The sequence below is a fragment of the Lotus japonicus genome, chromosome 2, assembly GCF_012489685.1.
Source record: "Lotus japonicus ecotype B-129 chromosome 2, LjGifu_v1.2".
NCBI lineage: Eukaryota > Viridiplantae > Streptophyta > Magnoliopsida > Fabales > Fabaceae > Lotus > Lotus japonicus.
In genome coordinates, this window is record NC_080042.1 from 27706579 (window position 1) to 27778667 (window position 72089).

Here is a 72089-nt window from a genome sequence, read left to right on the forward strand (position 1 = left end):
AGGCGGAGAATGTCAATCGTTCTCCAAGAGACCCCACCTCGGATGCCATGAGCTACATCCAGACAGCATAGTTTTCCCTGATGGCATGGGAAACATTGGGCTGAGGCCCATATTCATCAACTTGGTCAGCCAAAATCAGTATGGTGGAGGTGCTCTCGAGGATCCTCATGCACACATGGAGCAGTTTATCCGCAATTGCAACACTTACAGAGTTCAAAATGTCTCAGCGGACACAATCCGCTTGAGTGTGTTTCCACTCTCATTGAGGGACACAACTGAAGAGTGGTTGAATTCACATCCCCAAGGTAGCATTACATCTAGGGAGGGTCTTGTAGAAAAGTTCACCACAAGATTTGTCCCCAAGAGCCCTCTTGAGGAAGCTAAAGAATGATATCATGACATTTGTGAAGGTATGAAAAACACTCGAAAAGGGGGGATTGAATAGGGTTTTGAAGTTAAAATGGTTTCTTTTAAGGTTCACGTAAACTCGCGATTCAAAGGTAGAAGAGTAAAGAGTAAATAGAGAACCACACAAGGATTTTATCCTGGTTCACTTGAACAAATCCTCAAGTTAATTCAGTCCACCCGTTAAGGTGATTTCTTCCTTCGTCGAATGAAGATAATCCACTAATCAAAGGTGGTTACAACTGCACTAGCACACCTTGCTCAGTGAATAACAATCCTAAGAACTAGCAAACACCAAGACACACAAGTCTTAGTCTTCTCAAGGCTACTGACCTAACCGGTCCCTTAAGGAAATACAATCAAGAGTTTGAAGGTTGTGTTTACAAGAGATTTGCTTCTAAAACAAGCAGAGTATAAATAAGTTAAGAACAATGAAGAAAAAGATTGCTAATAGTGAAATTTTGGTTCTCTTACAGGACAAATGTCCTACACGATGCTGGGACAACACAGTCAACAATCGACTAACAGTAACAACAATAAATAAAAACACAAGTAAACAAGACACAAGAATTGGTAACCCAGTTCAGTGAAAAGTTCACCTACGTCTGGAGGGTTTTCACCCAAAGAAAGGAAATCCACTATCTCAAGATTCAGGAATTACAGACACTCATGAACACAACAGTTCATAGTTCACTTCCTAATCTACCCAGTGTGTTTCTGCTTAGAACCTCAACCTAAGTATGAGAGCCCCTCTCACTTTCTCTCAATCACTGCCACAGTGATTGGTAACAAACAATCAACAATCAGAGTTTGCAGATGCAACCAACACAGATCATAACCTTGCTTTATAGAATCAATGAGCAAGGTATGATCACAAGCAACAAAGAACAAAGAACAATAACAATCCTAAAACACTTGATCTCTCTATTAGCATCGGTGGTCTTCAAGCTTTAGGTATTTGTTCTTTTATAGTCTTCAGCAGCGGTGGCTTGGGCAATAGGGTTTGCTTGGCTGAAGTAACAGATTGCAACAACAAATCAAAACTGAATCTCCAAGATATTGTTGCTAAATTCAAACGTGAAGATAGAAACTCAATCTTTTATCAAAGATTGTTTCAACAAATAACAACCCACAAATCAAACCCTTCCGGTACAGCTACTTCTTCCTCAAGTAACTACAAAAATATATCTTCATAAACTCTACAAGGTCCCACGAGTAACATTCCAAATAGAGGACTGATGTCCTAGCATCACAAAGGCAGATGCCACGACAACAGCTTCGACATCCGGTTGTTTTTTACAAAATGCAAGACAACAAAGTAACAACAATCTCCCCCTTTGTCAAATTTTGTCTAAAACAACTTAATGAAAAGAGAGAGTAAACAAAGCGAACCAAAGCTCCCCCTAAGTAGCAGACTCCCCCTCAAATGATGCATCTAACTAACAACCAGCACACTCCATAAAGCATAATTGGAACAAAGAACATGGCAGCAGAAACGTACTAACTATCCAACAAGTGCAAACCAAAAAACCAGAAGCAATTTGAACAAAAGCTAATCACCAAATGCATAAAGAGACAACAATAGCTAAACAACCAGTCGATTACATGCCTCTGTCTTGAACTTGTCTTCAAATTATTACAGATCAAAGCCATCAACACAACAAAACACATAGTTTGCACAGCTACATAGATCTACTCCCCCTTTTTAACAAAAATTTGGCAAAGGGTACACAAACTACAGCCAAAAGAAAAACAAGAACCACAAACTAATCTTCAGAACTGGAGTCGCCTTCAGTGTCTTCTATATTCTCTTCAGATTCTCCCACTTCTTTAGTGCTGGCATCCTGATGAGCAGCAGCACCACCACTTGGCTCACCCTCTTGACCTTCTTCCTCTTGAAGCTTGAGAAGCAAGGCATCAACCTTTAGCTTCCTTGCAGTGCTGATCCTAATAGTCTCCTGTAGAGTCTTAGAAACATCCATTAATTCAGCAATAATAGCCTGAGTATTGGATTCACTCACAGGAGCTGGGCAGAAGTCCTGCTAAATGGCACAGCAATGTCTATGACATGTGGCTCCATAAACAATCGCTGGTCCAGGGTAATAGGAACACCCTTTGGCAACGGAACCTCATTAGCCCTGATGATCTGAGGATGCTGTTGAAGAATAATCTCTGTAAGAAGAGATAGAAATGATATGGGCAACTTCACAGCACAAGTGTCAGCATGCTTCAGAGTCTGTTCAAACACAAAAGACCCAAAATCAAAATTAGTAGAAGTGCCAATTTTGTAGATCAATCTGGCAAGAGCAGTAGAAACTCCAAAAGTATGTTGGGTAGGAACCCAATTCACAGCCCCAATCCTGTTAAGGATGGCATACTTCACACTTAGAGTTCCTGTAGACAGCAACTTCTTGATGGGCCACTTCTTGACTTGGACATCAGTAATCTCCTTGGCAATCACATCCAAGGACAACTCCTCATCAACAAACTCAACAACACTTCTACCAAGTGCTTTTTTGATCACAGCAGGAGAGAATTCAACACATTTGGCCCTGACAAGCACCTTCGTAAACTCAATACTTTCAGGAAGTCCCACTTCCACAGACAGATTCACCAGAAATTCCCTCACCAGTTTTTCATAACACCTTCCCACCTTGAGAATGGTCTTCATCAGTCCAGCCTTTTCAATAAGTGCAACCACTTCCTTGCACTCAAGTACATCAGTGCCAACTTCCCTTTCCTTGGCAACTCTGCGTTGACACACATACTTCCACTTCTGAACATAACCTTCAGCATGCAAGGACACATTGTCAATAGGAACAGCAGGGACATTCTGAGGAATGCGTTTTCCTGCATACTTCTTCTTCTCAGAAGGCAAGATGTCCTCGACATCCCCCTCAACATCTGACCCAGATTTCTCAGCAGCAACTGGAACCTTTTTTTTTCTTGACACTCTTGGATTTTACTTCCTGTTGCTTACCTTTTCCCTTCACATCTTTCTGCTTAGACTTGGAAGTTGTTGGAGTGGACTTGGTCTTCTTCTTTGGAGCAGGAGATTCTTCAACATCATGAACCCTTCTTTTTCTCTTGATCCTAGCAGCAACACTATTAGGCAGAGAAGCAGTTAAAGGAACATCATCTGAGTCATCATCAGAGATGTTCTCAACAGAGGCAAGAGCCTGGCTTGATTCCTTGGACTGAGAATCATCAATGGTCACATGCACTGGTTCATCCTGTTTCAAAGGAGAAGAAGAGCCATCAGAATGAGTGGGTACACTTGAATCTTCACGAGTAGTGGATTCCTTCCCAGAAGTTTCTGGATTAGGAACATCTTCAGGTACAGAAGCCCTAACATCGGGCACAACATCTTGATTGGAATCCATGGGAGAGTTTTTAGCAGAAAGCTCTTCTTCATCTGTGACATCCTCAATAATAGGAGCATTTGAGGGAGCCTTATCACGAGCCTGAGATTGATACACCTTTCTTGACAGAATCTTGGTCGTCTTCTTCACAAACTTCTTCTTGGAATCTGATGAACCACTCTTAAGACCCATGCATTTCACACCAAGTGGAGTTCTTTCAACCTTGGCCTTGACAGAGTCGTGCTTCCTTGATGCTTCAGACATGATGATTGATGTGACACAACACTTTGAACACAGAAAATTGATGAGAAATTGAGAATAAAAGAGGTTAAAACTAAGAAGTACAATCAGTTGAAGAGAGGCAATTTGCTAGTTAACGGAGGTTATATAGCAGTTGAGAAAGAAGCAACCTTCTCTCTTCTGACGTCACAACGACAGTTAATGATGAGAAAAATAAAACTAGCCGTTAACACCTTTAGGAACGTTAATTGCTATGCTCCTTCAAAGAGGCAAATCCCAAGATTTCCTCTTAATTTATCAAAGTGCTTGCATCAAGGGGCTTTGTAAATATGTCAGCCAATTGCTTCTCAGTTGTAACATGCTCCAAAGTGACAATTTTATCCTCCACTAATTCCCTGATAAAATGATGTCCTATGTCAATGTGCTTGGTCCTGCTGTGTTGAATAGGATTTTTGGAAATATTGATTGCACTGAGATTGTCACAATACAATGTCATGACATCCTGTTCAACAACATACTCCTTGAGCATTTGCTTCATCCACATGAGTTGTGTGCAACTACTTCCAGCAGCAATATACTCTGCTTTTGCGGTTGATAAAGAAACACAGTTTTGCTTCTTACTTAACCACGAGATTAGATTATTTCCTAAAAAGAAACAACCTCCTGATGTGCTTTTTCTGTCATCTGCACTACCTGCCCAATCTGCATCACAATATCCAACTAAAGAAAAGTTTTTATCATGAGTATAGAGAATACAATAATCACTTGTAGCATTGATGTACTTTATGATTCTCTTTACTTGCAGTAGATGACTTGCTTTAGGAGCAGCTTGGTATCTAGCACACACACCAACATCAAAAGTGATATCAGGTCTACTAGCAGTAAGATACAACAAGCTTCCTATCATGCTTCTATAGATACTTTGATCAACATCTTGCCCTATTCATCCTTGGTTAATTTAACATGAGTTGCAGCTAGAGTTCTTTTATGACCTGACTTCTCTAAACCAAACTTCTTGACCAAGCCCTTGGCATATTTGCTCTGTGAGATGAACATGGAATCCTCCATTTCCTTCACTTGTAGACCTAGAAAATAACTCAACTCACCAACTAAGCTCATTTCAAACTCAGATTTCATTTGTTGAACGAAATGCTCCACCATCGTGTTTGATATTCCTCCAAAGACTATGTCATCCACATAGATTTGTGCTATCATGAGCTTTCCTTTGTCATTCTTAACAAATAAGGTCTTTGTCAGTAAGTCTCTCATACCAAGCTCTGGGAGCTTGCTTCAATCCATACAGTGCTTTCCTTAATCTGTATACATAGTCTGGATGATGAGGATCTATGAACCCTGTAGGTTGCTCTACATATACTTCTTCATTTAGGTAACCATTCAGAAATGCACTCTTGACATCCATCTGGTAGAGTCTGAACTTTAGAAGACATGCAACTCCCAGCAACAATCTTATAAACTCCAGTCTTGCTACTGGTGCAAAGGTTTCATCAAAGTCAATTCCCTCTATCTGAGTATACCCATGAGCAACCAGTCTTGCTTTGTTTCTGGTGACAATTCCATTTTCATCATACTTGTTTCTGAAAATCCATTTTGTGCCAATGATGTTTACTCCCTCAGGTCTTGGTACCAGATTCCAAACTTCATTCCTTGTGAACTGATCAAGCTCTTCTTGCATAGCATTTATCCAGTATTCATCAGTAAGAGCTTCTTTGACATTGCTAGGTTCTATCTTTGAGATGTAGCATCCATGAGCAATAAGGCTTCTGGATCTGGTTGTTACTCCCTCCTAAAGCTCACCAATAATATTTTCTTGAGGATGGATCTTTTGAATCCTGATGGATGGGGCTTTATTCTGTGTAGACAGCTTGTCTTCATGTTCATCTGTGCTTGTATCAGACTCATTGTCGAGGTTGGTTGTTGGAGCTCTGCTAGAACATCTGCACCATCTTCACCTTCACTGAGATTGGATTCCTTGCTTGCACTAGGCTCATCATCAACACTCACATTTAGTGACTCCATCATGGTTTTTGTGCGAGAATTGAATACTCTATAGGCTTTGCTATTTGTTGAGTATCCCATAAATATCCCTTCATCACTCTTTGGATCTAACTTTCTTCTTGGTTCTCGATCAGCAAGAATATAGCATTTGCTTCCAAATATATGAAAGTGTTTTACTGTAGGTTTCCTACCTTTCCATATTTCATACTGAGTAGAGGAAGTTCCAACTCTAATGGTGACTCTGTTGTGAATGTAGAATGCAGTATTCAAAGCCTCAGCCCAGAACTTAAGAGGAATCTTCTTTGCATGCAACATGACCCTGGCTGACTCCTGAAGAGTTCTATTCTTTCTCTCAACAATTCCATTCTGTTGTGGTGTGATGGGTGCTGAAAACTCATGATTGATTCCTTCTGATTCACAAAACTCAGAGAATTTAGAATTCTCAAACTCCCTTCCATGATCACTTCTGATCCTTACAATCACAGAGCTCTTTTCATTCTGAAGCCTCAGACACAAGTTCATGAAGATATAAAAAGTTTCTGACTTTTCTCTCAAGAATTTTATCCAAGTGTACCTGGAAAAATCATCAACACAAACAAACACATATCTTTTACCTCCCAAGCTTTCAACCTACATTGGTCCCATGAGGTCCATGTGCAGTAGTTCCAGTACCTTTGTTGTGGTCTAATGCTGAAGTTTTGTATGAGATACCTTGGTTTGTTTTCCAATCTTGCAATCTCCACACAGCTTTCCTTCACTTATCCTCAGTCTAGGCAAATCTCTTATGGCTTCTTCAGCAACTATCTTCTGCATACTCTTTAAATTGAGATGACCCAGTTTTTGGTGCCATAAATTTAGCTCATCCTCCTTTGTTAACAAGCATCTAAAGACTTGAGCTATCTCTTGAGGTGTCCACATATAGCAATTATCTTTCGATCTGACTCCTCTCATAAAGACTTTGGCATCTTCTGTAGTTACAATACAACCTGCTCTGTTGAATTTCACTTCAAGCCCTTGATCACAGAGTTGGCTTATGCTAATTAGATTAGCAGTTAGGCCATTAACCAGAAGCACATTATTCAAATATGGGGATCCAACATTAACCAGTTTTCCTACCCCTTTAATTTTTCTTTTAGCTCCATCTCCAAATGTGACATAGTTGCTAGAATGACTTCTGAGATCCTTCAGATATCCTTTATTTCCTGTCATATGCTTTGAGCAAGCATTATCAAAGTAACAGTCTTCAATTGCAGAGGCTCTGAAAGACGTGTAGGCAACCAAACAAGTAATTTCACTCTTGGGCTTCCATTCCTTCTTCATCTGTGTGACCTTTGAGTTATTAGACCTATCATAAGCTTGAGGATAGCCATTTAATTTGAAACAGTAGGGTTTTATATGTCAATTCCTTCCACAGTAATGGTACTTCCAAGGTGCTATTTTGATACTCTTAGCTTGAGAACTCTCATGACGAGGCACATGTCGAGGCATCGGTCTTGACATCTGATAATTAGCAGGTTTCTTGAATTCAGATTGTTCTACTGCAGCAACAAAATTCTTTGACCCCTTCTGATCTTTCTTGTTTGCAATCCCATAGTCAAATCCAATTCCCTTCAAGCTTCTTCCCTGCTTACTTGTTTCTTTCAGAATCTCATCTAACATGTCAGAACCACTATTCAACATTCGGAGTGATTTGCGAGTGGCTTCAAGCTTGCTTTTTAGAATTGCTATTTCCTCTTGTAAATATGTATTGACTAACATCAGTTTTTCCTTTTCCACAGTGTCAACATTTTTAAGTTTGGATTTCCACTTATCACAATCTTCTTTTAGCTTAGCACTGAGTTCTTTCAATCTTTCATTCTGAGTGGAGAGTTGTTCTATCTCACTTTCCTGTTCTCTTACAAGTTTACAGGCTTCCTCCCATTTGATATGCAACAGCTTATAAGTCTCACCAAGTTCCTCATCTGAAATATCTTCATCACTTGTATCTGTATCACAAACTGTTCCAGAGAAGGCATTTACCTTGTTGGCAGAAATCTCCTCCTCATCTTCAGTGTCTTCATCTGACCAAGTGACCATCATCCATTTCTTTTGCTTTTTCAGATAAGTAGCACATTCAGATCTAATATGACCATAACCTTAACACTCATGACACTGCACTCCTTTACTCTGACAAGATCTTTCTTCTTCCTTGGTCCTCCTCTGAGAATTAGAAAACTTGGGTTTGTTGTCGAACTTCATGTCCTGGACATTAGGCCTGGTTCGGTTGTCAAGCTTTCTCAATGCTCTGTTAAATTTTTTTGCTAGCATAGCCAGAGCTTCATAAAGGTTTTCACCCTCACAGCCTTCATCATCACCCTCATCTGTGTTAGATACAAAAGTAATACTCTTATGTTTCTTTTCAGACTTGTCACCAAGTTTCAACTCAAAAGTGTGCTCAATATCTTGATCCTCCTCAATCGCAGTAACTTTCATAGCAAATTTCTTTGGTAGAGACCTCAAGATTTTCCTTACAAGCTTTTCATCTGACATAGGTTCTCCAAGAGCAAAACAAGCATTGGAAAAGTCACGAACACGCATGTGGAATTCAGAGATGGTTTCTTCTTCAGTCATCATCAGATTTTAAAACTGAGTAGTAAGCATATGAAGTCTTGACATTCTCACTCTAGTAGTTCCTTCATGAGCAGTCTTCAGTATCTCCCAGGCATCCTTGGCCACAGTACAAGTGTTAATTAGCCTGAACATATTCTTGTCAACTCCATTGAAAATAGCATTCAGTGCTTTAGAATTCCCCAGAGCAGCTTCATCTTCTTCCTTAGTCCATTCTTCCTCAGGTTTCTCAGCAGCAACAGTTGAAGTTCCTTCAGTTTGTGCCTTGGTGGGGTGCTTCCAACCCTTAACAATAGCTTTCCAAGTCTTGTTGTCAATTAACTTGAGAAAGGCTGTCATGTGAACCTTCCAGTAGTCATAGTTAGTACCATCCAGAATAGGTGGCCTATTGACTGATCTTCCCTCCTTGTTATCCATGAGAATTGAATTAGATTCCCTAGAGCTCACCCAAACAGAACAGGGTTCCTACTCTGATACCAATTGAAATTTTGGTTCTTTCACAGGACAGAGATGTCCTACACGATGCTGGGACAACAGGTTCAATAATTGACTAACAGTAACAGCAATAAATAAAAATACAAGTAAACAAGACACAAGAATTGGTAACCCAGTTCAGTGAAAACTTCACCTACGTCTGGAGGGTTTTCACCTAAAGAAAGGAAATCCACTATCTCAAGATTCAGGAATTACAGACACTCATGAACAAAACAGTTCATAGTTAACTTCCTAATCTACCCAGTGTATTTCTACTTAGAACCTCAACCTAAGTATGAGAGCCCCTCTCACTTTCTCTCAATCACTGCCACAATGATTGGTAACAAACAATCAACAATCAGAGTTTGCAGATGCAACCAACACAGATCATAACCTTGCTTTATAGAATCAGTGAGCAAGGTATGATCACAAGCAACAAAGAACAAAGAACAATAACAATCCTAAAACACTTGATCTCTCTATTAGCATCGGTGGTCTTCAAGCTTTAGACTTTGTTCTTTTATATTCTTCAGCAGCGGTGGCTTGGGCAATAGGGTTTGCTTGGCTGAAGTAACAGATTGCAGCAACAAATCAAAACTGAATCTCCAAGATATTGTTGCAAAATTCAAACGTGAAGATAGAAACTCAATCTTGTATCAAAGATTGTTTCAACAAATAACAACCCACAAATCAAACCCTTCCGGTACAGCTACTTGTTCCTCAAGTAACTACAAAAATATATCTTCATAAACTCTACAAGGGCCCACAAGTAACATTCCAAACAGAGGACTGATGTCCTAGCATCACAAAGGCAGATGCCACGGCATCAGCTTCGACATCCGGTTGTTTTTGACAAAATGCAAGACAACAAAGTAACAACAAATAGTTTATCTCTTGAATAAAGGTTGTATTGCAATGCAATGTCTTAGTTTTTTTCTTCCTTTCTTCAGCCTTTAAATACTTCAAGAACAAAGTGATTTTTCCGTTGAGAGAATCTATCCGTTGGAGGTACTTCTGAAAATTTCAGAACATACGAGGTTGATCCTCGTAGGTAGACTGGTCAAAATAGTACAATGCAATTGTACTATTTGATACTGATCTTTTGTCATGTACAGTTGACTTCTGATCTACTGAGGCGCACTTCAATTGTGAACTTGTGTAGTTTCTAGTCATAGTCACGAGGATGCTTGGATCCAAGAACATCAAGTCTTCAACTTCTAGACTGTTCCCTTCAGAACATCTGGTCTTCAGAATAGAAGCACTTGGTCTTCAGAACCAGCTTTCGTGGGTTTTCAGAATCTTCAAGTCTTCAGAGTCTTTGACTGTTCACTTTAGAACTTCTAGTCTTCAAAGTCTTTAGCACTTGATTCTTCAAAGCCCACATCAGAGCTTTAATCTTCATAACATATTTAGCAGTAAACTACCGTTCATTTGAACGTAGTGAGTGCAGAAGCGGTTTGGTGGTCAACACTTTGGCCTTTGACTTCTGATGAAAAACCCCTTTCAATCGGAATCAGAACCTGTTTGTCAAATACACAAAAGACAAACGTTAGAGTACAAAAGTCATTCATACTCAAAATATATGCATGTTATTATCAAAACCTAGAGGTGTACACAAAACCAAATCTTGGTCTTACAATCTCCCCCTTTTTGATAATGACAAAACTATATATTTTGATGAATAAAAACTAACACAGATCAGAGTTTAAGGATTAGAAAGATCTTATCCTGATGTGTATAGTTTATTCAGCTCCTTCTGAATCCAAGACTTGAGCTTGATTCTGAGCTAATCTCCCCCTGAATCTAAGACTTAATAAAACATTAGAAGCGTCTAGATTCTGAGCTTTATAAAATAATGGCTTAAATACTCTGGAGGTCCCTAGAATTGTACACCGTACGAAAATAAGTCCCTGAAAAAAAATATTCTGATTCCGGATCCCTGGAATTTGGTTCCTACTCATGTTACCAGCCTATGTAGCTCTGGTTTTGCACAGTCATCATGTCCACGTGGATTTTTATATATCCTAGTCTTTTTCTTAATTCCACAACTTATTAAATACTCAAAAATTAAAATTCGAAAAGAAAAAAATTAATAAAAAATAAAAAACCAGAACATTCTTCATCTTCTTCTAACATCTTCATCATCTTCATCATCATCTTCAACTTAAAATCCAGAAAAATCCAAAAAATTAAAAACCAATCCCTAAGTTCAAAGCCACAAAACACAACCCACCTTCACCTTCACCCTCTCCATCTTCTTCATCTCTAATTATTTTCTGGGACAAAAACCTGACAAACACTCCATCATTTTAAAATTTTAACTCCACTAAACCATTTTCCCCTCATGACCAACCTTCACTCTCTCTCACTAATACAAACTTTTGCAGGGAATCCAAGAAAACGTGTTTTTGACTAATTATTACTTTACTAAATAATTTTCCACCAAATTATTCCCACTTTCCTCTTTTCTTACGCAAACCCACACCACTAAACCAACCAACTTCATAACCCAATATTCATCATCCCTAATTCACGCAACGAGGGAATGCTGATGATCTAAGTAGATCATCATCTCCATCCTCTCACAATCTCACCCAACCACCACTGCCGCCATCCCACCGCTCAAGCCACAACCCAAAACTGGTGGATTACTAAGCTCAATGGGTATTCTAGGGAAATTACATCACAAGAACATGTTTCAACCCAAAACGCAACCAGAAACTTTGTTCCCGGGAAGAAGGTGAGAAGGAAATTGAGAGAAAAAATGGAAGATCTGAGAAGAAACCTGTTCCACCTTCAAATCCTCTTTTCTTTCCTATCCTACACATACATAAACCACCACCACCTTCTCCTAAAGTTCAATATTAACCACCACCATCACCACAACCCATCAAATCATAGAGTGTAGGACGGGATCTACTCACCCAGAAACCTAAATGTTCGCAAATTTCTAGGATGCGGTGCTCGCGGGGACGGAGTTTCTGTACTTCACCAATACATGCACCATACCAGATCTGGCAACCACCACAGCCCCAAAACTCCAAGAACAATTGAACAACCTTCATATCAGAACGAGAACGTGAGAGAGATGAGAGAACGCATCTTAGATTCATGTTCGTTTCTCCCACAATCAGATCTGAAACCAGATTTCAAGCTTCAAGCTTCACTGGTTATTGCGGCAAGTGAAGAAGCTGGTCAGATCCTTTTGGGTTCTCAGCAAAAGGAGACACCTCTTTGGATTTTCATGGACGAAAGATCTTGGACTCTTGTGATTAAGGATTAGGGGTAATTAGAATTAGGAAATGTTTAATTTTCGTTAATTAATCCATGTGTAATGATAAAAAATAATAAAAGCCACGTGGAAACAATGACTATGCAAAAATAGAGCCACCTAAGCTGTTAACTGTTGGTGAATCTGCAAGTGTACAGATATCTTCGGGTTTTAAATATTGAATCCACAGGGACCGTGAGTGAGAATTATGGTTTAAGCTTGAAACTAGTGAGTTTTGAAAGCAAGTAAAATTCAGATTTTGGATTTGTTTGTTTGTAACAAGTGTTTGCAAAATTAGCAATGGTAAAGAGATGAAAATATCAATTGATAAAGATGCTCTGGGTTAATGTTCATCCAATCCTCCCTAGTCAACCTACCCTATGGAATTGAAACCTTGAATCAACCCCTTGTTGTTATAGCCTCTCACTCATTGATTCCTCAAATGAGCAATTCTCCCATACTAAAAGCTAAGCCCAATTCCTTGTGTACCTAGTCATTTATATGAGGATTAAAAGCATGCAATTTTCAGGCCAACAAAACCAATCCCCCACTCTATTCCTAGAAGCAAGCATAGAGAGATCAATTTCAACCCAAGTCCCTAAACCACAACAATCTTCCGATATGATTGTAATTTAGCCTATAGCAAAGGTGCACCCAAGCTAATCATGCATTATAGAATTGAAATACAAAGTAGATTCAAGAACAAGAGCATAGGGATAGGATTTAAGACTAGAAATTCATGAAATCACATTGAACCCAAAGCAAAAGAGAGTACTAGCCACTCATGCCTAGTGAATCCATACACAAAATGTAAAGAAAACCTGGAAAATACAAGGTGGAAGCATCTCAAAAGCCCCAAAAGCACTTCCTAAGCTTCAATACTTGGTAAAAATCTAAGTAAAAATCAGAAGTTCTGAACAAAATGGCCAGGGCGCTCAAGCATTTATCTGGGGCGCTTGAGCGCCCATGAAGCAGAAACAAAACATTCCCTTCTGGCCAGCTGGCGCTCAGGCGCCAGGCAAGGGCGCTTGAGCGCCAGACACACGCTTCTGGTGACTTTTCAGCTTTTTGTAACCCCCCTTTGAATGTTCTCATCAATTCTTCACCCTTTTGGCCTTCTTTCTTCAAGAGTAACCTGCTGCAGCACTAAAGAACCAAGACAAGTAGTAAAATCAAGAAATTCAAAGGCTTTTTAATCACCTTAGTCCTCACAAAACCATGACAAAACACATGCAAGTCCTAAACTCTATAAAAATGCAAAAAGAACCCTCATACAACCATAAAATTACTAAAACTAAACTCAAACTCAAATAAATATCAAAATGCATGAGAATGCATCAAACACCACATGAGACAAAGAAAAAGACTCAAAACACTCAAAGAAATGACCCTAAATACACTACGAAAATAGGGTCATCACACCACTATACTCAACGACAGCTCGCCCTCGAGCGTAGAAAACACTCGCTTGCCCACAAGCGCAAGAAATGCTCCCTAAACAAGTGCCTAACTAAGGATACCCAACACAAAACTGGGGGACAAAGTAATTATAGCTGGTTCCAAGAGGAAAGATCCAACAACCTACTTCATGCAACTTTTCGAAAAGAGAAGAATATTGAGCCCATTCATGGAAAGCATATAGAACTAAAAATCCTAGGATGAGATATAAATCTAGTGCACAGAGCATACAAGCGAGTTCATAGGTTCAGGGTGTCATTCACAAAATAGCAACAAAGATCAAACATGCAAAATTCAAAGAGACTTTCAAAAGGTTGAAACGTTGGCTTGGTTAACCTTGATGGTGGGTGGTTCCTAAGGAAATCTAGGCTTCAAAGCACAATGAGTGTGGTCCCGACTTAGTACCCCCGGAGCTTTCAACAATTAAACTTTTCTGCACAAGTCTCTTGACCCTCTTTTTTCAACTTTTTTCTTTTCTTTTCCAACTCCTACATTTGTTTAGGAGTTCTTTCTTTTTCTTTTTTTCAACAATTTTTTTACTTGGGGCAAGAGACTAATTTTTTGCAACTTATTCAGCTCCATAACAACAAATCAAGGACCAACACTCCCCAATAATCCAACCAAATATCCACCCCAATCATTTGGCTACAACAAATTCTCCAATAAAGCTCAAATGGGGCAACTAAGGATAATGTTCAACCAACAAATTCAGAATCTCAAGAAATCCTATAAGTCTCAAGAATGAAGCAAGAATCACTAAGCATGCTATGAGTGAAATCAACACAGAACCAAGAATCGCAAATGAGTCAGGATCCTCCAGGGAAATTTTATGGTGAAGGGTCAAAGATAGACCCTTAATGGACTCATACCAACTCCTTTCTAAAGAAACACTCGGAAGACCGAAGTCTCCTCCTCTCTTCCCCAAACATACAATCACTCATCCCCAAAACAACTTGAGTATCCAAAAAGAAACAATTTTTCAAAACCGACAAAAGTAAGAGAACAACTTGCGGGCACAAAAGACATGTGAGTATAGGGAAGTACAAGACCCAAGAACAAAAATTAAAAGCTAACTAAACAATGCATGATAAAATGAAAACAAAATCTATAAATGGAAGATATGCTCAAGATGCATGACCTAAACTAAGCATAGAGGTACCTCATCACAATCACTCCATGGGGTAATGGTCACCCCTTCCATCACCATAATCCGGATGAACACCGGCGTCATGCATTATGCTCAAGTCAATCATTCCTTGCTCCAATGTGTTGAAGTCCATTGGGCCATGGTACCTAGGATCTGAGGTGCTTCCTCCCCTCCAATGGAGATCAAGATCCCTGTGAAGGCGATCTTGTCTCATGAACATCCGCCCGAAAGCGGTCTCCATCCAAGCCGGTGAAGGGTCAGCATGAGGTGGAGTAACAACCTCATTCACAACTTCATTTACCTCCTCTTCTTCTTCCTCTTCTTCCGCTGGCTCCACAGGATCCTCTTCTTCCTCATCCTCTTGAGGCATCCTAGACATCCACTCTTGAAAGAGTTGGTTCACCCGATCCTTGCTCAGAATGGGGGAAACCAACAACCTCTGCTGCACAGCAAAAGTGGGTCTCCTAGCCTTCTCCTTGATATCATGGATCAAAGCACTAATCAAGTGAGGAAAGATGGGATGCGGCTTCTCCTTACTCACATTGTAGTGTGAGTAAATCTTCTCAAGAATAATTTTTGCCACGTCCATTGGGTGGCCCCTAATGATGCAATAGATTGCAATTAGGACCACCGCTCTCACTTCCGATTTGTGGGAGCTAGGAAACAATGAGTCCTGCAGAAATTCAGCCCACACACGAGCCAGCGGTGTCATGTTTTGCCTTAGTAAGTAGGTGATGTGCCCCCTGTCATGCTTCTCCCAATGTTTCCCGGGCCTAACCACCACCACTTCCAGATCCCTCAAGAACTCAGAAGAGCGATCTGAAAGCAAGTCATAGGACCTGGAATTCCTCCATGGGAAAATGGCTTCCTCTCCGCTCCATAGTCAATGACATCACCTCTAAACCAGGACATCACGCCCCGATTACTTGAGTGTCACACAGTAACCAAATAACGTAGTTTTCGTAAAGAATTTTCGTCGATTCAATTATTAATCTTGAATTAAATGACAAAGGTTCATTTTACGAAAACTCTATAAACTTAACCATTTCAAACTTGCGGAAATAATCATCAACGTACACCTCAAACTTTATTAATCATTGACAAGAGTATGAAATAAATATCCGAAAGAAAACTTCAAAGTAAATTACATCAAGTTAAACTATCCCAACTAAAATAAAGTAATGGTTCAATACTTCCAAAATTCGGTACTCTCAACCCAAAAGGAAAAATGGATGTCTCTCAACCCAACCATATCCTTGGCCCCTTCCTCTTTATCTTCTTCCTCTTCATCAGAAGTGTAGTCATCATCTGGTAGTGGCTCGTCACGTAGTATCAGCTCCCAAGAATGAGTCGTCGCCGTTATCTTCACGACCATCTACCCCTCCCCCCCAAATAAACACATAAACAAGTAGTGCAAGGGTCAGGTTCCACGACAAATCATGCATAAACATAATCACATCTCATATAAACTTTCATCATATGAACATAACCACATGTCATAACTTCTCTTGTATTAATAGCACTAATTGAGTTAGTAACCTACTCGCAGTTAGACTAAAGTTTCCTCACATCACACAACCCACCCAAACTCCTTGGCCAATCACATACATCCGTAGATGTACAATCACATGGATACGCAATGATCCACAAATCACAATTCTTACAGTGACCGCAGTCACCCAATTCATGAGGATCCACTGATCCACAAATCTCCCTCGCGTGCAAGCTACCGTTTTTCTCTAACGGCACCATCGTTCTCATGGACCATAGTCTACACTAGACCTATGACCGATTATTCACATTTACTTGCAAGCGAGTTAAGTCTCATTCTCTTTGTATTTAAGGCTCTAAAGTCAGTCCTAGAGTCTTATGTCAACGGCGAATTAGAAATAAACGACAACATACAAGACACAATAGAAGGGATTACAACTGGATGAGCGACCTTCCAAAAACTTCACAAGTAAGATCATGCTTAACATATAGACAATCATGAACATATTCACAAGCTTATTCACATACAATTCATAGCATCTCCTAATCACATGTTCCTAAACAAAAACTTCAAACATTTTCGCAACTTAGCTTTTGACAGCAGTAACAATATTCATTGAAACTGGTCTACAGAATGCATCTTTTAACCAAAATTCACGTATGATACCTTTTTGGAAAGCTATTTTAAAGATATACAACTCTCTAGTTAAACACTGTTTCATTCGAGATCCAGAAACGAGTGATAATAGGCCCTGAAGTCCGCAGTCCAGTACAAAAAACTGGCAGAGAACTTCCGCCTCTAAATTAATTTATAAACCAATTAAGCACAAGGTTTTAAACTATGTTCCAACAACAAAATCCAGATAACATGTGTCTCATAACATGCTTTAATTTCCAGAACCAACAACACTCAACAAGATTTCATAAAAGCATGCCAAGAATCACAACATCACAAAACAATCATGGTAAAGCCCTAACTCTACCCTTTTCCTAAGAACCAACCCTTACCTTGAATCCTTGTTCTGAAAAGGGAAAAGAATGCAGGTTCAGAACTACTTCAGTCCCTTGCTGTCCAAGTCCCTTTCTTTCTTCTTCCTCCCTCGCGGTCTCACTCTCTCTCGCGAACTCTCCCTCCTACGCGCGGCACTCGACGGCGGTGATGGGGCTAGGGGCGGCGACTCCTCCTTCTCTCACTCGTCTTCTCTCTCTTTTTCCCTCAGTGTATTACGTGAATATGGTGTGGGTGCAATTGTGTTTCTGAGTGTGAAGGAAAAATAAGGGTTTTCCCCCTTAATACCCCATGCAACCCGCGGACCACAACCCATGGGTTAGGGTTGTTTTCTTTCTTTTCACTTAAGCCCAAACCCATATCTACCTTGACCCACTAATCACACACTTAATCAGGTCTGAACCTACTTAAAACCTAAACCCTTTTTAGTAAATTTACAAGCAAACTCGGAATTAAAAGAAAAACAATTCGATTAATTCGCTGACACTGTACAGCCAGAACCACGGTCACTAAAACGCGAATATCTCGAGCTACAGAGGTCGGCATCACCTATTTCCACTTCAAGAATTTTCTTAACTTAAAGGGTTACAACTCTCATGAAGGACATGTTCCCAAATGAGGTCGTTAAGACCCTTTACAAATTCACACAAGGTGACAGCCAGAATCTGTCAAAACTCAAACCTTGTTAAAACTTTCATTTTTATTCAATTTTTCACTTGAATAATACAAAATGAGTTTAGGGCCTTACATCGAGGGGGTCTCTCCTTCCATTCCTAAGAATACTCCTCGCTCCTTCACACACCCCTTGTGTGCTAGGACGGATTGATAGAATTCCTCCTTCTTTGCCGATAAGAAGCGGGAGCGGTCAAAGTTATGGGAAGTGGAGGAGGACCCTGCGGCCCTTGTGGGATATCTTGCTCTCTTAGCAGGCATCTGCACAAAAGTTAGCACAACCACAAGCCGCACAAAACCATTAGTCATGTTAGTCAAAAATAAAAATCAACGATAAAAAGAAATATGTACAAAAATTAAAACTTGAACCCCCTAAGAGCACCCAATCAAGTTTTCTAGTGAAAATGGCAAGGAAAAGAGAACAACCACAAAGCACTTGCCCAGAATCAAGTAGAAAACAAAGCTAAACAACACTACTACCACCTAACTACCCAATTCTCACAAAACCTCATACCCATTACTAAATTTGGCATAAAACACCCATGAAAAGCAGAAACAATCCCATCCCAACCTGCACAGGCTTAGAATCACTCACCCATAACCCCCAAGAGTCATACAATTGCAAACCCATGAAAATAGATGGAAGAAAGTGAAAAAATGGAACTTACCTTGAACTTGGAGTGAGTGGGTGCAAGTGAAATGCTCTTGAGGGAATGCAAACTTAAGAAGAGGGGAGTGAGCAAAAGTGTGTGTAAGTGAGATGGGAGGAGTAGGAAATGGGTATAAGTAGAGAGGGAGGCAGTTTTAGAGAGAAAGGGAAGTTAGAAAGTGGGAAAATGAAGAGTTAGATGAGTTTAAAACTAAAAAAATATGTGTGTGTGTGCGTGTTTGGGCGCTCAAGCGCTAGATAGGGGCGCTCCTGCTTGAGCGCCCTGGGTGACCAGCAAAACAAATGCTACAGGCAGGCTGGCGCTTGAGCGCCAGCCCAGAGCGCCCTGCCCAATGCAAAATTGCTTTTTTTTTTTCTTTTTCCCTTTGTAAAATGAAAAAAACTATCCTAAAGCATTTTTAACAAAAATAAAACAATGGGTTGTCTCCCATTCAGCCCTATGTTATAGTCCAAGGTAGACTCTCATTCCTTTGATGTTAGGAAGGAAATTCCTTACTTCCAAATGACTTACCACAAAAGTGTAACGCCCCGATTTCTCGAGTGTCACACAATAACCAAATATTCTAATTTTAGTAAAGAATGTTCGTCGATTCAATTATTAACCTTCAATTAGTGACAAAGGTTCATTTATTGCGAAACTCTTGAAACTTAACCTTTTTAAAACGCGGAAAATAGTCGACATCGCAAAACTTTCCAAATGACCATCTGAAATAGTATGAAATATATGTTTGGAATCAAAGTAAATTACATCAAAGTAAAATATCCAAACGAAATAAAGTAGTGGTTCAATGGTTCCCAAACTCGGTACTCTCAACCCAAAAAGAAAATAACTGACTCTCAACCCAACCCTATTCCTTGGCCTCTTCCTCTTTCTCTTCTTCCTCTTCATCAGAAGTGTAGTCGTCATCCGGTAGTGGCTCATCACGGAGTATCAGCTCCCAAGAATGCACCACACTCTTTGTCAAGGTCATCTGCCTCCCCCCCCAGAACAAAACAAATAACAGATAATAGAGGGTCGGTTCCCATGCATAAATCACAGATAAAACAAATACACAATAATCATAAGATCAATATCGGTCTCAAGTACTCATCTCTAGAGTTAGCAACTTCAGAGTCAGTTAGACTAACATCCTCACCATTAACACAACCACCTCAACACCTTGGATCCAATCTCGATCATCCGCAGATGAACAACACAAGGGGACCACACAGTCAACCCAAGTCACGTGGAGACCACACAGTCAATCCACAAGTTCTCAAGGAGACCACACAGTCAATCCTTATCCTATGACTAAATCATGGTTATCACGTGGAGACCACACAGTCAATCCACAAAATCTCCCTCGTATGCAAGTATACCGTTTGTCTCTAACAGCACCATCGTTCTCATGGTCCACAGCCTATACCCTAGCACTATAGCCATACACATTCACTATTTGCAAGTGAAGTTCACATTTCTAGGTTTAGTTACTAATATCATTATATAGAGGTAACTTAATTAGTTATCATGCACACCATGGTCATCAAGAGGTTTAGGGTTTTGTCCCATTTCTCACAGAATTAGAAAAATGATCAATAAGCTCTCATCAATAAACATAGTCAACACCTAACCCCAAAGATCCAATAGGGTTCGGCCCAAGCATCATCAACTCAATCAAGTAATCATGGCAACAAGCGTCTTCACATATCAAGTACAAAGTCCAGCAACTAACATCAATACATGCATCCATAGACAAAATATACATGCGCCTAACCCTAACAAACTAGGGTTTCGGCCACCCAATCTAGAGCATCATCAAATCTTGCTATCATGCTTAATCGTACAATACATGAAAAATCCAGCAAGCTTTTCAACATATTTATCATCAAATAACTCCTTCTAAAACACATGTTATAGACTATCACATAGATCCAAACATATTCTTCAAGTATAGCATGATTTCATCTAAGAATTTAAAGATCATGGCATCACCCTAAAGAGAAGGTAAAAATAGAACCTTGGATCTAAAACATGTTCAAAAGGACTCTACTTGATCAATACAATGTTTCACATATTAGAGAGATGACAAAAGATCATCACAAGAAAGCTTTTCATGCATTCAAACCAAAACATGCATCACATAACCTAGACTCTACCCAAGACCGGAAAAGCCCTCACCTTTGCCTTAAATATAAGACCTGGATTTGCAGAACAAGTTAATTTTCGACTCACGCGTAAAATCAGTGTAAGCGTGACAAGAGTTTGCTGTTTGAGAAAGATTAATGAAGAAGAAAGTTCAGGAATTGCTTGAGGAAAGTTGCGTAGTCGCTGTAGGAATTAGTGCGAGTTGTCTGCACACCTGCCTTGTGGCGAGCGTGTCCAGAATAGGCTAATTTCGCCTTTAGAGCAACGTATTAAGTGAGATTTCGAATCCTTGGAAAATTTAAAGATTCTCTTTATTTTTCCTTCGACCAGCGTTTCATTTCGGAACCCTGGACTATACGCACGATAGTATTCACTTTTCGGAAGTCCGACGACGCTAATTTCTTTGCTTCGAAACCCTAAATTCACTCACTGAATGAAGACTTTTTCTATTCGGGACTTTTAACGAAGTTTCCGTCCGCGTTGCCAGATTTTTTTCGACGTTTCCAATCTTTCTTCAGAAGGAAGTTTTGTCGTCTGACAATCACAGCAAAAAGTAGTTTTTCGGGACATATTAACTTACACCGCTTTTGGGATTTTAGATATCGTTTTTCCCAAATGTCAGAGATTTGTTTTGAGTTCTGGAAATCTGTCGCCAGAATCTCTCTTAGAATTCATTGGTGAACGTGCTGCAAAAATCGAAATCGCGAAATTTTCATTTTCCCGGTATTTCACCTGCCTATAAATAGTCGAAAAAGCAAAATATCTTCATTTCTTCCATCTTGGGATCGTGAGTTGTGGAGAGGAGAGGGAGAAGAGATTTTCGCCGAAACTCGATCGATCTTCGCGCAGTTCGTTCCTACTTCAAGGTACCGAGGTAACTAACTTGATTCTTACCTCTGATTACTGTTTCTACTGCGTTTCTGTAGTCGTTTCTGTGCTCAAAGTTTTGAGCTTTTTGTAAAACTGTCCGTTTTTCTAGATTTCTCGCTTGGGGTTTGTTCTCCACGTGCCCAAGAGTCTAAAACCTCCGTCAGTATTCGCCGATTGTGATCGAGTTGTCCAGGATCTGAAAAACTGATTCAAAACCCTTTTTGTCGCACATTTCGAAACTTTATTGTCGAAAAGTCGTAATCTGACTTTGTGTGTAAGACCCAAGATTTTAAGCTTAGGATCAGTGGAAGAGATTTCCATTTACGATTAGGGTTGATGTTTGTGAAGGGAAACCTGAACTAGAGTTTACCAAATGAAATAAATTTATGAAGGAGAAAGTTCAGGAAAAGTCAAAGGATTACATCATGATCGATAAAAGTTATAGTACGATCGTTATACGCTTAACCTAGGTCAGAAACCCTAGTATATAGCTAATTTTCACTTTTAGGCACGATGGAAGTTAATTCCAAAAATCTTCAGAGAAATGTTAGAACTTCTCTTTTTCCATATATCAAAATCGTTTCGAGGCGAAACTCTAGGATCTACGAACGTCCGATTTCAATCATCGGAAGTTTGCCGAAACCGAATCCCTGGTATTTCAAAACCCTAGAATCACCCGACTATGGGGACTTTTTCTATTCAGAGCTTTAAATGAAGATTCTACACGCGTACACCCATTTCTCTTGATGATTTCAATCTTTCTTCAGAAGGAAGTTTTCCGTTCCGACATTCGATGCAAAAAGCAACTTATCGGGTAAAATAGTTTTACACCGACTATGCTTTAGTTGCCAAAAATATAAGGAGACCTCATTTTAGTTTTGGAATTCTTTCGCCAAAACCTATCTTAGAATTCACGGAGAATGACGCCGGAAAAATCAGATTCGCGAAACTTTCATTTTCCCGCGAATTTCCATCTTCTATATATAGCAAACAAGTGAGAAAAAAACACAAAACTCCTCCATTTTCTCTCCTCAAGGCCGCGAGTTCATCCAAGGAAGAAGGAAGAAGAATTTTCTTCATTACTTGCTTGATCGTTGATCCGTTAGTTGCTGCTTCAAGGTTTCGAGGTATAGTCGCTAATCCTTACCTCTGATCGCTTTTTCCATAGCTTTTCTGTAGACTTTTCTGAGCGGATAGTTTATGGGTTTTTGCAAAACTATCCTGAATCTTTCATTTCTGATTCTAAACCTCTTCCTTATGTGCCCAAGATCACTTCTGCCGGGTTAGATTTTCCGTTATGTCGCCGGAATTCCGCCGGAATCAATTTTAGCCTAAAATACCCATTTTTGGAGTTTTTGGAGTAAAGCTTCAACCTTTAGGCTGAAAACTATCGCCTTAGCTTAGTTCTAGTAGGATTAGTTGTCATAAACGTCGTTGGTGACGTCCCTGCAAAATTTTATTTTTGGGATTTCAGTTTTGAAAAATCCTAAGTTAAAAATCATGACCAAAATACCCCTGCGACAGTTTTTGATCCGATAATTTTTCCGAGTTCAGAATACCCTTAGTTACGGCTTATGAAAGCATAGGAACCAAGTTTGATCGAAGAAAAATCGAGCCCCATAATTGCACAAAGTGGCCGAACCTATTAAAGGGGGAGGAGGAAATTTCCTTTTCCGAAAACTTGTCTTTTCGCGCTAGATTATCGTACCTTAGAGTATAGATTACTTCGAGTAACCTTAGTAAGTATCGATAGCTTAGTTTTCGATAGATTCTGATAGTATTTATGTGGTTTTGCTCTAAAGGTGATTTTGAGGAATTCCCAGAGGAGCAAGCCTTTGATTGTGAACAAGTGTTAGGAGATCGTCCTGGAGAATCTGCAGGTGAGGGCTTCTCACTGAATCTCTAGTTAATGCTTAGGGTCGATGTTTTCGACATTGTTTATTGTTTATGCACTGGATTGTGTATGATTGGAAAATGTTTTCTGAGGCTTCGGCTGACAATGTAGATGATTCATCTACTGAATGTTTTTGAGATTGACTTACATGCTATGTGCTATGTGGGTAATCTAGGATGTGTGGTGCATGCTTTATACGCTAAGTGTTAAGTGTTTATGATGAGATTTATGGATATATGACATGTTGTTGATTGTGATGATTTAAATATGCTTTGCACTAGAAACTGAGATTCTGAATGGTGAGGATAGCGGGCAGGTCATGCCGATTTTATTTTGAGAGTTTTGGGGGAAGCTTGATAGGACGAATGAGATTCGGGCCTTGTTATGATGTTTATGGATCGAGACATTCTCTGGAGTCATTTGGGGATTTGGAGATCCCGAGAACTTATAGGATTTGCGATAAGACTAAAAGGATATTATTTTGAAAAGAAAACTCATAAGACATTAAACAACCTCTAAATCTTTAAGTAATGGCGTTAACCTCGAAAGGAAGCTTTGGATGCAAATCTTAGTTGTGGAAAGCGAGAAGTGTCGTCGGATCCCAAGTAATGAGAATGTTAAGAAGTTGTGAGTATGTTGATACTCCTGTGCTCTGGGAGCAGTTGGTTTAGCCATCCAAGGGATGAGCCGAGAAGCTTCACTGAGGCGTGAGACCTTGTGAATGCGGGAACTGGAGCGTATCGCGGTTGCGAGAGGAGGACGGATGGTGTATGTAGACTAGGTCGTTCTGGATTTCGAATTCGGACGACGATCATGCTAGCATGTAGTATTGAGTGTTAGTGTGAGCTCCTCGAGATGGGATTAGTGTAGGAGTAGAGTCCTAGCTCTGAACATCATTTGTTCCTTTGGGAACAGGGTAGTTTCCCACCTATAGCTTTTTGTGTGGTTTCTTTACGGGAATCACAGGGAGTTGGTTGGACTTAGGAGGTCTTGTTTTAGGCCATCTGGGCTGACTTATTCTCAGTTTTGAGGGATGGTGTTGCGGACACTTCACCTTTTTATTTGGTTTGTCCATATTGCCTACGGGCGTTACAGTTTTCTTTCCGTCACTGGAGGTTACTCGTGACGAGGTTGTTACTTACAGCGGGGGCTGTTTATATATTGTATATTAGTTCTATTGCTTTTCGCTTTTGGGTTTTATTTAATTCAGTCTTGTCTTAGTTATTATCGAAAAAAAAAAATATTCACGTTTTTCCGCATAAAGTTTACTTTTGGTTACTAAAGTGACGCCACCGAAATCGGGGTGTTACATTGTGCCTTTAGGATTTGTTGTCATGAATGTCGTTAGGATCATTGCTGTCAAATTTGTTTTCCGAACTGATAACTTTGAGGTTTTGAGCTTTTATTTTGGACCAAAACGCCCCTGAACGGCCGTATTTTGATCCGATTGTCCGAAAATTGTTCCGACAGTTTCTTTGCCTTAGTTTTACCCTAAAAATACCTTGTAAACAGATTTGATCGAAGAAAAAGAGCCGGAGCCCTTTTTCTCTTAGGGCCGTGAGCTATGTAGTGAGGAGGGGGGGAGTTTTCGTTTTTGAAAACTTGTCTTTTCGTATCCGATTGTCGTATTCCGAAGCTTTAATGCTTGGTCTATCGTTTATGTATTGTATTGCGATCGAACTAATCGATTTTGTTTGGATTCTGCTTTGTTTTTCTCCGAGGTTCAGTTGAAGGAACTTTGGGAGTTTCAAAGCATTCCTGTGAAGGAGACTTTGATTGCGAGGCTGGATCAGCTCGAGGTTAGGGCAACTTACTATTAGCTATGACTGCATGATAGGCGTCGATGAATTCGACTTATGCTTTATCTGATGTTGATTATGATGATGAGTTGATGTTATGATGTTTTTCCATAACTTGTGATATTGTAATATTGTTGGATTGTGCTTTTTGACGCGACTTCGGAGTGGAGATTCATTGATCTGGTGATCTTTGATATTTCGGGTTGGATGAACAACCCTAGGCAAGTTCAAATAAGGGTTTTGAGACTTAGCCATTCGTTGGGATTCGTTTGAATACTTAGACTTTCCCTGGGAAACTTCTTTTGGAGGGTTTTTGGAAAACTTAGATTGATTAGAATTTCGAAAACTAGAGACTTTGGGAGACTTAGACTTTGAGAAATAAACTCATAACCTGACTAATCCAATTCGAACCGTTTTTACTAAACGAATAATTATAGGGAACCTAAAGGAGAAAATGATTGCGAAAGACGGGGAAAAGTCGACTTTTGTTGTGAGCTTGGAGAGTTATTGGAATTGGGGAAAGCCACTGAGGTGAGCTACGGTGATGATTGAAAGTCACCGAGTACTCTAGTACTCTTGGGGGTGTTGTTGGAGTTGTGTTGTATTGACCGACACTAACTCCGAGTCGTGTTGTATTGACCGACACTGACTCTGGCTTTGATTTTGGGTTTTGTTATTGGAGTTGTGTTGTATTGGCCGACACTAACTCCGAGTTGTGTTGTATTGACCGACACTAACTCTTGGGTTTGTTTTGAGTTTGGGTTTGAGCTAAACACTTATGTGTTGAGGACGATTCGATGTTTAGCTAAACATATTGCATCAATCGGGTGAATAACGAGAATGGTTCACCTGTGCATCTCATGGTGAATAATGGGAATGGTTCACCAATGCATTAATGATGAATAACGGGAATGGTTCATCATACGATGAATAACGGGAATGGTTCACCAAGGATGAATAACGGGAATGGTTCATCCATAGTGAAGAACGGGAATGCTTCACTTGTGGCGAACGGGAACGCGTCACATATATCCGGATCATATTGATTGCATTTCACGCATACATTCATTCTGACAGGAATTGTGTGCTGGTTGATTTATTGAAGCATTGTTAGAGCCAATAACATGCTAGGATTATTTATATTTGGCTTAATTGCAACTTTGGTCCCTGACATTTACAAAAGCCACGATTTTGGTCCCTCACCTAATTTAATTACAAAAATCGTCCCTCACCTAACACTTCGTGAACAACGTTGGTCCAACCGTCAATTTTTTAACGGAAGAAGCTTACGTGGCGTCTGAAAGCTTATGTAGAAGTGCCACTGGCGTCAGAATCGATTTTTCCTCTCCTCTCGGCTGTTTTTTTTATCTCATAGTGAAGCTTTGCTGTTGGGAGGCCTAGTTGTTGGAACGCTGGGATTGAGGTTGTGTCCTATTCCTCTGAGTTTTTTTGTTGTTTTTTCCTCTGAGATGTAGAGGCATGTGCCTCCCTCTCTCCAGTGGCACTTCCACCTAAGTTTTCAAACACCACATAAGCTTCTTCCGTTAAAAAATTGACGGTGGGACCAACTTTGTTCACAGAGTGTTAGGTGAGGGATGATTTTTGTAATTAAATTAGATGAGGGACCAAAATCGTGGCTTTTATAAATGTCAGGGACCAAAGATGCAATTAAGCCTTTATATTTATATTTCAACATATATATATCTATACCCCATATCACATGTTGAGTGCATATCTACTTATTTCCGTGAGTTGACCCTAGCGCCTTGGCTTTGGTTTCATGTTTGTGTTTGGGCGGTCGGCCTGCTGCCAGACGTCGACGGTGGATTGGGTTTCGATGGTCTCTCCCTCGGGGGTGATCAGGTTTGAGCTGGTTGACTGACATGCCCCACCGCTTGGGTGATCTATCTTGTGGGTCATCGGGCGACGTACCGGGGAAGGGTCATGGAGGACCGAACTGACGAGCGTGGACGTCTATCGAAGGGAGCTTTACGACGCATGGAGCTGAGCTTCAACTTGCTAACTTCATTTCACTGTGGACCAGGCTCTGGTCGAGGACCACTTGCACCACCGCCGACTTCACCTTCTGATGATGAGGACCCAACGGAGATTGAGCCTGTTGTTGCTGCACCTGTTGCGCCACCTCCTGCTACTGCCATTGATCCTACCGACGTGGCGTCGTCCTCTAGGCTTGTGCGGCCAAAGAGGGAGTCTGTCGTCCCATCTGCCTCACGTCTCTTTTCTTTCTCTTCACCGCACGGCTACCGTGTGGACCCCTTGCTTAGGGTGGTGGAGGAGGATGTTCTTACAGGAGAGGTGGATGTGGAGACCGGCTCGACTAGGACGGTGCGCAGGACAGTTAGGAGGGAGGTCGTGGACTTGGACACCGAGATGAATACGGTGGATTCCGACTCTGACTCCGAGAGCAGTGGGGAGAGCTACTCGCCGAGCAGCGATGAGGAGGAGGAGGAGCTATGAGCTGAGCTGGGAGGGTAGGTTAGGCTAGCGTCATGTTTTGTGTAGAGCTCTGATTCGTTTTGCTTTTGGGACAGGGTAGGTTCCCGACGCATGACTTTTTGTGTGGTTCTCTTACTGAGGGATCACAGTGAGTCAGTCGGACCATAGGGGTCTTTGCTTAGGCCATTTTGAGGCCGACTTTCTCCTAGTGGGTTGTAATTATAAACTTTCTTACTCACACTTCTGTATCTGTAAATATTTGCCTACGGGCACACTACTTTGGAGTCACTGCGAGTGCGCGTGACGTGGAAGTGCAACTGAGGTTGTACATGTTTATATTTGATGTATATTGGTTAGTTTAGTGGTTGGGCTATGTCTTTATTTTCTATTGCTTGATTTAAAAGGAGTCAAACGAAAAAAAATTACCTGTTTTCCGCGTAGAGTTATTTTTGGTTACTAAACTGGCACCCGGAAATCAAGGTGTTACATTAAACTTGAGAAAGAAAAGATGAAGAATGAAGAGATGATCCTTGCTCTCCTCCTCTGCTCGAAGTTCCTCTCTCCTCCCTTGATCTCTCTCTCTCTCTCTCGGCTCCTCTATTCTCCTCCTAGGGTGGCGGCTCCTTCTTTTCCTCTCTCAAAACCCTAGTTTTTTCTCTAAAGTTTTCTTTTCTCTCTTCTGGAAAACATACGTGAAAGTTGTATGCTAGCCTTTCTATTTTTCCCTCCTCCTTGGCTTGAGAAAAGAAAAAAAAAACCCTCCCTTTCCCTTGTAAAACCGGCGGCTACACACAATGGGCAAGTGTTTTTCACAAATTTTTCCCAAGCCCAACTTAAAGCATTTAATTCCTCTTAATTAATAATTAAAAATAAATAAATAAACCCCCCCCCTTAATCCTAATGTGGTCGGCGACCATCATCACCCTTTCTAGTGTTTTCAAAAATAACTCCTATCTCCTAATATTTGAATAAAAATAGTGATCACTTTTATAAATAAATCTGAATATAATTTGAATAATAAAATAATCCCTTCCTTTTATAAAAAAAACTCAATCCTCTCATTCATTGAAAGTTAAAAGAAATCAATCTCTTAAATCACTCCTTTCATAAAAACCTAGTTAAATAAGGAAATAATTGGAAAAAAAAGTCTCCTTACTTCTCCTCCAAGGCTCTTGGCCGTCCAACCTCACCATCTTCATCATATTTTCACCCAAAAATATTTAAAATAATAATTTAAATAAAACCCTAAAATAATTAATGTATTAATTGCACAATTTCCACCCTTAATACATTAAAACTCAATTTTGAATTCAATACCTTATCAATAATTTTGGCTCCAAATTTCGTGCACCACTCTCATAATAACTCAAAAATACTTTTCAGAATTAATTATCTAATAAACCATAGGTTTAAAAATAATTAAATACATTTTATTTAAATAAAAACCCATTTTATTAAATAAAACCTTCAGAAATAAAACAAAGGAATATCCCCTCATAGAATATTCTTAAAATCATGCCCAGCACCTCCCCATGAGGTGTGGCCCACATGATCGTCCTCTTCGACTCGATTCACCAGCTCATCCCCGCTATCGGGCCGATTTTGACCTAAAAGTCGTCGGAAAATAACCCTAGCAATATTACAGCCAAAATGACCGTAATGACGAGTACATCGTCATCTAGATATTATTAAGGTCTAATGATGTTCTTAATAAAATAATTTCCCTTTCTAAAGGCATAGTATCACATATAGCACAAATAATTCACAGAATATTATTCAATATTATTATTAAAATAATATGCCCTAAAACCGGGTCTTACAAAAAGTCACCATGAGCCATAATAGTTAGAGTTGACTAAGAAGAAGTTCTTTTCATTTAGATCAGAAATCGTTTTCTCATTTTTAGCAGTGACTTCAGAAGCAGCAATAAATTCCTTTTTCAAACATCTATGCTTAGTCAGAAGCGAATCATATTTACCCATAATCTCAGATAAAACAGTTTTAGTTCAGAATGTGAAAAGGATGTGAATACCTCATTTTCATCTTCAGAGTCTGACTCAGCTTCTGATGCTGACTCATCTTTTGACTATATTTCCTTGTCCTTTGTTACTGCCATGAGTGCTTCGACAACTTCATCATCAGAATCTTCTTCTTCTGATCTTGAGGCATCAAAACTCACCATGAGCCCTTTCTTAGCCTTGAAATTCTTTTTAGGCTTATTTTCTCTTTTCAGCTTAGGACACTCATTCTTGTAATGCCCCGACTCCTTGCACTCAAAACAAGTTATTTCTTTGCCAGAAGATTTCCGTTGACCAGTTGAAGACTCTTGTCTTCCTTTAGCTTTTGTTGATCCTTTGTACTTGTTTTGCCTATGCTTCCATATACGGTAGAGCCTTCTGGATACCAATGAGAGCTCATCTTCATCAGAATATTCAGTGGATTCTTCTGATTCTTCTTCAGCTTGAAGAGCTTTGGCCTTCTCAGGTCTTGACTTTAGAGCTATGGACTTTTGCTTCATTTGAGGTAAATGCTCAGCACGATCTATCTCATGGCTTCTCAAGATACTTACCAGGTCCTCCAGACTTATCTTGTTCAAATTCTTGGACAACTTCAAAGCATTCACCAAAGGCATCCATTTCTCAAGAAGACTTCTGATGATCTTCTTTGCATGATCAGCAGTAGTGTAGCTTTTGTCAAGTACTCTAATCCCAACAATGAGCATCTGGAATCTAGAGAACATGGCAGCCACAGATTCACCTGGTTCCATCTTGAAGGCTTCATACTTCTTGACAAAAGCTAGAGCCTTTGTCTCCTTTACTTCCTCGTTACCTTCATGAGTCATCCTCAGAGAATCAAAGATGGACTTTGCAGATTCTCGATCATTAATCTTCTTATATTCCTCATATGAGATGGCATTGAGTAGAATTGTTCTTGCTCTGTGGTGATCCTTGTATTTCTTCTTCTGATCTCCATTCATCTTTTCTCTTGGAATCTTCACACCATCTTCATCAACTGGACGTGTGTAGCCATCAACAACTAAGACCCAAAAATCAGCATCAAATCCAAGAAAGAAGCTTTCAATTCTATCTTTCCAGTAGTCAAACTTCTTACCATCAAAGACAGGGGGTTTTGCGCTGTAGTGGTCTTTCTGGTCTCCATTTTTGGTGGTCACCATAAAGTTTTTCACACCGGCCCGGATCTACTGAACACTGTTAAGTGTGGTAATCAAAACTTTAGCTCGTATACCAATTGAAGGTATGAAAAACACTAGAAATGAGGGTTTGAATAGGGTTTTGAAGTAAAAATAGTTTCTTTTAAGGTTCACTTAATCTCGGATTCAAAGGTAGGAGAGTAAAGAGTAAAAAGCGAAACACACAAGGATTTTATCCTAGTTCACATGAACAAATCCTCAAGCTAATCCAGTCCACCCATTTAGGTGATATCTTCCTTCATCAAATGAAGGTAATCCACTAATCAAAGGTTGTTACAACAGCACTAGCACACCTTGCTCAGTGACTAACAATCCTAAGAACTAGTAAACACCAAGACACACAAGTCTTAGTCTTCTCAAGGCTACTGGCCTAACCGGTCCCTTAAGGAAAAATACAATCAAGATTTTTGAGGTTGTGTTTACAAGAGATTTGCTTCTAAAACAAGCAGAGTGTAAACAAGTTAAGAACAGTGAAGAAAAGATTGCTAAGAGTTTATCGCTTGAATGAAGGTTGTATTGCAATGCAGTGTCTTAGTAATTTTCTTCCTTTCTTCAGCCTTTAAATACTCCAACCACAAAGTGATTTTTCCGTTGAGAGAATTTATCCGTTGGAGGGTACTTCTGGAAATTCCAGAACGTACGAGGTTGATCCTCGTAGGTAGACTGGTTAGAATAGTACACTTCTATTGTACTATTTGATAGTGACATTTTGTCCTGTACAGTTGACTTCTGATCTTCAGAGGCGCGCTTCAGTTGTGAACTTGTGAAGCTTCTAGTCAGAGTCACGAGGATGCTTGGATCTTCAGAACTTCAAGTCTTCAACTTCTGGAGCGTTCCCTTCAGAACATCCTGTCTTCAGAATAGAAACACTTGGTCTTCAGAGCCAGCTTTCGTGGGTCTTCAAAATCTTTAAGTCTTTAGAGTCTTTGACCGTTCACTTTAGAACTTCTAGCCTTCAGAGTCTTTAGCTCTTGATTCTCCAGATCCCACATCAGAGCTTTAATCTTCAGAACATCTGAAGCAGTAAACTACCGTTCATTTGAACGTAGTAAGTGACAGAACTGGTTTAGTGGTCAACACTTTGGCCTTTGACTTTTGATGAATACAAAAGACAAACGTTTGAGTACCAAAGTCATTCATACTCACAATATATGCATGTTATTATCAAAACCTAGAGATGTACACAGAACCAAATCTTGGTCTTACAATTTGCTCAATCTGCTGACGAGAACCTTTATGAAGCTTGGGAGCATTTCAAGAAGCTCTTGAGGAATCCTCAACACAACCTCACCCAAGCTGAGCAAGTGACAAAGTTTTATTATGATCTCCAATACTCTTCGAGGTTTGGTTTGGATGCGGCTTCAAATGGAGAGTTCGATGCCCTTCTTCCATAAGTTGGGTATGAATTGATTGAAAAGATGGCTGTGAGAGCCATGAACTCTAACAATGAACGCCAAGCCTGAAGAGGAGGGTTAGAAATTGAAGCCTATGATAAACTCATTGCCTCCAACAAGTAACTCTCCAAGCAAATGGCTGAAATTCAGAACCAAATGAAGGCGACCAAGGTGGTCGGTGCGAGAGTAGCTAAGGTGGAGTGTGTGACTTGTGGAGGGCCTCGTGGTAGTGAAAGTTGTACCGAGACTAGATTAGAAGAAGTCAAGATCATGGGTCAAGTTCGAAATGACCCGTTTTCTAATACTTATAACCCTATATGGAGAAACCACCCCAACTTCTCTTGGAGGCAAGGCAACAATGGACAAGGAGGTAACTTTCGAAGACAATTTCCTAATCGAGGTGTCCAAGGCTAAACCTCAAGACAACAGCAAAAGCGAGTTGAAGTTGATGGTGGTGGTAGTAAGAAGAGCTTGGAGGAGCTAGTTGAGAGCTTCATCAACCGGACTTAAAATAATTACAAGAACCAAGAGGCGGCTATAAAAAATTTGGATAACCGATTTGGCCAGCTGGCCCAGCAAATAGCTGAGAAGCCTCAAGTTAAATTCCCTTCCGATACAATCCCTAATCCTAAGCAAGAAAATGCCTCTGTTATAACCACTAGAAGTGGGAGAGTGTTGAAATAATTAGATAAAAAAAATAGAGGGAGAAAAAGTGAGAAGATAGTTGAGGGGGAAGTTGTTTTTCCTATCAAAGCGAGAGTGATGGATGATCCTGTTCCTAAACTTAGCACGGTTCAGTTCCCTAAAGCATTGGCCCAGAAGAACATGCACAAGAAGTTTTCCACGTTTTTTGATGTTTTTAAGAAACTCCATATCAATATTCCTTTTTCTGATGCTTTGGAACAAATGCCTATTTATGCTAAGTTTATGAATGACATCTTAAGCAAGAGAAGAAGTTTGAAGGAGGTTGATGAAACAGTGATGTTGACCGAAGAATGTAGTGCTATTTTGCAAGGAAAAATGCCAAGACAGAGGAGAAACCCCCGAAGTTTCACTATTCCGGTGGAGATTTAAGGATCGTCGGAAGTGGAAGCACTATATGACTTAGGAGCGAGCATCAACATGATGTCGCTTTCCATGTTTGAAAGGCTGAATTTAGGAGAAGTCACCCCGACTATGGTCTCCTTAAAAATGGCGGACCAATCCCTAAAAACACCATATGGGATTGTGGAAGATGTGATGGTAAAGGTGGACAAGTACATGTTCCCCGTGGACTTTGTGGTGCTTGATATGGAAGAGGATGAGAAGATTCCTCTCATTCTTGGCCGACCCTTCTTAGCTACTGGTAGAGCTAAGATTGATGTTGATAAGGGTCAGCTCATTCTCCGTGTTGGAAAGGACAAGGTAAGGTTTTCTGTTTTCAACCCCATGTTAGAAACTAACCTTGTTAATGACTTTGTTTGTGATGTGATCAAGAGCTTGCCCAATATTCCGGAAGCGACCCCAAGGTTAAAGAAAAAGATGTTGAGTTCCATCCGGCTCTCATCAACCTTGTTAGTGGAAACAAGTATGGGGGGTCGAAGTACGAGAATCTCCATGCCCACATGGTCAAGTTTACCCAAGCTAGATCTCTTGTCCAGAAGGAAGGAGTGACAGATGATGAGTTAAAGATTAAGCTTTTCCCTTATTCCTTGACAAGGGGAGCTGGAGCTTGGTTTGATGAACAAAAAGATATCGCCTCTTGGGAGGATTTGCTCCAGAGGTTTTGTGCGAGGTTCCTTCCTTGCACTTGTGGAAAGGTGATTGATGGTAAGGAATTTCCTTCCTAACACTAAAGGAATGATGAGAGTCCACCTAGGACTATAACTTAGCGCTAAATGTAAGACTCTAAACTTATTATTGTATCACTTAGGTGAAGTATTGAATGAAAGTGAAGTTTTAGTGATGTTTGAGTTATTTGTAAATTTTTCCGTGACTTTGTGTGAATTTTTGAGAGGTCTTAACGACCTAATCTTGAGAGGCTTTGTTAATGAGAGTTGTAGCGCTCTGTGTTAGCTAAATTCTGTCGTCGGTTTCATGTCATTCCGACCTTTGTAGCCCGAGATATTCACCTTTTAGTGACTGTAGGTCATGCTGTACAGTTCTTACGAAATTTGCTAAAAGTAAGAAATTGTATTTTGTATTAATCCTTTTAACTAGTGATTAATTGTCAAATTAATTATCTAATCAGAGGTTGTGGGCTGAGGTAGAGTATGAGAAAAACCTAAGTGGGCTTGTTTGGCATGGGCTTGGGAGAAGAAGGAGATTAGGGTTTTGGAACCCTAAAGCTCCTTGTAGCCGCCGGCTACATGTGTGATGGGGGAGGGTTTTGTTTGGCTTTTATTCTGAATGATTAGTGAATAATGGGGAGTTAATTACTGATTAATGAGTGATTAATTAGTGGACCATTTGATTTTGGGCTTGGGCCAACTAGTGAAGAATTAGGGGAAAGAAAAGCAAAAAAAAAAAACCCTAGCCCATGAGTGTTGGCCGCCGGTTTTGCAAAAAAAAGGGGAGGGGGGGGGAACCTTATTTTCTTTTGCAATCAGAAATAGAAGTGCCTCCCATACTATTTTCACGTGAAACACAACAAGAAAAGAGAAGAGAAAAGAGAGAAAGAAAGAGAGAACGAGAGAGAAGGAGAGGACGTGAGCGAGAGAGAGGGAAGCTGATTGGGGGAGCAAGGAGACGATCTTGGACAGCAGCTCTTGGCTCTATTTTTTTTCATCACCAAACCCTTGTTTTTCCATCACTTTTCATTCAAGGTAAGGGCTGGTTTAGGAAGGGTAGAATGCCTAGGGTTGTTTGCCATGAATTGCCATGAGAAAAGCCATGATCTTGATTGTTTTTGCATGAGTTTTGTGATCATGATAGTTGCTGGACCTTTTTGCTATTAATACCATGTTTACTAATCTCTAATTGTTGTACTTGCCATGGATCTATGATTTTATGTGAAGTTCCTATGACAACTTGCTAAGTTTGGCTTGTTTTCACTTGTTACAACATGATTCATGATCATTGTTCAAATCTGGAAAATTTGGGTGATTAGATTGATGTTCGGGGGCTGGACTAACGCTTGTGAGGTTGAAAAGAAAGGAATTTTTTTTTGTAAAACCCTAGAGCCATATACATGGTTCAGCCGAACCTAGTTTTAAGGGTTTGGGCCATCCTTTCGTTTTCATGCACAGGTCGTTAGACATCTCGTTTGATTAATTTGCCATGATTGTGTGTTTGAAAGGCTTGAAAATTATGATTATGTTCATGCATATACGATGTTTTATGCTTCTTCGAGTAATCGTGAAAAGGGTCGCTCATCCAGCTGTAATTCCCACTGTGGTTGTGATTGTTTTGTTGTTATTTTATTCGACGTATGTTGTAAGACACTACGTTGAATTTAGAGCCTTAAACAAAGAGAAACGAGATTTAATCGCTTGCAAGTAAATGTGAATTAATGGAACATAGGTCTAGTTAAGACTAATGACCATGAGAACGATGGTGTCGTTAGAGACAAACGGTTACTTGCACTCGAGGGAGATTTTTGTGGATCATTGCAGCTCCATGTGATAAGGTTGACTGCAGTCTCCTTGAGATTAAGGGTGTACTGTAGGTCCCCTTGGGATGACTGTGTGTCTGCCCGTGAATTGAGGGTTGTACAGTGTGTCCCCTCAGAGAACTGTGCATATACGGATGTTTGAGATTGGCCAAGGTGTTTTGGTGGGTTGTGTGATGTGAGAATTCGTTAGCTTAACTGACTAACTACTACTGTAAGACCCAAGTTTTTAAGCTTATGCTAAGTGAAAAGAATCCTATTCACGATTAGGGTTGATGTATCGTGAAGGGAAACCTGAACAAGAGTTTACCAAATGAAATAAATTTATGAAGGAGAAAGTTCAGGAAAAGTCAAAGGATTGTATCGAAATCGATAAAAGTTATAGCACGATCGTTTTACGCTTAAACCTAGGTCAGAAACCCTAGTATATAGCTAGTTTTCACTTTTAGGCACGACGGAAGTTAATTCCAAAAATCTTCAGAGAAATGTTAGAACTTCTCTTTTTCCATATATCACAATCGTTTCGAGGGGAAACTCTAGGATCTACGAACGTCCGAGTCCAATCATCGGAAGTTTGCCGAAACAGAAACCCTGGTATTTCAAAACCCTAGAATTACTCGACAATGAAGACTTTTTCTATTCAGAGCTTCAAATGAATATTCTACACGCGTACACCCATTTCTCTTGATGATTTCAATCTTTCTTCAGAAGGAAGTTTTCTATTCCGACATTCGATGCAAAAAGCAACTTATCGGGTAAAATAGTTTTACACCGACTATGCATTAGTTGCCAAAAATACAAGGAGACCTCTTTATAGATTTGGAATTCTTTTGCCAAAACATATCTATTAATTCACGGAGAATGACGCCGGAAAAATCAGATTCGCGAAACTTTCATTTCCCCGCGAATTTCCATCTTCTATATATAGCCAAGAAAGGAAGAAAAACACAAATTTTCCTCCATTTTCTCTCCTCAAACCCGCGGCCAAGAACAAGGAAGAAGGAAGAAGAATTTTGTTCATCTCTTGCTTGATCTTTGATCCGTTAGTTGCTACTTCAAGGTTTCGAGGTATAGTCGCTAATCCTTACCTCTGATCGCTTTTTCCATAGCTTTTCTGTAGGCTTTTCTGAGCTGATAGTTTATGGGTTTTTGCAAAACTATCCTGAATCTTTCATTTTTGATTCTAAACCTCTTCCTTATATGCCCAAGATCACTTCTGCCGGATTAGATTTTCCGTTATGTCGCCGGAATTCCGCCGGAATCAATTTGAGCCTAAAATACCCATTTTTGGAGTTTTTGGTGTAAAGCTTCAACCTTTAGGCTGAAAACTATCGCCTTAGCTTAGTGCTAGTAGGATTAGTTGTCATAAACGTCGTTGGTGACGTCCCTGCAAAATTTTATTTTTGGGATTTCAGTTTTGAAAAATCCTAAGTTAAAAATCATGACCAAAATACCCCTGCGACAGTTTTTGATCCGATAATTTTTCCGAGTTCAGAATACCCTTAGTTACGGCTTATGAAAGCATAGGAACCAAGTTTGATCGAAGAAAAATCGAGCCCCATAATTGCACAAAGTGGCCGAGCCCTATTAGGGGGGGAGGAGGAAAATTTCCTTTTCCGAAAACTTGTCTTTCGCGCTAGTTTATCGTACCTTAGGGTATAGATTACTTCGAGTAACCTTAGTAAGTATCGATAGCTTAGTTTCCGATAGATTCTGATAGTATTCTGTGATTTTATTGTAAAGGTGCTTTTGAGGATTTCCCCGAGGACCAACACTTTGAGAGCGAGGAAGCACTAGTTGATCATTCTGGAGAACTTTCAGGTGAGGGCTTCTCACTGAATCTCTAGTTAATGCTTAGGGTCGATGTTTCGACATTGTTTACTGTTTATGCACTGGAATTGTGTGTGATTGGAAAATGTTTTCTGAGGCTTCGGCTGACAATGTAGATGATTCATCTACTGAATGTTTTTGAGATTGTCTTACATGCTATGTGCTATGTGGGTAATCTAGGATATGTGGTGCATGCTTTATATGCTAAGTGCTAAGTGTTTATGATGCGATTTATTGATATATGACATGTTGTTGATTGTGATGATTTAAATATGCTCTGTACTAGAATCTGAGATTCTGAATGGTGAGAATAGCGGGCAGGTCATGCCGATTTTATTTTGAGAGTTTTGAGAAAGTTTGATAGGACGAACGAGGTTCGGGCCTTAATTTTGTTTAGTGGATCGAGACATCCTCTGGAAGCGACTTGGGATTGGGAGATCCTGAAAATGTATAAGACTTGCGATAATACAAAATGGAATCTATTTTATAAAGAAAATTCATAAGACCTTAAATAACCTCAAAATCTTTAAGTAATGATAACAACCTCGAAGGAAGGCATTGGAAGTCAAATCATAGTTTTGGAAAAACGAGGAGTGTCGTCGGATCCAAGTGTTGAGTTTGTTGTTGTGCTGTTGGAGCAGCGTTTGTTGTTGTGTTGTTGGAGCAGCGTTTATTGTTGTGCTGTTGGAGCAGCGTTTATTGTCGTGCTGTTGGAGCAGCGTTTGTTATTGTGCTGTTGGAGCAGCGTTTATTGTTGTGCTGTTGGAGCAGCGTTTGTTATTGTGCTGTTGGAGCAGCGTTTGTTGTGGTGCTGTTGGAGCAGCTATGTGTCGTTATGAAGTGTGTCTTTTGGTCGCAGAATCGACTTTACCTTAGGGTAAGCTTTTAGAGACTTTAACTTCCCTAGAACACGTGGCGACGTGTCGAGTGAGGACGGAGACGTTGTTTGACTAATCATTTTGCATACATGCAACATTAATGAGGTATTAACACAGGACGTACTCTGGACCTCGTCGGTTTCCAAAATGGTCATAAGACCCGGAATGCCGTGAAAGAGCGTTTGTAGACGTCTCTTGTAGCAGACCGAAATGGCAGACCTACGGGTTTACTGCTGATCTGGCTACCTTTGTGTGGTGTAAGAGGCACGCGGGCCGAAATGGTTCCACCGTGGCTGGTGTTAGGGCTGATCCGTTTGATGTCCATCCCTTTCCGGAATGCATGTGGTTAACTGGGTTAACCTGCATATCATTTCATGCAACATGCATACTGACTTAGTGATGAGTGTGTTTGATACTTGTTAATTCTATTTTAGGCATGTTAACTGTGATTTATCGTCGTTTATATTCATCATGAGATATGAAACCCTAGGATGTTATCCCTAGCTAAAAGCCTAAGTGGCTATCCTATTATCTGTATCTATCCTTGCTATTATTTACATAATTCTTTGGAGTTGACCCTCGCGTCTTCTGTGTGTGCTTTGGCGAACAAACGCCCTTTGTCAGATGTCTTTGGCGGACTAGTTCACGACGGTTCACCCTTCGGGGGAAACTAGAGTTGGGATGCTGGAACAGGAGCGCATCGCGATAGCTAGCGGAGGACGGAGGATGTACCTAGACTTAGTCGTTCTGGATTCAGATTCGGACGACGATCACGCTAGCATGTAGGATTGAGTGTTAGTGTGAGCTCCTCGAGATGGGATTAGTGTAGGAGTAGAGTCTTAGCTCTGAACATCATTTGTTTCATTCGGGACAGGGTAGTTTCCCACCTATAGCTTTTTGTGTGGTTTCGTTACGGGAATCACAGAGAGTTGGTTGGACTTAGGAAGTCTTGTTTCAGGCCGATGGGCCAGCTTATTCTCATTTTGAGGGATAGTGTTGCGGACACTTAACCTTTTCTTTTGGTTTGTACTTTTGCCTACGGGCGCTACTCTTCTATTACCCGTCACTGGAGGTTCACTCGTGACGAGGTTGCTACTTACAGCGGGGGCTGTTTATATATTGTATATTAGTTTTATTACTTTTCGCACTTGGGTTTTATTTATTTCAGTCTTGTCTTAGTTATTATCGAAAAAAAAATATATTCACGTTTTTCCGCATTAAGTTTACTTTTGGTTACTAAAGTGACGCCACCGAAATCGGGGTGTTACATTGTGGTATCAGAGCTTGTCGAGTCTTTCGGGAGTTGTTGGGGAATAGGTCTTCTGTGCTAGGTTGTGTGACTCTGCAAAGAGTGAAAATTGATTGTCTGCAAGCGATTTTTCGCTTAAAAATTGATTGAAGTTATTGATTATATTGTATAGTTATGGAAATGCTATCTTATGATGAGTACTAACTGTTTGTCTAACTTAACAGAACATGGTGAACACTAACCAGTTAGCTGAGATGATGGCCACAATGGCCCAAGCTGTGACAGCGCAAGCAAAAGATAATGCCATGAGGCGTGCTGCTGAAGAAGCACGTGAACAACATCAGCGCCAGAGGGAAGTAACTCTGGACCAGAATAAAGGCCTCAATGATTTCAGGAGGCAAAACCCACCCAAGTTCTCTGGTGGTACTGACCCAGACAAAGCGGATCTCTGGATCCAGGAGGTTGAAAAGATATTCGGCGTACTACAGACTGTTGAGGGTGCCAAGGTGGGCATGGCGACTTATCTGTTGCTCGGCGATGCTGAGTACTGGTGGAAAGGCAACAAGGGAATCATGGAAGCCAACCATGAAGAGATTAACTGGAACTCTTTCCGGGACGCATTCTTGGAGAAATACTTTCCAACAAGTGCTCGGGATGAGCGGGAGTCACAGTTTCTGATACTCCGTCAGGGAGGTATGTCTGTACCGGAATTTGCTTCGAAGCTGGAATCTTTGGCGAAGCATTTCCAATTCTTCCATGACCATGTGAACGAGCGCTACATGTGCAAGCGTTTCGTTAATGGACTGAGGCCGGATATTGAGGACTCAGTGAGGCCACTGGGAATCATGCGATTCCAGTCGTTGGTGGAGAAGGCCACGGAAGTGGAACTGATGAAGGACCGGAGGCTTAACCGGGCTGGAACTGGAGGGCCGATGAGGTCGGGCTCTCAAAATTTTCAGAGCAGAGAGAAATTTCAGAGCAGGGGGCCATATCAGCGTCCTGCTGGAAGAGGATTTACTTCCGGATCTTACAGACCCATGACGGGTGCTGCTGGAGGTTCCGGAGATCAGACTTTGAAGAAGGAGACGACCTGTTTCAGATGTGGGGAGCCGGGGCACTATGCCAATGCTTGTCCCGACACGAGGCCCAAATGTTACAATTGTAACAAAATGGGGCACACTGCCGATCAGTGCAGAGCACCCAAGACGGAGCCAACCGTGAACACTGCTCGTGGAAAGCGTCCTGCGACTAAAGCAAGAGTTTACACCATGGACGGTGAGAGAGCTGAGGGGTTTGTCAGAGGAGAGCGCAAGAACGATGGTAACTTTCTAACCATTCTTTCTCATTCTAGTATAATATGTTCCATTTTTCTTGTAGAGTGTGCAAACACACCTATCTTACGTATATGGTTTACGCTTTGACCTTATAGTTACTACGCCTATTATGACTTTACTTTACTGTTACTCGTATTTTAGCTATAGAAGTTATACGAGGTTTAGAATGACACGCTAAGCCTAGAAAGTAGTCTTCTACCGATGCGTTTAAAAGGAAGCTAGAAGCTGAAGAATGAATTTCATAGAGATTCATTATGGATAGTATACGTATGATGTCGAGGGTGTGTAGTTCCGTAGCGACATCATTGAAGATTTAACGTCAGGGTATTTGCGACCACTGGATGATAGGAACTCATTGACTGTTCCAGTGGGCTTTTTCTAGATTTTCACCTTCGATGTATTAGGCCTGATCAACTTAATATTGAGGGGGTGATTTTCGGAATCACAGCTGGATATGGACTTTGATAGAAGGATGTGTAAGATGAATTCGAATTGATCGAGGATTAGTCGGATTTGGGAGGAAAGTTCGTGTTAAGTAATTGATTTTCTTTGGGAAGGAGTTGTCGTTGTAAGAGATGAATATTCTTTTAGGAAATGTTGGAGAGCTACAGAGCATCAGAGATCCAAACTTGGAAAAGGTTTAGGTTTTAAGTCTATTAATTCTTGTCATAAGTGTATAGGACTTGAAGTTTGTCATAATTTGATTGGGAGATTAAGAAATTTATCGACAAGCTGGTAATCAAGTTACAAGAAGGAAAGTGTTAGTATTAAGATGAATACTTGAAGTTATCATAGTTGGACAAGCTACTCAGAGTGTAAGAGTGAATGGAACTTTGTTATGGATTTCGGTGATGCTTGATAGAGTTAGCAAGTGAATTTTGCTCAGTTGAATAAGAATCCTATGATTAAGATTGACTTGGGGAGTTGGAAATCATGTGTGAGTAAGGGATGTAGTGGTGATAGCAGTTACGATAGTAGTTAAACCTCAGAAGGTTGGAGGATCGGATGACGAAATGACTAGTTAAGTCCCTTGAGGTATAGTTATGATTTGATCTTCTAGAGGATAAATCTCGATTGATGCGAAGCGTTAGGGATTTCAGTAAGTGTAAACTGGTTTGAGTGAGGAAGGTTTTGAGGACGAAGACGATAATAGTGAATTGTTAGATATTAAGATGAAGGTTAGCTTATAAGTTGTTGATAAGTTAATGTTAAAGGGAATGAGTCTTGTGATGCACAAGGTATTAAGACTCAAGTTGAGCATTCACTCCGGAGCATAGAGATGTACCGAGTTACTAATCAGTATTTTGGACGAACAAAAGCAAAGGAGCAAGTGGTTAAGGTTGTGCGATTGCACGAATGCCAACAAATACTATTTCCAACGGAGACCCGACGCAAGTGGTCAAACCGGATAACAGAGAGTTAGAAGACGATATGTCTTTTGAGACGCCGTCGGTCAGCACTGGGACTAGAAGAGTGAAACAATCGAAGGGAAAGCAGAGTGCTTTAGTGCAAGTTGTTGGAACAAAGACACGGACGGTGCTATATGGGAGTTAGAGGAAAAGATTATGGAACAATATCTAGGACTTTTACTAACCCTAAGTTTCGAGGACGAAACTTTCTTTTTGGAGGGTAGTAATGTAAGACCCAAGTTTTTAAGCTTATGCTAAGTGAAAAGAATCCTATTCACGATTAGGGTTGATGTATCGTGAAGGGAAACCTGAACAAGAGTTTACCAAATGAAATAAATTTATGAAGGAGAAAGTTCAGGAAAAGTCAAAGGATTGTATCGAAGTCGATAAAAGTTATAGCACGATCGTTTTACGCTTAAACCTAGGTCAGAAACCCTAGTTTATAGCTAGTTTTCACTTTTAGGCACGACGGAAGTTAATTCCAAAAATCTTCAGAGAAATGTTAGAACTTCTCTTTTTCCATATATCACAATCGTTTCGAGGGGAAACTCTAGGATCTACGAACGTCCGAGTCCAATCATCGGAAGTTTGCCGAAACAGAAACCCTGGTATTTCAAAACCCTAGAATTACTCGACAATGAAGACTTTTTATATTCAGAGCTTCAAATGAATATTCTACACGCGTACACCCATTTCTCTTGATGATTTCAATCTTTCTTCAGAAGGAAGTTTTCTATTCCGACATTCGATGCAAAAAGCAACTTATCGGGTAAAATAGTTTTACACCGACTATGCATTAGTTGCCAAAAATACAAGGAGACCTCTTTATAGCTTTGGAATTCTTTTGCCAAAACATATCTATTAATTCACGGAGAATGACGCCGGAAAAATCAGATTCGCGAAACTTTCATTTCCCCGCGAATTTCCATCTTCTATATATAGCCAAGAAAGGAAGAAAAACACAAATTTTCCTCCATTTTCTCTCCTCAAACCCGCGGCCAAGAACAAGGAAGAAGGAAGAAGAATTTTGTTCATCTCTTGCTTGATCGTTGATCCGTTAGTTGCTACTTCAAGGTTTCGAGGTATAGTCGCTAATCCTTACCTCTGATCGCTTTTTCCATAGCTTTTCTGTAGGCTTTTCTGAGCTGATAGTTTATGGGTTTTTGCAAAACTATCCTGAATCTTTCATTTTTGATTCTAAACCTCTTCCTTATATGCCCAAGATCACTTCTGCCGGATTAGATTTTCCGTTATGTCGCCGGAATTCCGCCGGAATCAATTTGAGCCTAAAATACCCATTTTTGGAGTTTTTGGTGTAAAGCTTCAACCTTTAGGCTAAAAACTATCGCCTTAGCTTAGTGCTAGTAGGATTAGTTGTCATAAACGTCGTTGGTGACGTCCCTGCAAAATTTTATTTTTGGGATTTCAGTTTTGAAAAATCCTAAGTTAAAAATCATGACCAAAATACCCCTGCGACAGTTTTTGATCCGATAATTTTTCCGAGTTCAGAATACCCTTAGTTACGGCTTATGAAAGCATAGGAACCAAGTTTGATCGAAGAAAAATCGAGCCCCATAATTGCACAAAGTGGCCGAGCCCTATTAGGGGGGGAGGAGGAAAATTTCCTTTTCCGAAAACTTGTCTTTCGCGCTAGTTTATCGTACCTTAGGGTATAGATTACTTCGAGTAACCTTAGTAAGTATCGATAGCTTAGTTTCCGATAGATTCTGATAGTATTCTGTGATTTTATTGTAAAGGTGCTTTTGAGGATTTCCCCGAGGACCAACACTTTGAGAGCGAGGAAGCACTAGTTGATCATTCTGGAGAACTTTCAGGTGAGGGCTTCTCACTGAATCTCTAGTTAATGCTTAGGGTCGATGTTTCGACATTGTTTACTGTTTATGCACTGGAATTGTGTGTGATTGGAAAATGTTTTCTGAGGCTTCGGCTGAATGTTTTTGAGATTGTCTTACATGCTATGTGCTATATGGGTAATCTAGGATGTGTGGTGCATGCTTTATATGCTAAGTGCTAAGTGTTTATGATGCGATTTATTGATATATGACATGTTGTTGATTGTGATGATTTAAATATGCTCTGTACTAGAATCTGAGATTCTGAATGGTGAGAATAGCGGGCAGGTCATGCCGATTTTATTTTGAGAGTTTTGAGAAAGTTTGATAGGACGAACGAGGTTCGGGCCTTAATTTTGTTTAGTGGATCGAGACATCCTCTGGAAGCGACTTGGGATTGGGAGATCCTGAAAATGTATAAGACTTGCGATAAGACAAAATGGAATCTATTTTATAAAGAAAATTCATAAGACCTTAAATAACCTCAAAATCTTTAAGTAATGATAACAACCTCGAAGGAAGGCATTGGAAGTCAAATCATAGTTTTGGAAAAACGAGGAGTGTCGTCGGATCCAAGTGTTGAGTTTGTTGTTGTGCTGTTGGAGCAGCGTTTGTTGTTGTGCTGTTGGAGCAGGGTTTATCGTTGTGCTGTTGGAGCAGCGTTTATTGTCGTGCTGTTGGAGCAGCGTTTGTTATTGTGCTGTGGGAGCAGCGTTTATTGTTGTGCTGTTGGAGCAGCGTTTGTTATTGTGCTGTTGGAGCAGCGTTTGTTGTGGTGCTGTTGGAGCAGCTATGTGTCGTTATGAAGTGTGTCTTTTGGTCGCAGAATCGACTTTACCTTAGGGTAAGCTTTTAGAGACTTTAACTTCCCTAGAACACGTGGCGACGTGTCGAGTGAGGACGGAGACGTTGTTTGACTAATCATTTTGCATACATGCAACATTAATGAGGTATTAACACAGGACGTACTCTGGACCTCGTCGGTTTCCAAAATGGTCATAAGACCCGGAATGCCGTGAAAGAGCGTTTGTAGACGTCTCTTGTAGCAGACCGAAATGGCAGACCTACGGGTTTACTGCTGATCTGGCTACCTTTGTGTGGTGTAAGAGGCACGCGGGCCGAAATGGTTCCACCGTGGCTGGTGTTAGGGCTGATCCGTTTGATGTCCATCCCTTTCCGGAATGCATGTGGTTAACTGGGTTAACCTGCATATCATTTCATGCAACATGCATACTGACTTAGTGATGAGTGTGTTTGATACTTGTTAATTCTATTTTAGGCATGTTAACTGTGATTTATCGTCGTTTATATTCATCATGAGATATGCAACCCTAGGATGTTATCCCTAGCTAAAAGCCTAAGTGGCTATCCTATTATCTGTATCTATCCTTGCTATTATTTACATAATTCTTTGGAGTTGACCCTCGCGTCTTCTGTGTGTGCTTTGGCGAACAAACGCCCTTTGTCAGATGTCTTTGGCGGACTAGTTCACGACGGTTCACCCTTCGGGGGAAACTAGAGTTGGGATGCTGGAACAGGAGCGCATCGCGATAGCTAGCGGAGGACGGAGGATGTACCTAGACTTAGTCGTTCTGGATTCAGATTCGGACGACGATCACGCTAGCATGTAGGATTGAGTGTTAGTGTGAGCTCCTCGAGATGGGATTAGTGTAGGAGTAGAGTCTTAGCTCTGAACATCATTTGTTTCATTCGGGACAGGGTAGTTTCCCACCTATAGCTTTTTGTGTGGTTTCGTTACGGGAATCACAGAGAGTTGGTTGGACTTAGGAAGTCTTGTTTCAGGCCGATGGGCCAGCTTATTCTCATTTTGAGGGATAGTGTTGCGGACACTTAACCTTTTCTTTTGGTTTGTACTTTTGCCTACGGGCGCTACTCTTCTATTACCCGTCACTGAGGTTCACTCGTGACGAGGTTGCTACTTACAGCGGGGGCTGTTTATATATTGTATATTAGTTTTATTACTTTTCGCACTTGGGTTTTATTTATTTCAGTCTTGTCTTAGTTATTATCGAAAAAAAAATATATTCACGTTTTTCCGCATTAAGTTTACTTTTGGTTACTAAAGTGACGCCACCGAAATCGGGGTGTTACATTGTGGTATCAGAGCTTGTCGAGTCTTTCGGGAGTTGTTGGGGAATAGGTCTTCTGTGCTAGGTTGTGTGACTCTGCAAAGAGTGAAAATTGATTGTCTGCAAGCGATTTTTCGCTTAAAAATTGATTGAAGTTATTGCTTAATCATATTGTATAGTTATGGAAATGCTATCTTATGATGAGTACTAACTGTTTGTCTAACTTAACAGAACATGGTGAACACTAACCAGTTAGCTGAGATGATGGCCACAATGGCCCAAGCTGTGACAGCGCAAGCAAACGATAATGCCATGAGGCGTGCTGCTGAAGAAGCACGTGAACAACATCAGCGCCAGAGGGAAGTAACTCTGGACCAGAATAAAGGCCTCAATGATTTCAGGAGGCAAAACCCACCCAAGTTCTCTGGTGGTACTGACCCAGACAAAGCGGATCTCTGGGAACATTGTGAGGACAAGCATGGGAACATTGTGGAGATTCAGCGGATGACAGGTGAAGTCACCATGCCTTATCCACCACCAAGGTTCTACTACCTAGAAGATGTAGATTCACAAGTCGCTTCAGTGGAGATAGACCCTTCTGAAGAGGTAGCTGTCGAAGTCCAAGTACCAGCGGAGCAGAATGTGGTTCCAGTTCAAGCACCAGTTGAGGAGCCAAGGCTTGACGACAACGTGGTGTTGGATAGTCGAGTACCGGAAGTTCCAGATTGGTGGGGCGATAGGAATGCTTGTTGTGTGTTTGGTTCTTTTGATATGCCACTAGAGTCTCTGCCAGTAGCGGAGCCGCCTTTGAAGAAGCGCCACCGGGACCAGGATGTATTTGGGGTTGAGCTTGTTGAGATCTCCAGTGACGACAAAGACTGAATTGGAGGGTAGTTTATTTTGGGAACCCGAGAGCGAATGCATTGAGTTTTGATTACTTTTTTTTTTGTTGAACTTCTGTGATGGTTTAATTATTCTTTTCAGTTGTAACACAGTTGACAATTTCCAAACGTGGTTTTACACACATGGGTGTGGCCACAATACTTTTATTTTTAATTACAAGTATCATTTCAGTTAAATCGTTTATTCGCTTTTTTCCGCACGATTCGATCTTAAGTGATTTACGATCTAAGTTAAGGGTTTTTTGGTAAAATGAATCTTTGTCACTAATTAATGATTAATAACTCAATCGACGAAAATTCTTTACGAAAACCCATGATGTTTAGTTACTGTGTGATCTTCATACACTTATCTTTGTTAGCTTAAAAATTTACCAATTCAACAACCAACCTTAAAGCTGAATTTTACTCGCTTTCCATCCGTGAACTTGAAGCTTAAACCGAGTTTCGCATTCCAATTCCCTAGGTTCGATAGTTAAAACCGAGTAGATTCTGTGCACTTCCAGATTGACCAACAATAGTCTGTGTGCCTCGCAAAAACACATGGTCTACCACTTCGAACTCCAAGTTCTTCCGTCTGACATTGGCATAGCTCTTTTGTCTACTCTGAGACGCTCTCATCTTTTCTCTAATTTGTTTCACCTTTTCCGTCGTTTGTTGAACTAACTCTGTTCCAACGATCAGGTTCTCGCCATCTTGATACCAGCATATAGGAGTACAACATCTATGACCGTACAATGCTTCGTAAGGTGTTATCCCTATGCTCGCATGGAAACTATTGTTGTAGGTGAACTCTACTAAAGATAGTATCTCTTCCCAACTTCCTTGGTTATCTAGCACACATGTCTTACCAAATCCTCCAATGATTGAATAGTCCTTTTGGTTTGTCCATCCGTCTGAGGATGATAAACAGAACTTAGTCTCTTCTTCGTTCCCAAAGCTTCCTGCAAAGCTCCCCAGAAACGCGAAGAAAACCTCGGGTCTCTATCGGAAACAATGCTTGATGGTACACCGTGCAAGCGTACAATCTCCACGACATAAATCTCAGCTAACTGTTCCACCTTGTAGCTAATCTTGATAGGTAAGAAATGAACATACTTCGTCAATCAATCCACTATGACACATATAGAGTCATGTTTCTTCCTTGTAGCAGGTAAAGCCGTCACAAAGTCCATTGAAATGCTATCCCATTTCCATTTTGGCACATCCAACAATTGTAGCATTTGAGCAGGTTTCTGATTTTCAATCTTCGCCTTCTGACAAGTTAGACAGGCAGCAACATACTTCGCTACCTGCTTCTTCATTCTGGGCCACCAGAAATGAATCTTCAAGTCTTGATACATCTTATTCATTCCAGGATGAATGTTGAGCTTTCCTTTGTGACCTTCTTCCAGGATTAACTTTCTCATCTCCACATCATTAGGTATGCAAACTCGTCCTTGGCATCATAGGATACCATTACTTCCAATCTCAAAGTCTGTTGCCTTCCCTTGCGTTACTAAGTTGCGTGTCTCTACCAACTCCTTTTCTAGCATTTGCTTAATTTTCACTTCTCCCAAGAGGTCATTAAATAGGGTCTACATACCAAAGTATAATCCTTCAACGGTCTCATTACTTCCCAAGCTAAGGTTCTGGAATGACTCCCCCAAAGCTCCATCGCTTTAATCATTAGTGCAGTCGTGTATATTGTCTTGCGACTCAATGCATCAGCTACAACGTTTGCTTTTCTCGGATGATATTGCAGTGTAAAATCGTAAACCTTGAGAAATTCCATCCATCTTCTCTGCCTCATCTTCAATTCCTTTTGGTCGAACAAATACTTTAGGCTCTTATGATCACTAAAGATCGTGAAGGTGCTTCCATAAACGTGACGCCTCCAAATCTTGAGAGCATAGACTATAGCTGCTAACTCCAAATCATGATTCAGATAATTCCTCTCCTGGATTTTCAGTTGTCTTGATGCATAAGCCACTGCCCTCTTCTCTTGCATCATCACACAATCAAGCCCTTGGTGAGAAGCATCATAGTAAATTTCATAAGGTTCATATGCCCTTGTGTAACACCCCGATTTCGGTGGCGTCACTTTAGTAACTCAAAATAAAATAAAGCCGAAAAGCAGGTATTTTTTTTCGTTTTGTTTAAATAAAAAGACTTGTCGAAATAAAGACTCATCCCAATCGCGATTAACAGCGATTAATATACAATACAAGAACAGCCCTCGCTGCAACTAAAAACATCGTCACGAGTGACCTCCAGTGACGGAAAGGTAGTGCCCGTGGGCAATTATGTACAAACTAAAACAAAAGGTCAAGTATTCTGAATACAGTCCTCCAACGAAAGTAAGTCGGCCCAAAACGGCCTCAAAAGACTTCCTACGTCCGACAAACTCCCTGTGATCCTCATGGAAGGGAATCACACGAAAAGCTAATAGTCGGGGACCTGCCCTGCCCCAAAATAAGGAATGACAATCAGAGCTATGACTCTAACAACCAACTCAAAGACTCTAACCACCCATATCCCACACTACTTTCATCGACCCTTCCTCGATCAGGCCTGAAGTCCGGGTCCTCGTCGAAAGCTTCAGTAATAGTCATTACGCTCCTGGTCCTCCTCGAGTGACGAGTCCTCACGAATCGGCTGACGGACGCCTGGCAGCAGGCCGACCGCCCAAACACAAACATACAAACAAAGCCAAGGCGCTAGGGTCAACTTACAGAATAAAATAGATAATACAAGCAACATGTGATAAAGGGGGTATATATATATGTTGTATATATACATATAAGTCATGTATTGCCTACCCTAAGGTTGATACATAGCATGTTTATCAACATAAAGTCATCAAGATATATATAACGATGTTTATCAACAACAAATGACAATAACATCAACAAGTATAGTTAGGTGCATGGTATGTCATACAACGGTAATCATAATAAGATGCATGGTGTGCCAATGCAGAAAATGCTGACACAAACCCGAATAACGTCACTCTGCTTGGCGACGGGACAAACCAATGGTATTGCCACTTAAAGGCTGGGCACCTCGAGACGGTCGTAACACTGGCCTCGTGTTTAACCATTTCTGCTCGGGCGTCACTTATCACCTTTGGCTATAGTCAAGACGGTACAAACTCTACATGGTTCGACCATTTCTGCTTGCTATGCCGGACATCAACAGGCACGATACAACTCTACATGGATGATCGTTACCTCCTGTTGTGCCAGGTATAATCAGGACCGATTCAACTCTACACGGTTGATCGTTGCTTCCTGCTATACCGAAGTACTCCACTTGGCACTTCATCGCGTGTATGCATGGGTGCAATATGGTTAGCTAAACAACGATTCGTCCTCACAGGTAAAATTGGTTCATTGACCAAAGGCATCTACAATGAGAAACCTAGGCTATAGTCAAGTCGGTTGTGACCCCACGGGTTTAACCATTCTGCTTGCTACGCCAGACATCAACAGGCACGATACAACTCTACACGGCTGACCGTCACTACCTGTTGTGCCAAGTGTACTCTACTAGGTACCTTACTAACGCCCAGACCCTTGGCTAAAGCCCGTCTTCAAATTCTTTCCCATAAAATGAGTTCCCTTAAAACAATAGTTCTCTTATTAGGCAAAATGTTCCATCGTGAATTAGTCCATTATGTCGTTAATTCCAAAGTTCAGTTTTTCATTTCCAACACCTTTCGAAATAAAGTTCCCAAAGCTAGGATCACCGACCCATTCCCGTTTTCCAACTCACTTTCATTCCTAAGTCTTTTCCGTTGAATCATCGTCATTAATTAAAAACATTATATTCTTAATAAATATATTATGGATTTATTTACATAAAACAGATTATGATTATTTTCAGTCCAAAACTCTATAAGTTCAAAGTTTCCATCAAACCCAAACAACTCCCCGAGAAAACACTAGATCCCCTAGAACAATGAAGGTTCGAACCTTGGTCCGACCTAACAAACGTTCCCAAAACAAACCCGTCCTTGTCATGACGAAGGTAAGTGTATTCTACACTCCAAAAGTGGCATCAAAATGCACGAATATAGTCAGCACAATTTAATCATAAACGCAAATACATCAAGCTCTATCGAGCGATGAATCAATATGGCAGTGCTGTAAACATAACCTTGTCATATCCACTAGAAAGCGATAAGACAGAAACCAGTAAACGGCCGAAGCCTCTCAGAAAACGGAGACACACGTCTCATATAAGTTCACCCGGCCGAAGCCTCCAGAAAACATTTTCCAATTCAAAGCGATAAACAATATCCAAGCAATATTCAATATCAAGCAATACTCAAGTCGAAGTTATCGACGCCTACAATACAAATAGCTAGTAAGTAAGTTGCCCTAACCTCGAGTTGTTCTAGTCTCGCGGTGCAGGTCTCGCTCACAAGCTTGCTCAGTCAATCCCAAGGTTTCCACAATTGAACCTTTGAGCAAACAAAGCAATAATGAATCAACACAAGTCGATACAGTCGAAACAATCCTAACTAATGGTCGACAAAGCTCGAGAAGCTTCAGAGTACAACATTTAGGCACGAATGGAAGGCCTTCCCCCGAATGGATGAGTTTTTACTCGATTCAAGTTTTGTACAAAAACACTTTATTCGCTAAAACGTGCATAACTCGAGCTACAGAACTCGGAATGACACAAAACCAGCGCCAAAATTTCGACAATTGAAAGAGCTACGCAATGGCTCAGGTCATAGAGACTCAAAAATTATTTTTGGACACGGTACCCAAGCAAATAGGTTTCGGCCACTATGGAAAATAGGGTTTTCGAACTTTTTCTTCGATCTAAATCAATTCCTAGGTATTCTTAGGCGATATCTAGGCCAGGGAAACTCTCAGAAAAATTATCGGGTCGAAAACTGTTGCAGGGGTATTTTGGTCAATATTTTTAGCTCGGAAACTCAAAATCAGAATTTCGAAAAACAAATTAGATGGGGTCGATCCTAACGACATTTATAACAACTAATCCTACTAAAGCTAAGCTCAGTCGAGAGTTTTTGATCCAAAAAGCGGAACCTCAGCATAAAAATGGGTTTTTGAGCAGAATTGAAACTCGGCGGCAATTCGGCGAGATTCAACAGAAAACAACCGGATATTCATGCTCTAGAGCACGTAGGCAATAAGTTTAGACACTGAAATCAAGTTATTTGGACAGTTTTACAAAAAGCTCCAAACTTTGAGCTCAGAAAAACATAGAAAAAGTCGACAGATCTGACGATCAGAAGTGAGGGATAGTAACTATACCTCGATGTCTTCGATTAGCAACGAACGGAACGACGATCGGTCAAGAATTGGAAAAAAAAACACTTTTCCTCCTTTCCTCCAAGAGCTCTCGGCCGTGTGTGTGTGTTTTGGGATTTTTTTTGTTTTTTTTTCATTTTTCATACTATATATAGGAAATGGAAAATGCGGAAAAATGAAAATTTCGCAATTCCGATTTTTCCTACTGATTCCAACGTATTTTAGACACGATATTCTTCCCGCTGAATCTTCTAATTTTTCAAAGAAATATCAGTATGATTTTTGGTTTTCGAGGCTTGTTTTTAATGCTTACCGGCATTAAAAATGCACTTTATGCACTTTATGATATTGACCTCGGATGCAGAAACTTCCTTCTGAAGAAAGATTTGGAACGTCGATTAGAGTGGGCATTCGAGGATGAAATCTTTATTTGAAGCTTCGAATAGAAAAAGTCTTCATCGTCCGTCGATTTTAGGGTTTTTGAACTATCAGGGATTCCGTTTCGGCAAACTTCCGAGAATTGGAATTTGACGTTCGTACATTCCAGGGATTCGCATCGAAATACTTGTTTATAGACGAATAAGAGAAATTCTAACATTTCTCTGAAGATTTTTGGAATTAGTTTCCATCGCGTCCTAAAGTGTAAATTAGGTATTTACTAGTGTCTTTGACCTAGGCTTAGGCGAATATTAATCGTGCTATAACTCTTATCGGTTTTGATACAATCCTTGAACTTTTCCTGAACCTTCTCCTTCATAAATTTATTTCATCCAATAAACTCTTGTTCAGGTTTCCCTTCACGATACATCGAACTTATTCGTTAATAAGGAATTCACTAATTTATTTTAAGCTTAAAATCTTGGGTCTCACACCTTGGCAACGCCAACACTGGTGCAGTCGTCATGCGCTTCTTCAACTCTTGGATACTAGCTTCGCACTTCTCTGTCCAAGCAAACATTTGGTTCTTTCGAGTAAGTTGTGTCAATGGTCCTGTCAACTTTGAGAAACCTTCTAAGAAACGACGATAGTAGCCACCTAATCTCACAAAGCTCCTAATGTCTGTAGCGGTCTTTGGTTGTTCCCACGCCATAATGGCTTCAATCTTACTCGGATCCTCAAATACTCCTTCTTTAGAGATGACATATCCTAGGAATATTACTTCCTCAAGCCAAAACACACACTTGGATGCATTTGCATACAACTTCTTCTCCCACAACGCTTGCAATACTTAACATAAATGCTCCGCATGCTCTACGTGAGTCTTCGAGTAGATTAGAATATCATCGATGAAGACAACGACAAACTGATCAATGAATGGTTTGAAAAATCAGTTCATATAGTCCATGAATACTACAGGGGCATTGGTGACTCCGAAAGGCATTACCACATATTCAAAGTGACTGCAACGAGTTCGAAACGTCGTCTTTTGAATATCTTCCTCTTTAACCCTTATCTGATGATAACCAGGTTTCAAATTGAAGGTGTGAAAAACGACTAGAAGGGGGGGTTGAATAGCGTTTTCAATATAAAAACTTTCCCCTTTAGATTTAAAGTAAATCAATTCGATTTCTCTAAGATAGATGGTGCAGCGGATAAAGATAGAGAGAAGAGAGAAGCACACAAGTATTTTATCCTGGTTCACTTGATAAATCCCTCAAGCTAATCCAGTCCACCCGTTAAGGTGATTTCTTCCTTCTTAGAATGAAGGCAATCCACTAATCAGATAATTGTTACAACTGCACTTGAAACCTACAAGTGACTAACAATACACTGACTTAGCTATCACTAAGATTCACTCTCTTAGTCTTCTCTAGGATCCGATCAACCTTGATCTCCTAAAGGAATCACCACTAAGATTCACTCTCTTAGTCTTCTTAAGGATACTGACCTACCCGGTCCCTTAAGGAAAATCAAACAACTGTTTGAGGTTGGTGTTTACAAAGGTTTGCTTCTAAATAAGCTGAGTGTAAACTAAATATGAACCGATGAAGAAAGTAGAGGCTTGAATCTTTTCTTGTATTGCAGCTCTTGGTTTCTCTCTTCTAGCTTTCTTCTTTTCTTCAGCCTTTTATAGTCCAAGGTGCAAAGGATATTTCTGTTGAGAGAACATGACCGTTGGAGGGCATTTCTGGAACTTCCAGAACCTGCTGTGGCTGAACCTTGGTAGGTAGGCTTTTCAGAATAGTACACTGCTCTTGTACTTCTTGATAGAGACATTTGCCTTTAACCATTGACTTCTGATCAGAGTTATGCTTCGTGTTGGAACTTGTGAAGCTTGGTGATCAGAGTCAGAGGGATGCTTGGATCCTCTGACTTTCGTAACTTCTGCTTCTGGACCTTCAGAGCTTCTGGACCTTCAGAGCCTCTGGTCCCTCAGAGCTTCTGGTCTTCAGATCTTCTGATCCTCAGATCTTCTGATCCTCTGATCCTCAGATCCTCTGATCTTCAGATCTTCTGATCTTCAGATCCTCTGATCCTCAGATCTTCTGATCCTCTGATCCTCAGATCCTCTGATCTTCAGATCTTCTGATCTTCAGATCCTCTGATCCTCAGATCTTCTGATCCTCTGATCCTCAGATCCTCTGATCTTCAGATCTTCTGATCTTCAGATCCTCTGATGAATATATCTTCTGGTGTCAGAATCAGAACCTGTTTGTCAAAACACTCAAGACAAACATTAGAGTATCATAGTTGTTCATCCACAAATAAATACTTGTTATCATCAAAACATAGAGTTGTACCACATGACCAAATCTTGATCTTACAATCTCCCCCTTTTTGATGATGACAAAACCATGTATTTTGATGAACAACTCTAAACAAATAAACTGAATACACTCAGAGTATAAGGTATCAGAGTTAAAACTTATCCTGATGTGTATAGTTTTTCTTGCTCCTTCTGAATCCAAGACTCGTGCTTGATTCTGAGCTAAGCTCCCCCTGAATCTAATACTTAATATCAACGTTAGTAATATCTAGATTCTGAGCTAAATAATATAGGAGTTGTCAAGATACTATAAGTTCTCCCCCTTTTTGTCATAAGCAAAAAGAATGAAGGTGGGAAAAAATAGTAAGAGCATAAGACGAAATACTCCCCCTCAGAAGGAATACCAAGGGATACTTGGCTTCTGATTAGCATATCTTCTGATGAGAGCAGAAGTGTGGTTCTGGTGACATCTCCGTTCTGGACAAAATTTCATCTTCAGATACTTCAGAATGAGAAGCTAGGAACCTACTCTTCTTCTGATGACGCAAGTCAGAAGTTGTAGTAGCATCTTCTGATGTTATTGCTTCTGGTTCGTCAAGTTCTGAGTCTTTGTTTCTTTCTGAAACGGTCATGCTCATCTCTGCAAGCTTTTTCAGCTAGCTTTGACTTGACCAAATCTTACTCTACTGATGCCTCCAAGATCAACTTCACCTTCAGGTTCAAGTTTTGGATCTTGGGACATATGCCTTTCTCCCGTCATGTGTTGCCTGCATCCACTGTCCAGGTTCCATGGTTGGAGTTTCGATGGACCTATTGAAGATATCTGCAACATATATAATCTTATCCCTAGGTACCCACTTTCTGGGTCCTTTCTTGTTAGTTAGCCCAGAAGTTCTGACAACTTTGGGTCTTTCAACAGGATAATATAAAGGAATTTGAGCATGATATATTGACATTGAGAAAGTTCCTTTCTTAAGAGATGATGGAGCAACTGCAGAAGGTTTAGAATGACCAATGCCATATATTCCATTTCTGCTTACGCCATAGATCATTGAAACCATTAAGCTTCTGTCTACGCTTTTAGCCAGGAATCTTTGAAAAGACTTTTCATACATAGATTCATTTCTATAATCAGAGGCATCACAAGCAACAATTTCTTCTAACTTAGCAATCTGGTTCTTAAGCACAGAGTTAGAATTTACCAAAGCATGGTTATCATTTTTCAAATCAGAAATAATTTTCTCATGTTCAGAAGAAGTTTCAGAGGCAACAGAGAAATTCTTTTTCAACCTTTTATGCTTAGTCAAGAGAGAGTTATATTTATCCATAATTTCAGACAAAGCATCTTTAAGTTCAGAAGTTGAGAAAGAATCAAATACCTCATTTTCATCGTCAGAGTCTGGATCTCCTTCTGATTCTGAGTCAGAGTCAACAGCTTCCTTTGACTCTGCTCCTTTGTCTTTGACAATAGCCATGAGTCCTTGGACTTCACCATCAGAGTCAACATCCTCTGACTCTGATTCATCAAAAGTCACCATCAGACTCTTCTTGGTCTTGAAATGCTTCTTTGACTTTTTGTCCTTTGATGAGCCTTTGAATTTGCTCTGCCTGTGCTTCCAGATGCAGTTGAGCTTTCTGGATATCAGAGTCAGCTCATCTTCATCAGAATCTTCAGAGGCTTCTTCAGATTCTTCTGCTTCTGCTTGGAGAGCCTTAGCCTTTTCAGATTTGGATTTCAAGGCTATAGACTTCTTCTTCTGATCCTGATGTTCAGCACGCTTTAGTTCATGACATTTCAGTATGCTGATGAGTTCTTCTAAACTCATATACTCAACATCTCTAGTTAGCTCCAAGGAAGTTATCAAAGGCATCCAGCTTTCAGGAAGACCTCTAAGGATCCTCATGACATGATCCACAGTGGTGTAGCTATTGCTGAGGGGTCTTATTCCAGCAATAATCAACTGGAATCTGGAAAACATATCTTCAATGGATTCGTCAGTTTCCATTTGGAAGGATTCATATTTCTGGATCAAAGACAGTGCCTTTGATTCTTTCACTTTCTTGTTTCCTTCATGAGACATCTGCAAGGATTCAAAGATGCCCTTGGCGGAATCACGATCAGTAATTTTCTCATATTCTTCATATGAAATGGCACTTTGCAGAATAGATCTTGATCTGTGATGATCTCTGAATTCCTTCTTTTGATCTTCACTCATCTTCTTCCTTGGGATCTTTACACCATGTACATCAACAGGAGGGGTGTAGCCATCAACAACAAAATCCCAAAGATCAGGATCAAAGCCAAGAAAGAAGCTTTTGATTCTGTCTTTCCAGAAATCAAATCTCTGACCATCAAAGATAGGTGGTCTTGCACTGTATTGATATTTGCTTGTAGTAGTGGTGGAATCCATGAGTTTTTCACACTGGCCTGGATCTACTGAACACTGTTAAGTGTGGTAATCAGAACTTGCGCTCTGATACCAATTGAAGGTGTGAAAAACGACTAGAAGGGGGGGTTGAATAGCGTTTTCAATATAAAAACTTTCCCCTTTAGATTTAAAGTAAATCAATTCGATTTCTCTAAGATAGATGGTGCAGCGGATAAAGATAGAGAGAAGAGAGAAGCACACAAGTATTTTATCCTGGTTCACTTGATAAATCCCTCAAGCTAATCCAGTCCACCCGTTAAGGTGATTTCTTCCTTCTTAGAATGAAGGCAATCCACTAATCAGATAATTGTTACAACTGCACTTGAAACCTACAAGTGACTAACAATACACTGACTTAGCTATCACTAAGATTCACTCTCTTAGTCTTCTCTAGGATCCGATCAACCTTGATCTCCTAAAGGAATCACCACTAAGATTCACTCTCTTAGTCTTCTTAAGGATACTGACCTACCCGGTCCCTTAAGGAAAATCAAACAACTGTTTGAGGTTGGTGTTTACAAAGGTTTGCTTCTAAATAAGCTGAGTGTAAACTAAATATGAACCGATGAAGAAAGTAGAGGCTTGAATCTTTTCTTGTATTGCAGCTCTTGGTTTCTCTCTTCTAGCTTTCTTCTTTTCTTCAGCCTTTTATAGTCCAAGGTGCAAAGGATATTTCTGTTGAGAGAACATGACCGTTGGAGGGCATTTCTGGAACTTCCAGAACCTGCTGTGGCTGAACCTTGGTAGGTAGGCTTTTCAGAATAGTACACTGCTCTTGTACTTCTTGATAGAGACATTTGCCTTTAACCATTGACTTCTGATCAGAGTTATGCTTCGTGTTGGAACTTGTGAAGCTTGGTGATCAGAGTCAGAGGGATGCTTGGATCCTCTGACTTTCGTAACTTCTGCTTCTGGACCTTCAGAGCTTCTGGACCTTCAGAGCCTCTGGTCCCTCAGAGCTTCTGGTCTTCAGATCTTCTGATCCTCAGATCTTCTGATCCTCTGATCCTCAGATCCTCTGATCTTCAGATCTTCTGATCTTCAGATCCTCTGATCCTCAGATCTTCTGATCCTCTGATCCTCAGATCCTCTGATCTTCAGATCTTCTGATCTTCAGATCCTCTGATCCTCAGATCTTCTGATCCTCTGATCCTCAGATCCTCTGATCTTCAGATCTTCTGATCTTCAGATCCTCTGATGAATATATCTTCTGGTGTCAGAATCAGAACCTGTTTGTCAAAACACTCAAGACAAACATTAGAGTATCATAGTTGTTCATCCACAAATAAATACTTGTTATCATCAAAACATAGAGTTGTACCACATGACCAAATCTTGATCTTACACAAATCTATCTTGGAAAACACAGCAGCACCTTGAATTTAATCCATTAGGTCTTCAATTCTTAGCAATGGGTAACGGTTCTTGATCGTCACCTTGTTCAACTAGCGATAGTCAACACAAGGTCTCATCTTTACGTCCTTCTTCTTCACAAATAACATAGGCGCTCCCCATGGTGACACACTAGGTTGGATAAATCCCTTTGATGAAAGATCGTCCAACTTCTTTCGCAACTCTTCCATCTCGGCATGTGCCATCCTTTAAGGCGTGATTGTAATAGAGCTAGTGTCGGGCACTAGGTCTACCGCACACTCAATATCTCGAACTGGCGGTATTTCGGGTACATCGGTTGGGAATACATCACTAAACTCTTGAACTACCAGTATGCCTTGGACACCACTATCGTTCTTTCCTTTGACCACTGCCGAGTTCAACATCATCAACGATTCTTCCTTCACCGCTTGCGACTTTAGGTACTTGAGAGCACTGGGATCAGGTATAATCACCGTATTATTAGGACAATCGAGAAGGACATCGTTCTCCTCTAACCAATCCATCCGAATGATCACATCTAGTTGATTGAGGGGTAGGCATAAGAAATTTGCAAAGAACTTTCTACCCTCGTAGGTCATCGAACATCCTAAACAGGTTGTCCTAGTGACCATACTTTTGGTGTCAGGGGTTGACACCACTAGTCTCAGTCAGTCCTAACTTCTTGGCACACCCACAAATTAGCCCATCAAGGTCGCAAATCACGAATATCAAACTCATCACAATCACTTAATAAAACACACCATAGACTAGTCCATCACGGTCACGAGCCATGGTCAACACTTGTGCCAATAGAGTCAGGCCTGATCAAACTGTGTGGTGGTATCTTGGTGGTATCTTTCAATCTTCATGAGTTCCTCATCTAAGTCCAAAGTTCACAAATCAATTCAAACAAGGGTTTCAGAGTCTAGGGACTCCAAGAGTTGAGTATCACGGCAATGACGCTCCAGACAATTTCATAAGTCAAGCAAATATCTTAGCAAACAAGTTCTACCCAACTCTCTCGGACTTGATGACCCTCTTTTAGTGTTTCATGCATTCTCATGAATTTTTATCTTTATTTGAGTTTTTTTTTGTTTTGGTCATTTAGTAGTTTTATAAAGGCTTTTATTGCATTTTAAGGGTTTGATGGAAGTTCCGCTTGATTTGAGGGAAGTTGTGCTAATAACCTCTTGCAGTTCCAAGATATTTTCCTTTCTTTAAATGTTAGCTTTCAGGTCAAGTGTACAGAATTACCCGGATTTAAATATCAAACCACAGGGATTGTAAGTGAATAAATTCAGCTTAAGCCTTGAGTTTGAAGGTTTGTTTTATTGAGACAATGATACGTCGAAGTAGCAAAGATAAAATATAAGAAAACAGAGATGGAAGTGCTTTGGGTTCTTGTTCAAATAATCAATTTAAGCACATCATCATATGCACATGAACTCCTGAGTCTCTCCTTGATGCTATAACCTAAGCAACTACCTATCGATGCCTCGCATAGATAATTCTTTCAAGTCAAAAGATAAGCACAACTACTTGTGCACTTACACATTTGTTTGAAGCATAAAGATTACAATGTTCAGGCCAACAAACCTCATTCTTCCTCTATTCCTAGTAGCAAGCATAGAAGGGGTAATCCAAAATCAGTTCACTAATCTATAACAAACTTCCATTATGATTATAGAAAAGTATAAAGAAAGCATGCACACAAGCTTCGATTGAAATTCAGAAAATGGGATTCAAGGATAGAAGAAGAACATGTGGGAAAGAACTTAAGATTATAACTTAAATATGAAAAGTCTTGCAAGAAAACCATAGCATAAGAAGAGATTAGCCATTGCCATGCTTGTCTAAGAACCTGGATTACAAGCTTGGAAGCCTTATCACACTCTCCTAGATACTCCTCTCCCTCTGAATTTTACAAAGTATGGAATCAGATTACAAAAGATATCAAACAACTAAACACCTATTTATAGGCAAAATCGGCGAGTTTCTGCTGTGTCGGGCGCTCAGGCACCTTCTGAGCATGCTTAGGTGCCAATTACTTCTAGCAAAACAGAAACTTTGATCCAATTGGCGCTCTGGTGCACCTGACGCCCTACAGGGGCGCCTGAGCGCCCTTTGAACGCATGGAGGCCTCTTGAACTTCATTCTTACTCCACTTTAATGCCTCATTTAAGCCTTCAAGCCTCTACACCTTCCCTCTTCAGATTTTTCAACCTGAATAGTTGACAACCTAGCTAAGAAAATATCTAGAAACATAAAGCATCATCATCAGAAACTCGGACCTTACGGCTTCATCCCCTCGGATCTTCCTCCTCCAGATCCTCCTCACGGACTCCCCCACCGGCTGCTGGCACTGACACTGGCTCTGACATAGGACCCTGCTCTGACTCTCTGTCTCCGGACGCCTCGCCTCTCTGGAATCTGCGACGGTAAACTCTGGCATCTAGGGAGAATCTAGGGGATCTCACCCGCTTGCGGGCCGTGACCCGAAAGCAAGACAAGTTCCTCCGGGGTGGAGGAGATCCCTGTGGACTCACCACGGTGACTGGTACGGCTGGGACAGGCTCTCCGGTCTCCATAGCCTCGCCTGCATGTGGCGGCGGCACCTATGGACTGCCTGGAATCTGTGGGCCAACATGCTGAGCATGGGTCGGCAGGAAGAATGAGAACACTATAGGGAGCGTCACGGGAAAACCGATATGCCCTGCTCCTGGATCCCTGCACCACAAAATTGTGAGTCCCTGATAAAAGCAGTATCATGTGACTAGGTCAACATGCCAGCCAGCACGGGACGGGAAATCAGCGTGGATCGCGAGGACTAAAGGGAAGCTCATTGTCACACCTGTTATCTGCTTTTGTAAAATAAGTGCAAGGGTGAGTCATACGCAACTTTGCACAATAATACACGTCAGATAAGATAAGCGTTAAAACTCAAGCCAACATACCATTAATTACACACATGTTAGCAAACACAAGTATTAATGCAATATGGTTAAGTCCACCTTATATCTCCGTCCTTCGAATTGACTTCTCTCACTACTTCGTAGGAAATGGTGAGTTTATCGCCAACCTTTTTATTTATTTTCTTTATCATGTGATGAGTATCATTTAAGGGCCCGAAGCTATCGCTTAGTTATCTTCGGAAAGTCGTCTCGGGAACATGGATACTCCTTACAGTCCACTCTTTACCGGACAATGATCGCTCAGTAGCTCATAGACAGAAGTACACGACGCAACCCTTTGTCTTAAACATCATGCCAATCCCGACCTCAGGGGTCCTGCCGGGACAAACATGAGAGGTGTACTGCCGTGTAAATCCCGGGTCAATTCATCTCTGAACATGACCACGTTTGGCGTCTCTGTATTCCCACTCTCTAAGTGGTAGTGACAGTACTTTCCTACTCCTTATTGCTCCTTAAGTGTGTTTTCAAGTATCAATTGTCTCCCCCTTATACTTCCATTAAGTTTCTAATAAATTAGAAACAAGCATCTACTGCCTTACTTTTGAGTAAGTGCACCATAATTATCATACAGGTGGGATCTTTAATAAGATCAGGTAGTTTTAGGAATAGAAACGGGAACTCTAATCTGCCATTTAATGGTTATGTACTTTTTAATTGCTTAGAGAAAAGGGCTCACTTGCCTATCCCATTATTATTATTTATTTATTTACTCTATCTATCCTATGGGTAACCCTAAGGCGTTATAGGTAGGTCAATTTTCAAACGCAAGTACCCATAACTCATTAAAACAGGGATTATCCTTTCCCTCTTCCCACTACCTCAGATGCTTCAATGTATCAGAGACAATCCTGATACCATGTCATTTAGGCTCATTAATCCTAAGTACCACTATATCCCATAGTGTACTGTCATCCCTTTCTAATGTGCATCACTTCAAGCATGAATCACAATCATAGAAATTCAGCACAACAATTCATCCAACTTTAACTCTTCAAGTACAACATTCAATCATGCATCCATTAACACACAAGCAAATAATAATATGCTTTCTATCGTAATAACGATTAACTTATGAGTTGTGTACCGAGACAAGGTCTTGTATAACCCCCCTTACCTTTAACCTTTACCAACTGAGGATCTTGTAGGTCTGAGATTGCTCCCTCTGCATCATTGATTATGCTAGGGTTATGATGGGCTAATCAAATTATTAAATTATTTATTATTATTACCATTATTAGTATTATTAGTATTATTGTTGTTATTATTATTATTATTATTATTCCCTAAGTCACTAAACTATCAAACTAATGTTATTCTAACCTAATCTTGGCCTTGACCAATTAAAGATATTATCTTGTATTTTCTGGTTCACTAATCTGTCCTTATTATTCTTAAGTCATTTCTCCACTAATTTTAATTCGAAACATTATTATTTTAATTATTTTAATTGTCTAAGTCACATTATGAAAACTAAATCTACTATTAAGCTACAACTTCTAAGTCCTACCCATTATTCCAATGGTCTCAAGTTCTGTTAGTCACAAGTTTCCATTCTCATCTTATAATCAGGTTCAAAATCACTTATTTTAAGCACTTAATTCAAAGTCTACTTGCAAATCAAGAAATCTACAAACTGAGTCTAAAACTAACATCTAAGGGTCCATTCCTATAGTTTTCTACCTCCTGAGTTCAATGGGACCATCAATTTCAGCTTCTAAGCACTGTAACAACTCCAATTAGCCATTTCAGAAGCAGACCGAGAGGTGAGATTGGGGCATTTTGTAACACCCTCTAAACCCCGCGTAAATATTATAGCATAAATCAGAGTAAAATGCATAACACAGAGGGTGTCACACTTATTCTCCAAAACCATAAATCAAAACACTTGTCATGCTCAAAATAAATATATAAATTTCCAACTTTAGTGTCATAACATCTTATGCATAACACAACGGATTTATTTTTCAACTCCTAGATAAAACATAATCCAAGAATAAATAAAGAGAGTACATGAAATAACTCTTAACATCCAGGTAAAATACTAAACGTTTTCCCGTGTTACATAACAGAGCATGACTCCCATATCTAAACTACCTATAAAAGACTAGCTCCTCCGACTAACCCTTGCGAGAAGCTGCACTATCCTCGGCACCTGAGCGATGTCGCATAGGCATCATTCCAACAGAAGGGTGAGAACTCATATCATATGGATAAGCATAATAATAAGTAATGTAAAAGCTTATGTGTGTTTCCACCTAAATTCCTCACATTTCACTAACGAATAATAAATTATGTAATTTTATATAATCAATTTACTTCACAGAAATGACAATAATCCATAATTAACAGCTCAGATAAAGCAAATATAAATATCTCCAATTACCATAACCACAAATTCTCCAAAAGTATTGCAGTTATCATTATTTAACATCAACAGTTCCCTACAATAACATATATGACTCAAGTGTGACTCCGTGCAAATGCCTTTGGTACCAAAGTTGTTATCCTTAGCGGTATCACCGCGTCCACTCCAGACAGATAACCACCAATAAAGCCTTCGCTCTGGGCTTCAAAACCACTCCAGTTTTGGGACAAGTCACTAGTCTCCACGAGAACTAGCAAACATTGCCTCTTGACAACTATGCACTGTATTGTGCACAACTCAACTAACATATGCATATTCATACCATCTCCAAGTCTTAATTATTTTAGCATATTCATCACCAGCTCAACAATTTAAATCATCTCCAATTTCACAAAACACACACTTACATGTTATCAATCACACAACTTGCAATCACAGTAACTTAACAACTTAACACATAGCATCAATTCGGAAATAACATCATATAATGAACTATTAAACAGGTGTCAATTAAATATAATTCATATATAACATGTTCTACAACTATTATACAAAAACGAGATTCTTCCTAATTTTCCCCAAAAAACTCGTCATCCCTCAGCACCATCCCCCTCATGCGCGCACTACCGCGCGCACCACTACCTACATGCACCACCTCCCTCGCACGCAACCCTCGCCCCGGCCGCGCGCCACCGCACCTTGCGCATCACCACGCGCGCGCACCACATCTTTTTTCGAAAACAACATTTGCACCTAAAATGACTCATTTTATTTAGAACGACTATAAATTGTACAGCAACCTAGGCAAATTTTTAAATACGTCAAATATACTCAGAAAAATCCAATATTTTTATCATGGTTCCCTATACACGTTTTGTAAATCTCTGTAAATTTTCAATTTGAAATTCGAAGTAAAGAATTCAGGAAAAATCTAACACTAACAGAAGTTCGTGAGAAACGAGCCAACTTAACCTATCCTCACTAAAATGCATATAACTCGAGCTACAGACGTTGGAATGACGTGAAACCAGCAGAAAAAGTTTCATAACATAAAGGGCTAAAACTTTTATGAAGACTACTACTTCAAATTCGGTCACTAACACAGCTCGAAATAGGGTTCAAGAGCTCGTAAATTTCCCCTGCGCAACCTGTCTTCGACCCCCAAAATTCATCTAAAAATCAAGGAGAGTACTTCCATACGGCATCTCTCTGAGGAGGTACCGGTCCACCAAAAAAAAAGGACTACAACTACAAATATTTTGTTTTCGGCGCCATATTTGTAAATTCACCAGGGGTCGATTTCAAACTTCAAGATTCATTTCCACTTACAGTCCCTTTTCCTCTTTAATTTCATATCCAGTGCCTATAATATGGTATATTTCAATAGCTAGTCCTCTAACATAGATATGGGTTTCATCTCCGTGTTCTTCATCATCATCATCATCAATACTTCCTCATCTGCCAGAACCATCATTTTCACTATCTCCGTCATCAATTTTCATGCGGGAAGCCCATACGGCTGCACCAGCAGTCTGTCCCGCGAACATTATTTTTCTGGCGACATTCTGCTGGTTAATGTTGCTCAAGATAGACACCGCGAACATCATTTTTTCGGCGGCATTCACAATCTGAAAACGTGTTCTTGTCTGCGGTCTGGTCTCAGATTGCCACGGCGGCGGATCCACCACCTTCATTCCTTTAGAAGAATCCTACATCATCATGGGTGGTCCATTCATCTCCGGCCAGAACTCCGCCGTGGCGCCACCACACATTCGTATTCTCCGGCTAATAAATCTGGAAATTTTCCAGATCTGGATATTTCCCAGATTTTTACATTTTTCCGAAAATTGTAGTATTGGTTTTACCTGCTGAATTCGTTAAAGATGGATAAAGATTAATACCACCTTTCTTTTGAGACTCTGACCATGACCTCAGTGATAAATAAAGTCTTCCATTTGATTCCATGACAATTACGGTACACTTAAAGAAACGTAATGATGAATAGTTTAGTTTTTCATCTGATCCTATTAACTAACTGTTAGGAGTACAATAGTCCCGACAGTCATCTTTTATTATCTCCTTTTCAACCAATTATTATTAGGGACCCCATCCCTTAGTTATTATATAGTGAGTTAACTTATGTAGATGAACATCTTAACCAAACGTTGTTATCTATTATAATGGCCTACCTAACATACTGTTAGTACAATATGGAAGTAATATACAATTCGAATTTATCGACGCCTATCATGCAATCTTAGCTAATAGGTCAGTTGCCCTAACCTCGAGTTGCTCCAGCCTCGCAGCGTAGGTTTTCCTCACCAGTTAGCTCGGTACCACCCCAAGTTCCTTCAACTGAACCTTGGAGTAAACAAAGCGAAAATCAAATCAAACACAATCAATTCTAACATAACGAAGTTAACTAACGATAGAGAAAGAGTTTGAAGCTTCGGAGTACAACAAACGAGCACGAGAGGACGAGTTATCGCGAAAAACGAATCCCCCCCCCTCAAAACATGCCCTCGGCCACTTAAGAGAAAAGGGTTCCGGCGCTTTTTCTTCGATCTAATTTAATTCCTAGGTAGTTTTAGGGTAAAACTAGGGTAAAGAAACTGTCGGAAAAATTTTAGAACGAACGGTTGGAATTACGACTAGTTAGGGGCACTGTGGTTCAAAATTAAAGCTCAAAAACTCAAAGTTGAAACTTCGGAAAAAAAATTTGATGGGGATGTTCACAACGGCATTTGTAGCAACTAATCCTAAAGGCACTAAGTCGGATTGTGGCTTTTCGACGATAAAGTTTCAATATGTACGTAAATGGGTTTTTATACAGTTTTTCAGATCTTTGGCGACTCGATCGAAATTGGCGCGCATCGGCGAGTAATCTAGGTTGTTGGGTAAGTATAGAAGATAGATCTAAAGAAATACCGGGAAAATCGAATACTTTTACGTAAAGCTCGAAACTTTGAGCTCAGAAAGAGTTAAAGAAACGCGATATAAACGATGATCAGAGGTAAGAAGCAAGTAGATTACCTCTGTGCCGTGAAATAGAGACAAACAGCTCGAAGATCTTCTTCCCTCTCCTCTCCTCCAAGCTCGCGGCCCCAATGGTGAAGAATGGTGTGTTTTGTGAATTTTTTCCTATTTATAGGAGAGTAAAATCGCGGGTAAATGAATATTTCACGATTCCGATTTTTGCAGCACGTTTATCGGTGAATTCTAAGCGACAGAATTCCAGAACTCAAAACAGGTTTCTTGAATTTGAGAAAAACGATCCAAAAGCGGTGTGAGTTAATTTGCTGTGAAAGTCGGATGACAAAACTTCGTTCTGAAGAAAGATTGGAAACGTCGAAAGAAATCTGGCATCGCGGATGGAAACTTCGTTAGAAGCTCCGAATAGAAAAAGTCTTCATTCAGCGTTTGAATTTAGAGTTTTTAAAGGATAGAATTTAGCGTCGTCGGACTTCCGAGAAGTGAAACCTATCGTGCGTACAGTCCAGAGTTCCGAAATGAAACACTGGTCGAGGGAAAAATAAAGAGAACTTCTTATTTTTCCAAGGATTTAGAATTTCGCTTAAACAATGCTTTAAGAGCGGAATTAGCCTATTCTGGACACTCTCGCCATAAGGCTGAAGGTGTGAAAAACGACTAGAAGGGGGGGGGGGGGTTGAATAGAGTTTTGAATATAAAAACTTTCCCCTTAAGATTTAGAGTAAATCTTTTCGGTTTATCTGGGATAGATGGTGCAGCGGATAAAGATAGAGAGAAGAGAGAAGCACACAAGTATTTTATCCTGGTTCACTTGATAAATCCCTCAAGCTAATCCAGTCCACCCGTTAAGGTGATTTCTTCCTTCTTAGAATGAAGGCAATCCACTAATCAGGTATTTGTTACAACTGCACTTGAGACCTACAAGTGACTAACAATACACTGACTTAGCTCACACTAAGATTCACTCTCTTAGTCTTCTCTAGGATCCGATCAACCTTGATCTCCTAAAGGAATCACCACTAAGATACACAGATCCTAGTCTTCTTAAGGATACTGACCTACCCGGTCCCTTAAGGAAAATCAAACAACTGTTTGAGGTTTGTGTTTACAAAGGTTTGCTTCTAAATAAGCTGAGTGTTAACTAAATAAGAACAGATGAAGAAAGTAGAGACTTGAATCTTTTCTTGTATTGCAGCTCTTGGTTTCTCTCTCTTAGTCTTTCTTCTTTTCTTCAGCCTTAAATAGTCCAAGGTGCAAAGGATATTTTTGTTGAGAGAATATGACCGTTGGAGGGCATTTCTAGAACTTCCGGAACCTGCTGTGGCTAAACCTTGGTAGGTAGGCTTGTCAAAATAGTACACTGCTCTTGTACTACTTGATAGAGACATTTGCCTTTAACCATTGACTTCTGATCAGAGGAATGCTTCGTGTTGAAACTTGTGAAACTTGTGTGATCAGAGTCAGAGGGAAGCTTGGATCCTCTGACGTTCGTAACTACTGCTTCTGGACCTTCAGAGCTTCTGGTCCTTCAGAGCTTCTGGTCTTCAGATCTTCTGATCCTCAGATCTTCTGATCCTCAGATCTTCAGATCCTCTGATCCTCAGATCCTCTGGTCTTCAGATCTTCTGATCCTCAGATCTTCTGATCCTCAGATCTTCAGATCCTCTGATTCTCAGATCCTCTGATCCTCAGATCTTCTGATCCTCAGATCCTCTGATCCTCAGATCCTCAGATCTTCTGATCCTCAGATCTTCTGATCTTCTGATCTTCAGATCCTCTGATCCTCAGATCCTCTGATCCTCAGATCCTCTAATCTTCAGATCTTCTGATCCTCAGATCTTCTGATGAATATATCTTCTGGTGTCAGAATCAGAACCTGTTTGTCAAAACACTCAAGACAAACATTAGAGTATCATCGTTGTTCATCCACAAATAAATACTTGTTATCATCAAAACATAGAGTTGTACCACATGACCAAATCTTGATCTTACAAAGGCGGGTGTGCAGACGTCTCGCACTAACTCCTAAAACGACTATGGTACTATCCTCAAGCAATTCCTGAACTTTCTTCTTCATTAAACTTTCCCAAACAGTAAACTCCTGTCACGCTTACACCGGTCCTACGCGTGAGTTGGAAAATAAACATTTAATCGAGTTCTGCAAATCCGGGTCTTACAATACTCCCCTCCGAAAAGAAAGTTTCGTCCTTGAAACTCAGGGTTCCGTGAAAAGTCCGGGATACTATTCCTTGATCTTGTCTTCTAATTCCCATGTAGCGTCACCCGTGTCGTTGTTCCATATCACTTTCCCTAATGCAATCTGCTTCCCTCTCAGCTGTTTTACTCTTCTGTCCCCAATGCTGATCGGCGGTGCCTCAAAAGTCAAATCATCCTTCAGTTCAACGTTGTCTGGCTCGATTACATGTATCGGGTCTGGAATGTACTTCCTCAACTGCGACACGTGAAAGACATCGTGAATGTTGGAAAGAAACGGTGGTAGCGCAATCTGATACGCAACTGGCCCAACACGGCGAGTGATCTGGTAAGGTCCAATGAACTTTGGCGTGAGCTTCCTTGACTTAATTGCCCGGCCAACTCCGGTAGTCTGAGTAACTCATAGAAACACATGGTCGCCGTCTTCAAACTCTAGGGTTTTGCGACGCTGATCGGCATAACTCTTCTGTCTGCTCTGCGAATCTCTCATCTTTTCCCTGATTTGTTTAACCTTCTCAGTCGTCTGTTGCAGAAGTTCTGGCTCAATCAACAAACTCTCCCCATCTTGATACCAACACAACGGTGTCCTACACTTTCGACCATACAAAGCTTCATACGGTGCCATCCCGATGCTCGCATGAAAGCTGTTGTTGTATGTGAATTCGATCAATGGCAGGAGATCATCCCAGCTGCCTCTGTTGTCTAATACACAAGCACGCAGGAGATCCTCTAGTGACTGAATAGTTCTCTCTGTTTGCCCGTCAGTTTGTGGATGATACGCCGAGCTCAATCTCAGCTTGGTTCCTAACGCCTCATGAAGAGCTCCCAAAAAGTGCGATGTAAACTTCGGATCACGGTCAGACACAATACTGGTCGGAACTCCGTGTAGTCGCACAATCTCAGCCACATAAATATCAGCCAACTTCTCCACGTTGTAAGTAGTTCTCACTTGTAGAAAATGTGCTGACTTGGTCAAACGGTCCACGATTACCCAAATCGAATCGTGTCTCTTCTGTGTTCTTGGCAAGGCCACCAAAAAATCCATGGAGATGCTATCCCATTTCCATTATGGCACGTCTAAACTCTGTAATATCGGCAGGTCTCTGATGCTCTACCTTAGCCTTCTTGCAAGTCAAGCATGCAGCTACATACTCGGCCACTTGTTTCTTCATTCCCGGCCACCAGAAGTTCAGTTTCAAGTCTTGATACATCTTTGTCATTCCAGGATGAATGCTCGACTTGCTCTTGTGTCCTTCATCCATGATCAGCCTTCTCAATTCTGGGTTGTTGGGTACACAAACTCTGTCCTTGCATCGTAGGATGTTGTTAGCCCCTATCTTGAACTCCGGGTCTTTCCCTTGAATCACTAAGTTTCTCTTCTCTAGCAGAAACGCATCTTGCAATTGTTGCTCTCTAATCTCTTCCATCAGTCCACTGGCGATTCTAATCATACCAAACTTCAACATTCCCTCACCGGTGTCACACCCAAACTCATATCTCGAAACTGTTCCAGCAGCTCCAGCTCTTTAACCATCATTGACGAGACATGCATCTTCCTACTCAAAGCATCAGCAACTACATTTGCCTTCCCAGGGTGATATTGCAGCGTAAACTCGTAGTCCTTGATGAACTCCATCCATCTTTGTTGTCTCATGTTCAGCTCTTTCTGATCGAACAAGTATTTAAGACTCTTGTGATCGCTAAATATCGTGAAAGTACAACCATAGAGGTAATGCCTCCAGATTTTGAGTGAAAACACAATGGCAGCTAACTCCAAATCGTGCGTCGGGTAGTTCTTCTCGTGAGTCTTCAACTGTCTCGAAGCATAAGCCACCACTTTCCGATGTTGCATTAGTACACATCCCAAGCCTTGATGTGAAGCATCACAGTAGACCTCATAAGGTTCCTCCGGTTGTGGCAAAATAAGCACAGGTGACTTCGTCAAACGTTCCTTCATGGTCTGAAAACTTGTCTCAAACGCTTCAGTCCATGCAAAAGGTTGATCCTTCCTCGTAAGTTGAGTCAAAGGTCCAACAATCTTGGCAAATCCCTCAATGAAGCGTC

At 40.5% G+C, this 72089-nt stretch overlaps 3 protein-coding genes and 1 long non-coding RNA gene across 4 annotated transcripts; all 4 read right to left on the reverse strand.

The window, feature by feature from the left end:
* Positions 1 to 2422: 2422 nt before the first annotated feature.
* LOC130736292 (uncharacterized) lies at positions 2423 to 4914 on the reverse strand. The gene is made up of 4 exons (XM_057588132.1): positions 4807 to 4914; positions 4701 to 4709; positions 3386 to 4052; positions 2423 to 3333 (listed from the first exon to the last, which is right to left on the reverse strand). Exons 1-4 carry the CDS (start codon positions 4912 to 4914, stop codon positions 2423 to 2425), a joined length of 1695 nt encoding a protein of 564 aa, XP_057444115.1.
* A 10382-nt stretch (positions 4915 to 15296) lies between these two features.
* Positions 15297 to 18961, reverse strand: LOC130735326 (uncharacterized). The gene is made up of 3 exons (XR_009018394.1): positions 18821 to 18961; positions 18229 to 18413; positions 15297 to 16355 (listed from the first exon to the last, which is right to left on the reverse strand). It is a non-coding gene; the product is annotated as an uncharacterized LOC130735326 (long non-coding RNA).
* Positions 18962 to 30053: 11092 nt separating this feature from the next.
* LOC130736293 (uncharacterized) lies at positions 30054 to 31142 on the reverse strand. Its single transcript, XM_057588134.1, has one exon. It carries the CDS (start codon positions 31140 to 31142, stop codon positions 30054 to 30056), a length of 1089 nt encoding a protein of 362 aa, XP_057444117.1.
* Positions 31143 to 59710: 28568 nt separating this feature from the next.
* Positions 59711 to 60082, reverse strand: LOC130736294 (uncharacterized). Its single transcript, XM_057588135.1, has one exon. It carries the CDS (start codon positions 60080 to 60082, stop codon positions 59711 to 59713), a length of 372 nt encoding a protein of 123 aa, XP_057444118.1.
* Between the last annotated feature and the right edge of the window lie 12007 nt (positions 60083 to 72089).

Excerpts from the sequence above, each read along its gene's own strand:
- LOC130736294 (XM_057588135.1), bottom strand. The coding sequence starts at position 60,082 with ATGACCTACGAGGGTAGAAAGTTCTTTGCAAATTTCTTATGCCTACCC.
- LOC130736292 (XM_057588132.1), bottom strand. The coding sequence starts at position 4,914 with ATGATAGGAAGCTTGTTGTATCTTACTGCTAGTAGACCTGATATCACT. Across the intron at positions 3,334-3,385 it reads GAAAGATGTGAAGGGAAAAG|TTGCTGCTGAGAAATCTGGG; the intron begins GTAAGCAACAGG and ends AAAAGGTTCCAG.
- LOC130736293 (XM_057588134.1), bottom strand. The coding sequence starts at position 31,142 with ATGGTGACCACCAAAAATGGAGACCAGAAAGACCACTACAGCGCAAAA.